Source organism: Tenrec ecaudatus, chromosome 4 (assembly GCF_050624435.1).
Source record: "Tenrec ecaudatus isolate mTenEca1 chromosome 4, mTenEca1.hap1, whole genome shotgun sequence".
Lineage (NCBI taxonomy): Eukaryota > Metazoa > Chordata > Mammalia > Afrosoricida > Tenrecidae > Tenrec > Tenrec ecaudatus.
The window spans coordinates 64,087,417-64,159,505 of NC_134533.1; the positions used below are offsets into that span (position 1 = coordinate 64,087,417).

The window sequence follows — 72,089 nt, forward strand, 5'->3', positions numbered from 1 at the left end:
ATATTATTTTAAATAAAGATGATTAATTCAATGCACAGATATTCCACTTATAAGTAAATTCATAAAGAAACAGTAAGTTTTTGTTCTGTTCATGAATTTGTAATGCTCATTTGAAAATGCGCTCATTGGAATGTTATGGCAGTGACACTAGAATGGCACCAATCAATCTATCTATATGGGTCTTATCTGTAACAAAATCATATTTAACAGATCTGAATAAACTTCCAAATATTGACCAAATGAGCTCCGGTTGCACTGTCATCTGCACTAACTGCAAGGCCTGCAGTTCAAACCTACCAGCTTCTCTGTTGGAGAAAGATGAGGTGTTCTGCTCCCCTAAACACTTTCGGCCTCAGAAATCTTATATAGGGTTGCTTTGAATCAGAACTGACCCGATAATAATAGATTTGATTCAATCTTCAGTTGGTGGCACCTTACATCTGCTGTTGTCAAAGGGAGGGATATGCAGAGGGAATGTTCCAGGAAAAGACACATTTTGTGATACTTGAGATTTATGTCCTTTACCTCTTGGTCACCTGATTCATGAACTAGCTTCACTAGATCTGAGGCACAGGCCAGTTTTTGTTCCCTTGGCCAACTCTTAGACTTTGAAGAGCCCAAACAATCTCCTTATATTGCTTTTCCCGAGACCCACAGTCTAACGGACCTCAAGTTCTTTACACACTGATGCCCAAAGGAGACATAAACAAGGAATGAGAAAGTTTAAATTTAATGGCAGAGCAGACAAGCCATAAACATCCTGGCTCATGAATCGTTTGCTTTGTTTCTTGACTTTAGCTTTGGATCTTGGCTTTATTTTTTTTCCTACTGGATATCTAAGGATATATACTCCTTTTTCTAAACCCCTTTACCAGGTCATTCAGTAACTGTTCACAAGACACAGGAAAAGAGAAAAGCAATATAAAATAATCTAAAAGAAAGAGCAAGACCACAGTTGTTTCACAAAAATCACAAAAGCAACAAATCAGATTACACAGAAGAAGTAACTTTCAAATTTGCCGTACCCACCAAAGCTTGCTTCCGGGCACCAAGTGCAATTGTTGATCTCTGATGCTTAAAAACAACAACAAACATCGTACTGCGGTCAAGTCAATTCTGACTCACAGGGACCATTTCAAAGGGATTTCTGAGGCTGCGAGCCTTTCTGGGAGAAGAGAGCCACGGCTTTCTCCCTCAGAGCTGCTGTCGGATTTGCTCCAAAGGTTTACCTGACTGTAAGTGGTAAGAAAAGTTTGCTTCTTCCTGGAGCTTAGAGGCACTCTGAACACTATTAAATCATTTTTATTTTGACCCTTTCACTCACGCCCATCTCAGTAATATTAATGCCAGGAAGAAACAAAATGTGTCCAATAGAGTTTGCATATATTTACCAGGCACACAAAGAGAACAAGGTCAGAGAGTAATTTGCTTACTTTGGGCTTATTCGTGAACTGGTTGATGCTTCTCCATCTTATAATTGTCAAGCATCTTCTCTGTCCATTGACCATGAGATCTCTAGGGGAAGTTCTCTAACTTTTTATCTTAGTCACTCTTTAAAAAATACTCCTGTCATCTGTGGATCAGATCCCCACGGGCGTGCTTTTAAAAGAACAGTCGTCCTCTCTAGGAAGTGGACTCACTGCATCCTGGATACACCATGGCTCCATCTGGGTGAAGAGTGGGGGAAGATTTAACATCCTGATTTCAGTGACAGAGAGAAAAAGAGGTAAAAAAGGATAGATAGATAGATAGATAGATAGATAGATAGATAGATAGATAGATAGATAGATAGGGAGGCAAGGGGCAGAAGTGTTTTTAAATCACAGATAAATCTGTTTTTTAATTTTTAATTTTTGATAAAGATGTTTGTATCATAGATACAAGCAGAAAAAGAATCTGCCATTTTAGATTCTATCACCACAGGTACAAGGACATCCAGCAGGGACAGAAGTAACCAATGGATTTTGGATTTTAAAAGCTTTCCATAAGTAAGAAGGAGGTGAGTTTGCATTTTCCTTAAACCTATAGCAGGATGATTTGTCATCCGGACTACAGTGGCTTTTCCAGATGAGAAAACCCACAAAGCCATAAAATTCTTACATTTCATAAAGAGATCATTTCTAGAATGTGGGTTAGACTATTATAAAGTCTCTCCTTAATTTCATTTTGTCGTTCTTTTCTTGCCTTCCTGTCACTCCTTTCAGGTAGAGGGGAAATGCTAAGTTCATGGGTCTCATAGACAATGTTCTCTGGGGACATTTCTCTACAGATCTGACCACTGAATAACACAACCAAGGTCTTTCAGCTAGGCTCAACCAAGATAATTTATGCTACACTGTTCCTAAGGAGAAATAAACAGAATGCACTATGTTGAGACATCTGGTACTATGTAAACATCATAAATCATTCACTGAACAAGTGCCAACCAGACAGCAGTGATAAACACTAGAGATAACAAGAAAAATAAGCTGAAAGTAGGATAAAATTGCTTTTTTCATGAAGTTTACAATCTAGTAGTGATCACAGAACAGCAAATAAATATTTACAATACAAAATTATACATATGATATATGATGCTTTAAAGTTCAAAACATAAAACCAAATGAGGCACTGACCAATGTTTGAGGGAATTGGCAAGAGATGGGCCATGATCAGGAGTGGTCAGAAACGGCTTGGTAGAGAGGATGGAATCCGAATAGGCATGGCAGGCTGTAAGAGTGAGAAAAGCTGGGCATCCCACACATGACTGCACTGAGGGGCATGCTACCTTAAAGAAGGGCAAGTTCTTTAGTGCAAGATAGATTTGGGTTCTGTATGTGCTAGAAAATCAGGATCTATAGAAATGTAGATGTTACATTATGAGTGACTTATTACGCTTTGTGAAGAGTTTAGACTTCCAGGTAGTCACTGAAAGACTTAAACTGGAAAATCACATTTTCTTATTTATAGTTTAGCAAGATCACTCAGTCTGGAGTCAGCAGTACTATTAAGCATCTAAAAACATTTTCTTAAATTGACAATTGTCCCTTTGCCACTTTTGTTTGATGTCAGCTCATTGGAGTGCATATTCAATTTCTAACTTTTGATTTTCCTTTCAATTCTACCTTTCATCGCCCAATAGGATCCCTGGTGGTATAGCAGGTATGCATTGGACTGCGATCCACATGGTTGACAGTTTGAAACCACCAGCTTCTATGAGGGAGAGCCTGGGATTTCTACTCCCATAAATAGTTCCAGTCTTAGGAACTCATAGTGGGTCATTATGAGTCAGCATCAACTCAGTGGCAGTGAGCGAGCTTTTTCATCCTGCACCAAACTCCTGCCACCCCCAAACCCTCATTTTGTTTTTCACTATTCTTCTAGATTACATCTAATGTCTGCTTCCTTCTTGAGAAAGCCTGATTTCATACCTGTATCAAATTCTCAGCAAATCCTCCTCCTCCTGAGTCATAGCTCTTCCTTAAAAAAGTTTTCTGATTTAGGAACTGGGCAGTGACTATGTACAACACACCAGGTCAGTGGCTGGGTCAGAAGTCATAGTACACATGCGGTTCATGCAAATTCAGACTTCAGGGAAATAGGCGGGTGTTTCAACAAGAGTGGAGTGAAAAGCATCCCAGATATGAGGAGGTCTTAGATGTTACGCAGACTTGGAAAATAAGTTGAGTAAGTTGGGCAGAAAACATTTTTAAGCAAATCAAATTTAAAAACCTCAAACTGATCATAAAAGCTTAGATGGATGAAAAGGTTAAATTCACAAGTGAGGACTTCGGGCTTTAAAGATTTGAACAAGAAGGAAACTTGGTTTGGGTAAGTCTTAGGGTCAAGATCAGGAGTTAGGAGAGTGGGTAGGATGATAAAGAAACAGAGAAAGATCAGTTTCTAAATATGACATATTTGGAATGTGGATTAAATGTAGTAGTAGTAAAAAGAGGTAGGAAATAATACTTCAAGGTTTTGTGCATAGTAGAGAGGAAAAAGAAACAGATTTAGAAACTGACAGTTAAGTTGTAATTCTACTTCCTACTTGTATGAGTTTAGCCAAGGGACTTACCCTTTTATCTGTAAGAGAGAACCAACACTTCCCTTTACTAGGTCGGGTGAAAATTAAATGAGCAAATTTGGAAAGAAACTAGTAAAATGTCTCCTATAGGACAGATATACAGTAAATGACAAATACTATTTTTAATTGGGGGCTTGCTACAATTGACTTGTAGGTAGCAAAGGCAGAGAAGGAAAACAAAGATGGTGAATATCTTGAATGTGTTTCTCTCCTCCACCACCCGAGAATGCTTCATTTCAGTGCAAATGACATCTCTTTGGTGAATGCGTTCTAAGCTCCCAGACAGAAAGATAAATTTTAACCCTGGGTTCTCACTGTTCAATATAATACGTACTGTATCATATTCCAATTCTCTGTTCCCTTGTCTGTCTTCTCTACTAGACAGCTTCAGTGTTTATTTTCCTTGGTGTTTTGTTTTTCAGTGACTAGAACTTATCCATAGGAAGATTAAAGGCGTATGAGAGAGGATGTGTAAAGAGAGGTGGGAAGCATAAAAAATTTTTTTAGATGAGAAAAAAATCATATCATCAGATAGGCAGAGACGGGAAGGAAAGAGAGTGATCAGTGTTCTGAAGCAGACAGAAAATAATGAAACCAGAAAATAATGGGAGGATTATTTTGATAAACATGATTGATTGATAATATTTAAAGTTATATAAAATAATACAGATATAAACCTTCCAGCAAATAATAAAAATGTAAATAATATGAGGCCACTCTCCTGCTTAATACCTTCCTGTTACGAATGAGATACTTAATTCATATTCCGCAAAAAAAGGTACTTTAGAAAAGAATCAATTTCATGTACAAAAGATGCTTCCCTGAGAAATGGGATCTAGACCGTATGCCAGGGTTCGTAAACACAAGAAGGAAAGCAGGAAGGAGCAGAGATCTCTGAGCTTGACTTAGTGAAGCTTAATAAATTCATTTCTCAGAGCCTTACTGTCCCGGTAAAATAAAAGGCGAAGTTATTTGCTGGGAATTGGAGGTGAGTGAGGTGGGGGACTGGAGAATATGGGTGGCAAATCTTTGACAAAAGGGGCAAGTCAATTGACTGAAACACACTACAGGGTAGCTGGCCACAGAGTTGAGCTTTTCCCACCATGCACTGATGGTAGCATCAGTTTAGTGATTTGTAGTCAGTGGGACTCCTCTGGTCAGGGGCAGATAAGGAGGAAATGTAGCTTTGGAGGCTGCCTCCACAGACAGTCTTCAGTTCCTCCTCCACTGGGCGATCTGTGTACCTATTAATAATGTGGCTTGAACACGTTGGACTGCTTCCTCTCTCTCATGGAGTCAGAACTGTGAACAGAGGATCTAGATTTTCATCTTTCTATTTTCAGTATCCACCATAAGGACAGGCCTCTCGTCAGTAGTCCATAAAGCAGTCATTCATGATTTGCTGCATAACATGATTTGCTGCTGTTTGCGGGGAAATGGAGTTAAGAGATAATGAAATTGTCCCTTGGACTTTTTGATGTCCCCTTGTATCTTTTTGTATTATACTATAGTTATTTGTACACTCGGCGGGGAATAGAAGTTTACACAACCCGAGGTTTGCCACAGATCAGTAAATTACTAAGAGACGAATCATGGATTAGAATTCAGGCCTTCCTGAATTTGGTGCCGCCTGATGTGTACTTTCCCCAATGCTTTCATACACTCTCTGAACAGCAGAGCACCCTTTGCCCATCTTGAATATCTTGTTATTTTTATATTTCCTATGATTCCCAAAGCATCAAACATAAGTGGGCATGCATTAACATATAACAATCTCTTCAGGATCTTGTTCTGTGACTTTTCAGATTTAGACTGTATCCTTCATTACTCTAATGCTTTGGGCAAAAATTACTTTCCCTGAAGGAATTGCTCAAATTAATTAAAGGATCATTCTTAGGGAGAAAAAGTCAAATTTGAATTCTATTTTAACCATTGCTATTTTCCCCAACAAATATAGCCAATAACTCTTTGGAAATCCAGGAGCTTATCCTATATATATGCAATAATTATAAAACATATGCAAAACCCATGCCTTATTCTTCTTTTCAGTATCTTGAATTCCATTTTTTCTTTTCCAGGAAATTCTATCGTTCTCCTTGAGAAGTAGGTTTCTCTCTTTAGTTTTATTTTATTAATTATCTTAAGACTATGCACCCACTGCAATCAAGATGATTCTGATTTATGGTCACCTATATGACAAAGTAGAATGGCTTTTTAAGGTTTATGATACTGGAAATAGTTATGGGAGCAGAAAGTCTTGTTTTTCTCTCATGGAGTGGCTTCTGGGTTTGAACCACCAACCTTGTGGTTAGCAGTCCTACACTTAGTCCACTGTACCACCTGGGCCTCTTTAAGATAATATAGTTCTATTTTTCTTTATTTTACCACAATTTCTGAAGAAGGTGGTTTTAAATTTTAATTTTCTCCGTAGATCACAATGTGCCATGAGAAGTCTAGTTGATTTATTCTAGTTGAATCTCCTGACTCCCCCATCCTAAGAGAACGCCAAATGTGCAATTTATCCTTGGGCAAGAATTTTTAGGGTCAAGAGATGTATGGGAATTTTCAAATTATTCTTCCTCGAGCAAAAAAATAAAGGTGATTTGTCTCTAAACAAGCAGACATCAAAGTGAGATGTCAACTAAGATCACATGGAAAAAGCATACTGTCATCAGTCACCAAAGGATTGGAATCCATATAATCTGAAGTCAAAGGAGGGATCAGTATCAGAGCCTAGACTCTGAGAATCCGATGTGCTGAAGGCGATGGATGACGGGGGAGCCCAAGACCCATCAGTGCAACTACATGGGAAATGAGCCTCTGGAGAACTCCCCGTCCAGAATTGAGGGAGGGAGCACGTGTCCGCCACACGGGGTGCTTGGGAGAGAGAAGTATAGAAGGTCAGAGGCATGCATCTAACTTGAACAGTTAAAACTGTCAGTGGATCCCCCTTAGGGTGCAGGCTGGAAATGACCTAGTTTCCAAAATTTCTGAATTGTTTTGTTTGTTTTTTGTTTATTCATACTAGAGTGTATCTCAGAGGTATTATGTCAATGGAGGTCACCCTCTTGAAGCTGTGTTATATGCTTTTCCATTTTTTAGTATATAGAACTCAGGACTGATGAATTTATAGGGACAGCAAGTAGAATAAAGGGGTAGGGTGGAGGGGGATAGATTGCGGGGAGGTAAGAGGGGGGGAATGTCAAGGAGTCCATGTAGAAAAAAATGTTTGGAGACTGACTGTGGTAACAATTGTACAATTGTACTTGACATGACTGAAATATGGAATGATGTGAATATGTATTAAATCCCAACTAATAAAATAAAAAAGTTGGAGGTAGGCTTTGAAGAGTACATAGATGGGTGAATCTCACAAATTAATTTGGGATCAAAAGTGAATTATTTAGGCATGTTATAAGAGGTCATCTAAGAAGTCAGTACATGTTTAGATGTTATAGAAGGGGAGATATTTGTTTATTTTATTTTTAAAGTCAAATTTCTAAAAATATACAAAGAATAATTAACTTTAATTTCTAGCATTAAATAGTTGATTAGGCTACAGTCAGTATTTCTCTTGACTACGAGGATTATTTTGCCCTTTTCAGTCAATATTCTTCTTTGATTTTCTCTAGGTTTTAAACTTCCCTGGTTCCTATGAACTATGTCCTGCTTCCTGAACCTTCCTTAAGAGCTGATTTCAGCCTCCAAGGTCTCCTGCCATTTAGCTGTCTCTTAAATTTGGAAATATGCTGACAGAGATAGTATTCACCATTAATACTACGTACAGATCCATTTATGACTCAGATCCAAAGGCTTGAATCTTGACTCTAATCTCATGCTTCCTATGAGAGATCTTTAGCCTTGTTTCTGCAGTAGGTTTGTTTTCAGGTTCTGTTCTGATCCATGATTTTCTGAAGCGGTTGCTGCAGCTCTTTGAACTCCTAAATTATGTCCAAGTACCAGATCATGGCATTGGCACTTGATTAAGTTTAATGATAAAGTTCCTGTAGCCTGAAGGACCCTTGCTGCTAGCTCGGATCACACTCTACAATGTGGCACGATTATCATTACATCGTTGTCTTTTGATGCCCTACTATGAGGAAGGAAAACATCACCAGCGTTAGTGAGTTCATCTTGGTGGGCTTCCCCACAGCCCCTTGGTTGCAGATTTTGCTCTTCCTCCTCTTCCTCATCACGTACCTATTTGTGTTAGTGGAGAATTTGGTCATCATTCTCACAGTATGGGTCACTGGGTCCCTGCACAAGCCGATGTACTATTTTCTGAGCACCATGTCTTTCCTGGAAGCCTGGTATATCACGGTGACCGTCCCCAAGATGTTGACTGGATTTTTGCTTCACCCCAATACCATCTCCTTCTTGGGCTGCATGATCCAGCTATACTTCTTCATTTCACTCGCCTGTACTGAGTGTGTGCTTTTGGCTGCCATGGCCTATGACCGGTATGTGGCTATATGCTGGCCTCTTCGCTATCCAGTCATGATGACCACAGAGTTCTGTGTTCAGCTGACCATCAGTTCCTGGGTGAGTGGCTTCACCATCTCTATGGCTAAGGTATACTTCATATCTCAAGTCGCTTTCTGTGGCAAGAATACCTTGAACCATTTTTTCTGTGATGTGTCCCCCATTCTTAAACTGGCTTGCACGGACTTTTCTATGGCCGAGATGGTAGACTTTGCGCTTGCCATCATCATCCTGGTGTTTCCCCTCTCAGCTACTGTCCTCTCCTATGCTTTCATCGTCTCCACCATTCTGCGCATACCCTCAGTCAGTGGGAAGCAGAAGGCCTTCTCCACCTGTGCCTCGCACCTTACTGTGGTAGTCATCTTCTACATGGCGGTGATCTTCATGTATGTCCGGCCTCGTGCCATCGCTTCATTCAACTCCAACAAATTGATCTCAGCCATATACGCGGTCTTGACTCCCATGCTCAACCCTATCATCTACTGCCTAAGGAACCAGGAGGTCAAAGACGCCATCAGAAAGACCATGACAAGTGGCCAAGATGTTTTCTTAAGAGATTCTCTTCACTGAAGAGACTTGGTCATTCCTTTTCCTTTCATTATTACTGACAAGCTAAAACAAAACAAACACAAAAAGAAATACTCTATTCTGGGCAAGTCTAAAATTATAAACATGTAAACTTAGCGCAGTAATTTAGGGTGCGAGTACAAGGAAAATTCCTTTTATGTCCTTCATCAAACATTTCCTTTGATAAAGCAGTGAGGAAAATAGTCACAACTCTAAGAAACATGCTGTAAGAAAGCCTTGCGGATTTTTTTTCCTTTTTATTTATTTATTTATTTTTTAATTTTTTTAACAATTTATTGGGGCTCATACAATTCTTTTCACAGTTCATACATATGCATACATCAATTGTATAAAGCACATCCATACATTCCCTGCCCCAATCATTCTCAAGGCATTTGCTCTCCACTTAAGCCCTTTGCATCAGGTCCTCTTTTTTTTCCCCCCCTCCCTCCCCATTCCCCTCTCCCTCATATGCCCTTGGTAATTTATACATCGTTATTTTGTCATATCTTGCCCTATCCGGAGTCTCCCTTCCCCCCTTCTCTGCTGTCCTTCTCCCAAGGAAGAGGTCACATGTGGATCCTTGTAATCAGTTCCCCCTTTCCAACCCACTCACCCTCCACTCTCCCAGCATCGTCCCTCACACCCTTGGTCCTGAAGGTATCATCCACCCTGGATTCCCTGTACCTCCAACCCTCATATGCACCAGTGTACAGCCTCTATCCTATCCAGCCCTGCAAGGTAGAATTCGGATCATGGTAGTTGGGGGGAGGAAGCATCCAGGATCTGGGGGAAAGCTGTGTTCTTCATCGATACTACCTCGCACCCTAATTAACCCATGTGCTCTCCTAAAACCCTCTATGAGGGGATCTCCATTGGTCGACACTTGGGCCTTGGGTCTCCACTCTGCACTTCCCCCTTCATTTAATATGATATATATATACATATATACATATACACATATATACACATACATACACACACTTATATATATATTTTTTGCATGATGCCTTATACCTGGTCCCTTGGGCACCTCGTGATCGCACTGGCCGGTGTGCTTCGTACATGGTAGACAATGGTGGAGGAGGTGGGGAAAGGAAAACAAAAGGATGAATACAAGGAAGAAAAGGGTAGTGGGGTCATGGGGCATTAATCCACCCAAGGGGAGGGTATTGTTTATATCTCCACAGGGAAAGTGGGACCAGACTTCAACCCAGTGTCGCAAGGTGTGAATGCAATATCCCGGCGTGGAGGAGGGAACCGGTGGAGAGGTCTGGGAGGCTGGCCCCAGCACCATAAATTAAGTGGATTCCTGCCCCTCCCCCGAAAAGAATTTGTTCCAAAGGACGACATTGACTCTGCAGCTCTGGGAGATGGACATATTTAATCAGAGCACACGGGAGCAGATGAAGGGGCAGGAGGAGAGAGTGGAGCACAGCCTGGCCCACCAGGCCGTGATGATGATGTTCCTGAGTAGAGCAGCCAGTCCACAGAGAGAACAACATGGCTGGCCCCACTATGAGACATGATGCCCTTCAGTGACTAAGGGCGATACAGGGGACAGCACCGGAGACACAGTGTGGGAATTGCACCTGACCTGATCCCACCACACCGAGGCAAATCACTGGGGGAGTGCAGTGGAACAGCAAGGGAATGGAGTGGCAAGGTCCCCAGGGAATGCTGAAAGTGGACTTTGGGGCCAGGGCGTGGTGCCCCAACAGACTGGACTGGAAAACGCTCCTAAGGGCCAGCAAACGATCCCTGAACTAACTACAAGCTTTTCTCTTGTGAACTGTTTTGTTCTGTTCTTTGTCAGTGGTTTGTTTTGGTTGTTTTGTTGTCTGGTTGTATACTGTTGCTTTGTTTTCCTCTGTCTAGTTTTCGTGCATGTTAGTGACTCCACAGGTCTGTCTGAATAGGACAGGCTGGATGAACTATCTGGAGGAAAAACAACGGGACCGACAGTTTTGGGGGGACTTGGGGTGGGGGGGTAGGGGGGGTAAGGAAGTGGTGTTAACAAACCCAGGGACAAGGGAAAAACATGGGACCCCAAATGGTAGAGAAGTGGGAGTGGCAGGCCTGGTGGGAAATGATCAAGGGTAAGGTTGCTTAGAGAAGAGGTATACTCTAGCCCAGGTGGCGATGAAGCATGGTAGTAGGGCAGGAGGAAAGTCAAGGGAGATGGAGGAAAGAGCTAGGAGTCAAAGGGCATTCATGGAGGTCTAGACAAAGACATGTACATGCAAATATATATAGGAGGATGGGGAAATAGAGCTATGTGTCTATATTTATAGGTCAAGTATTAAGGTGGCGGAAGGACCTTGGGCCTCTACTCAAACACTCCCTCAATGCATGAATACCTTCTTTTATTAAATTGGAACTCTACGATGCTCACTCTCCCGACACAACGGCTGGAGCCAAAGTGGGTGAACAAGTAAATGTGGTGAAGAAAGCTGATGGTGCCTGGCTATCAAAAGAGATAGTGACTGGGGTCTTAAAGGCTTGAAGATAAACAAGCGGCCATCTAGCTCAGAAGCAACAAAGTCCACATGGAAGAACACACCAGCCTGTGTGATCGAGTGGTCCCAAAGGGATCAGTTACCAGGCATCAAAGAACAAAAAATCATATCATTGACTGCACACCTCCATGATAGGATCGCTGAAGACAAATGGGTGCATAAGCAAATGTGGTGAAGAAAGATGATGGTGCCGGCTATCAAAAGAGATAGCGTCTGGAGTCTTAAAAGCTTGAAGGTGAACAAGCGGCCATCTAGCTCAGAAGCGGATTTTTTTTTTTAAATGAAGATGTAAAGGAATAACCTCTAACTGCCATTGAGTTAATTCTGGTTCATAGTGACCCTACAGGACCGAGTAAACTGCCCTCTGTGAGTTTCTGAACATCTTTATGGAAGTAGAAAGCCTCCACTTTCTCCTCTGGAGCGACCGGCGGTTTCAAATCTTGTGGTTCGCAGCCCAATCCACTATGCCATCAGGACTCCTTTAAGGAATAATCAGGTATTATCAAACTGATTTTCAGAGTTGTGTTGGTGAGATTTTTTAATCAATTTTGTTTTGTTTTGAAAGTCTTCTCATCACCCTGGGCGCCTCAGACAGTATATGCTGAACGGCCCGAACAAATGATGGGTGATTTGAACCCTTCGGCGCCATTTTGGAATGAGGACCTGGTGCTTTGTGTGCTTCTATAAAGATTACAGCCAGGAGCACACATGGTACTGTTCTACTCTAACACACGGGCTGGCCACGGGTCAAAACTGACTGGAGGGCAGCCATTTGGGGATGAGCTGGTTTTCCTCTACCTGAAGTGTGGTGCACAAAAGAGGCTCTGCTAGTCAAGTTTCACACGACGACCTGCTCAGTGCTGCTGAGCGAGCGAAGGAACTCATTCCTTTTATAATCAATTGACTTCAGTGACAACTCATTCTAGTCACTTTGCAAAATTTAGCAAAAAAAGAGAAATAGCCGTCTTTCTGTCCCTAATAGAGACACTATGGAAAGCACATATTTAATTTTCATGTTTTCTCATGGCCGTGAGAAAAAGATTATAATACCGTGTTTAATTGTTGGAACATCTACATGCAATCTACCGATGAAATGACCAGGAACCAGACCCTAAGTGAAGTCCAGTCCTTCGTAGATAAGGCAAGCACTGGCACTGACAGAAAGCTGACACCTTTCTCTTGGACAATCCGTGGCCTGTGAAGGGTGTCCCTGGAACCTACTGCTTCTCCTTTCTTTCTCTTCGATTTGGAAAGGCAGATGCAATACCCTAAGAAACAAATAGCGTGCGCTCTTATTTGAGTAAAATAATAAAATATATGAAGAATTTAAGGGTAATAGGTATATTGATTTATTATAACACTTTGAAAACACCATCTCTCATATTTTAATTAGACTATTGATTTATACAACATAATTTGTTTAGACTTTTTACTTCTTAAATTCATGTCTTACCATATTAAATTTTTATATAACTGATAAGATTATTATATTTTATTATTTTAAATCACTTTATTGGGGGCTCTTACAGCTCTTATTACAACCCATACATCAACCGTATCAACATATTTGTACATATGTTACCAACATTGTTTTCTAAACATTTACTTTATGTTTGAACCCTTAGTATAAGCTCCTCTTTTTTCTCTCTTCTCCAAGATTATTTTATTTTAGTTTTATAAGATTAAGATTATTTACAATCTGTATAGTTCTAAACTTATCTCAACCTGTTAGAAAGTCTCATTAGTTTAAGCTTAAGCACTGTATATTCTTTTTAACAGCTTTATCAGCACTTCATCCACATGTCATACAATTCAATAATTCAATCAAATCAAGAAGCGCTGTACAGTCATCATCAGTCAATTCCAGAACATTTTCTTCTTCCTTGTATTCATTGTAATAACAGTGTATATTCTTAATGAAATATGACATGTTCCTTTGGTCAAATGTAGGGTTTTAAGGCATGACCTTGACAGGGGCACTGAAACTCTATAAGCTGTTCTATCTTGGATCATATAATTTCATGTAACAATGCTTGAATGTTCTAGTCTTTTTGTCAAAAGATAGTACTATTCTGCTGTGAATATTTTTGCATGACAATCTTTATCAATTGCTAAATGGACACGGTGGGCTATTTTGAAATCTCACAAGATTATTTTTATTCTTAAAATCATTTCATTTCAGTTAAGCTGTCATTAGAGTCACTCATCATTATAACCTTGACTACCCTCTCTTCTTGTAGCTTGATATTCCTTTCCTGATCACACCATCTGTTTTTCTGCTTCGGTGATTCATTTATGTATGTTCACTTGACTTAGGATTCTTCTGCTTAACTGCCCACCTATTTTTTTTAATGTGGACAGCATGATCAGCTAGCCTCAAAGTAGGTCTCTGAAACAGATGAGTATTTATGACTACTACTTCAACTCTGCTGTCCATTAAGGTAAACAAGATCATCTCGTTTTTTTGCAATTAAATACTATCCCTTGACTATGCCATGCTAGGATCCTATTATCTCAGTTTCATTTAGAAGTCTCAGTTTGATGATAGCAGTGAGCTTTAATATCCATCCTATCTAGACGAGTGACTGCAGAACTCTTCCATGATGCTGCGCTCGCCACAAAAATGGTTTCTAACAGTTGTTGTGAAAAGTGTGTCTTCTGGATCTTCTCAGGGTGAATGATCAGGGTTATATGATAAATATACCTCAACATTCCAATCCCCTTAAGCCTCTGGAACCTTGTTGCATAGTCTTCTAGGGTAGTTCTGACATTTCAGCTTGATTTGTGTTGGCCACTTTGGGGTCTACGTTTCAGCCAATCCACAAAATAAACAGATAAAGGGTCCTTTCTAAACCCTTGAATAAAAACAGTTAAGAATTTCTGCTTAGTGTGCCAACAATAAATCCAGCCATACCCAACTTTATGTTCCTTCCACTACCGACCCACATCCTTAATATCCATGCCCACACATTCCCCAGGTGTCTGTTTATATAAACAGGGACATCTTGCTGTTCTTTTGGTTTATAGTGAATCTCCTCAAAGACCATGCACTGTGCCTCAGCTTTGGGGCTACTGTAACTTAAGTTTAGTTAAGTTCTGAAAGCAAAGGATGATTGTAAGCATTAATCAATTCATAGTTATTTGCAAGTCAACTCTCTTGGGGGAGGTTATTATAAGTTTATGCAAAGGAAAGAGGCCTTGGTAACACAAGGTTAGAACATGGCTGCTAACCAGGAAATCAGTGGTTCGAACCAACCATGTACTCCACAAGAGGAAGATGTGGTAGCCTGTTCTGCTAAAGATTTACACTCATGGAAATGCTATGGGTGGTTATTTAATGCCCATCAAGTTGGTATAGACTGGACTAAAATGATAAGACAGGTAAGGGATAACTCCTCAGATAGGGTGAACAGCTTGCTTTCATTGGCAAAGAGGAATTGGCAGCATTGAGGGGTTTAATATTGCCAGCTTTTTTGGCACCCGATCATACATCCACATTCCAATTTTCAGTGAGGTCATGAATCAGAGATGACTTTAGGGTAACCAGTTTGCTTTTATTTTTTTTGTTTTAATTCCTTCCTTATTAATGCCTTCACTTTATTTATTGTTTAACAGTTTCATTAACATATAATTAACATATCATACAATTCAATCACATCAAGAAGAGCTGTACAGTCAACACCACTATCTGTTTTAGAACATTTTCTTTGTTCTTGTACTCATCCTTATTAGCTTTTCATTTCCCCCTAACTCCCCCTGCCATACCCCCAAGAAGCCGTAATCCAGTGACTGTCTCTTTCGATTTACCTATCCTGGATCTCGTATAAGACTCCTGGTGGCATAGTGGTTATGCATTGGCCGCCACCTGCAATGTCAAAGCCACCAGCCAGCTCTGTGGGAGAAAGACCAGGCTTTCTGTTCTCGTAAACAGTTACAGTCTCACAAGCTCTACTGTACCCTCTGGGAATGCTATGAATCAGGACTCACTGGATGACAGTGGGTTTTAGAGTTGAGGGTTTCATATGCAGAAAACCATTGAAAATAAATAATAACAACAATAACAGGTAAAAACTTCCATCAAAAACCCCAGAAAATAGTAAAAACTTGGAAAATTTTAAATAGATCAAATGGTCAATCAAATTAATAAGGTGTTAACTTCTAACATCACCGCTTCTGCAATCATCCACTCTTTAATGCACTCTGCCTGATGGCACGGCTAGTCACATCCCTGAGCCATGGTCAGAGAGAATTCACCATGCGTATTTCCCCTTCAATTTGTTTTTCACTTAAACAATTTTAAAGTGAATCAAAAGGGCAATCAAATGAAAAAATACTACATTTTAACATAACTACATCTGACATAATTTACAATAATGGCCTCACGTTAACAGAAACCACCTCGGGAAATTGAACATTAAATTTGTATTACAATTCTCTCATTGTCAAATGAACTTCTGGATTTGGTTTTAGAAATCTCAGCTCTGAGGTTACAGAGGAAAATGAGTCTTATTACTTTGTTTGCTTCATTTTCAATATTAATTTAGAAGCCTTCAGGTCATTTATACATAATTTAAAACCCCAAGGTCACCCTTCTCTTTGCCACTTTCTCTAGACATGTAGGACCAACAGTCAATCCCTTTTTTAAAAAAAAACATTTTATTAGGGGCTCATACAACTCTTGTCACAATCCATTCATATACATACATCAATTGTATAAAGCACATCCGCACCTTCCCTGCCCCAATCATTCTCAAAGCATTTGCTCTCCACTTAAACCCTTTGCATCAGGTCCTCTTTTTTTCCCCCTCCCTCCCCACTCCCCCTTCCCTCATGTGCCCTTGGTAATTTATACATTGCTATTTTGTCATATCTTGCCCTATCCGGAGTCTCCCTTTCCCCCCCCTTCTCTGCCGTCCATCTACCAGGGAGGAGGTCACATATGGATCCTTGTAATCAATTCCCCCTTTCCAACCCACTCACCCTCCACTTTCCCATCATCGCCCCTCACACCCTTGGACCTGAAGGTATCATCCACCCTGGATTCCCTGTGCCTCCAGCCCCCATATGCACCGACAGTCAATCCCTTTATAGTACTTAGTTGCACTACAGTCTTTTAAAACACGAACAGAGTCATCATCTTTTATGACTATTTGACTAGGACTATCTAATGGTGGTATTTTGCCTAGTTTTGTCACTACATTATACCATGGACTATTAATGCCCTTAATTCACCAGAAATGCTTTAGTCTAAATAGATTAGACAAATAACTCTAGACAACCTCACTAATTCAAAAATCTTGTCCTTAATATAATCCTCTAGAACCAATTACAGTACCGAGGAAAAGTTAATTGAGATTTCTTGCAATTAATTGAAGTGCAAGAATGTGAATGTAGACGGCGTCTGCATACATTTCTTAACATGCATGGCCACATTATAGGATAGCAAATGTGCTATGCTGCCCAGTGTTCTCAAGTTAGGTTACAGCACCCAGTCCTTTTTTCCCCCCAACAGTTTTATGGGCATATAATTTGCATATCATACTATTCAATAATTCAATTACATCCAGAAGAGTCATAAAACCATCACCATAATTAATTTTAGATTTTACCCAGTCTTATCGCTGCCAACATGGCAGTCAGATGTCACTATCATTCACTCGGCCATCAAGAGGCAATTGAATGCCAAAATACCTCCTTCTCTACTGCCTTCTGAAGTTGGACATTTCTTTGGAACAGGGTTACTTCCTCTTTTTAACAAGGGAAGTCTTATCACTGCCTGCGTCTCCAATCTGCTGGGACACTGGATAATCCCATGGGAAATCTCAGTGTCTTCTGTTTGAATCTGGTTATTGTTCATTGTTCCTGAGTTGATGGTTGGAAAGCAGATGGCTCTCTAGGACTTTCAAGACTGTGGCCGTTGGGAAGCCGATCACCAGGTCTGTCTCTGAAGCACCATGGGTAGTTTGAATCACCAGTCTTTTGGCTAGTAGTGGAATGGTTAACCACCTATGCCACCGAAGGACTCCTTAAATAGTCCTAGTTGGTTAATAACCAGAGTGAAGTTTCTAGAACTCATTGCAGTGAAGGAGAGCATTTCAGAAGTTTCAGAAGCATTTCAGAGGGAGGTAAAAAAAATCTCCTCTCTACTGGTCATGAGTGTCTGGGTTTAAGTAATTTAAGGCATGAATTTCAAGAGGGACTAATTGGAATTTGGGAAAGTTCATCATATATGCTTAAAATTGGTAAACATAGTAAAAGTAAGGGTCTTAAACTGTGTCTTAATAAATAAATCATTGGAAAATTGATTTTCTATAATTTAACCTTTATGAAGTAGCCAAAGAAGTCTCCTTAAACAAGGTGATCAGACTGCTATGCCTGATTAACTCATCTGCAAGAACTATCTGAAATAATTGCTAAATTAATATATTGATGTATTAATTTACTATCATTCTAGAGCAAGGTTGTTAGGAACTACCAATGAAGCAATATTGGCACAGGTGTTCTCAGTCACTTCCCAAGAATGACATTTATTATTTTTTATTAAATACATTTATTGGGGGCTCTTACATCTCCCATCAAAATCCATACATTCATTCATTGTGTCAAGCACCCTTGTAATATGCTGCCATTGTTTTCTTTAAAAAAAAATCCAACATTTTATTGCAAGCTTGTACAACTCTTATCACCATCCATACATCCATCCATTGCGTCGAGCATATTTGCACATTTGTTGCCATCATCATTCTCAAAACATTTTCTTTCTACTTGAGTCCTTGGTACCAGCTCCTCATTTCCCCCCTCTCTCCCCACCCTCTCTCAGGAACACTGGATAAGTTATAGATTATTATTTTCACATCTTACAGCATCCTCTGTCAACCTTTACCTACTTTTCTTTTGTTAGGCCCCCTGTGAGGGGGTTATATGTTGTTGCTCCTTTTGATTGATTCCCCCCAAGAAAGAGCTTCAGATGTGTGGTAGACACAGAAGTTCTTTCCATGGCTGCCTTGATCGTAGAGGGAACCAGGGAAAGGGATAGCTATCCTCTCCTTAATGTTTTCCTCCCACTTGAGTGGAATTGCAGTCAGAGTTTTTGGTGCTGTGACTCAGCACATATTCAGTTTCTGAATGAGAAGCGATGGCCTTTTATGGAAACAACCACACACTTTCTACATACCATATAGAATAAGCATTAAATATACACTCAACTTTCTCTTAGAAATTAACCCTTTATCCCTAATTCATATAGATAAGATATATGTAAAGAAGAGAGAGTAGGTGGTGTGCCCTCATTGAAACCATGCAAATTCGCCTTCTTTGAAAACTCCAGATGGTCTAGGACCTTCTGAATTCAGCGGGGAGCTGTCTTAACTAGGTCTCAATATGCACAAATTACACTTCTCTTTCCCACTACAATGAAAGGAACGTCGAAACTTCATTTTCCACTATTGGATCTACTGTGCTTAGCACAGTTCCTGCACATGGTAAAAATTAATTATTTTTAAAATTCATAAATGAGGACGGATTCAAGATGGCGCCCAGGTTGGCAGCCCTTGCCGGGAGCTCCAAGGCGAGCAGTGAGCTGGATGGCCAGGAGGCCGAGTGGAACGATTCTGATGATTAAAGGGACCCCCACGACTACCTGGAGCAATTCCTCTGCCCACCTAGCGGGCTACCCTGTCTAGACCCTCACAGCCACGGCTAGACCCCCAAACAGCAGCTGTCCACTCACAGCACTCAACTAGGGGAGCGGCTCCCTTCGCGCAGTTTCCCCTTCTCCATGTGGCGGCAGACCAGCTGTCAAGCAAGGGTTCCTCCCATTGTCCACCCGGGCCCCAGGGGCCGACATAGTTCACCTGCAGTAAGTGGGTCACCTGAACCCTTCCCCCCTCATTGCCTGGAGCTCCTCCACCTCTGCAATAACTGCGTCTGACCCAGCGTCCTACCTGTTACCTGAGAAGCTGCGGCACCCCAGGAGGTTCTCCCCCAGACCCAGCAGAGCCATGCCAAGCAGCGTGCACCCCCGGCTATGCTCTTCTAGAACCTGCAGGGCCGTGTGAAGTGGCGGTGCCCCCAGCAGCCTTCACCTGGAGCCGGAGGGGCCACATGAAGCAGTTCACGGCCCAGCGACCCTTACTATGAGCCAGAGGGGCCTGGTGTGGCTGCTCAGCATCCCCACCATCCCTCCTGAACCGTGAGTAGTAGCAGGCATTCATTCTTGGTCCAGAAGGCACTCCCCCCACTCCTAGCCTAGGTAGAGAACCCAGGGGATCAATGACTTGGGCCCCACACCAACCACTGAAACTGCTCACAACTGCTGGCCACTGAATTGCCATGGAACTCTTGCCTTCAAGGCAGAATGACCCGCCTCTATAGTAGGCCACAGGCAGACATCTGAAAGCATCCTCTCAGCAACACAGAGAAAGATCCCAGTGCCCCTGATCTCCCAGAAACATGGTGCCTACCTCCACAAAAGAGTCAAGGAAGCATTAGCAAACCTCATCACTCTCAACTAAAAACAAGAGAAAAAACACAATAGCAGAGTTAGTGACTCTTATAGAAGAATCAGATATGGATCTACCACAAAAAGAAAATTGCAGACGGCTGCTTGGAATAATACAGGAGTTGAGGGAAGCGATGCAGGATAAGGATGTAATGATAGAGGATATGAAGTTCACAATTGAGGGGATGAACACGATGATAGAGGCGATGAAGTCCACGCACCAAAGAGAAATACAGGTGTTAATGGATGAGGTGGCAGAATCTACACACAAGATTATAGAATTTACAATTAGACTTGAGGAGGCAGATATCCATATCAGTGATCTCAAAAACACTCAGAAAGACCTCAGCAAACTAGAGAGACAGTCAAATAAGAAAATAAAAGAGGCAGGAGATAACCTGAGATCAATGACAGATATTTGAATAATTGATCTACCCGAGCAGGACACTACAATCAAGTCTACAGCAAAAATAGTGAAGGAATTCCAAAAGCAAACATCCCACCTTAATGAATGAGAATCAAACAGTGAGAACATCAACTAGACTAAGCAGAGAGGACATCAATTAGACTAAACCCGAAGAACTCACCAAGACATCCTTTACCCTGACAAATTATCCTCTAAGACAGATGGGGAGATTAGGGACTTCCAGGAGAAGGGAAAATTAAAAGAATATTCTATAAGACAACCGACCCTGTGGCAGATACTGCCCGACTCAGTATGGTCAGAGGATCAACATCCACCAAGCACAAGCAAAAGACCACCATATATCCAACTCCATCCAGAAACCAATGTGCTGACAACAAGTTCCAAGATAACAGGGCCTCAGAGGGGAAAGAAGACAAGAATGAAGCCCCACACACTAACACAGCGCACTGATATGAAGGGAGATAGGAAAACACCCAAAGTACAAGATGACAACAATGAATCCAGAGATCTTGATAACAACACTGAATTCTGATGGCCACAATTATTACATTAAAAAAGGCTTCAAGATGGCTTAGAAAACATAACCCCGCAATCTGCTGCCTGCAAGAGACACATCTTAAGTGCACAGACAAAAACAAAATATGAATAAAAGGTTGGAGTAAAGTATATGAGGCAAATAGCAACTTAAAAAAACCAGGGGGAGGGGCAAGCCTAATCTCTGATAAAATGAACCTCAAGGTTCAAACTATAAAAAGAGACAAGGAGGGATACTAAATAATTCTCAAAGGATCAGTAAATCAAGAAAGAGTAAGCATATTGAATATTTACACCCCTAATAATGGATTGGCAAATTCGTCAAACAGCTATTCAAAAGATGGAAAAAGAAACCACAGATTCAACAATCATAGTAGGGGATTTTAATGTACCACTATCACAGAAAGATAGACCACTGGGAAAGAAGCCTCAGCAAGGAGGCTATAGACATAAACAATACAATTTGGCAACTGGACCTTATAGACATTTATAGAGCTTTCCCTCTAAATGCCAAAAAAAAAATCACATTTTTCTCAAGCCCACATGGCTAATTTTTGAGAATAGATCACTGCTTGGACACAAGACAAGTTTGAGTAAACACATAGAGATTATACAGACGTCTTCCTCAGATCACCATGCCACAAAGCTGGAGATTAACAAGCGGACGACCAGGAAGGCAAGAGCAAACAATTGTATGATGAATAACGATCTCCTGTGACATGAATGGGGACTGGCCCAGATTAGAGAGGAGGTTAGAAAGTTTCTAGAAACTAATGAGAATAAGATTACAAAATATCAAAACTTATGAGATGCTGTGAAGGCAGTTGTCAGAAGTAGCTTGATAGCAATAAGGGCACATATGAAAAGGGAAGAGAGACCTATGATGGATACACGCTCACGAGACCTTCTGCAACTAGAACAGAGTCAACAGAACAACGCCTCCAATAGCAAAAGAAAAGAAACAATGAAAATCAGGGAAGAGTTAAACTAGTGGGAAGACAAAAGTACAATGCAAAATGAAAGGATCATCACAATTGACAGACCGCTGGTGAACCCAAACAAGGAAAGAAAGGAGCAAACATCATTAGCCAGGATGAGGGATGAAACAGGAGGGAAAAATCACAACAGACCCCAAGGAGATTAAAAGGATAATCACAAAATATTATGAAGGACTGCATTCTAATGAATTAAAAAAACATGGAAGACATGGATAAATACTTGGAAAAACAATCCCTCCCTAGATTATCCCAGGCAGAAGTCAAGAACCTCAACAAACCCATAGCGAAAGAAGAAATATATATGGTCATCAAGAAGCTACCAACAAAAAAGCTCCCGAACCAGACAGCTTCACAGGGGAATTCTACCAAGAATTCAGGGATGAGTTGATACCTGTCCTCCACTAAGTATTCCAGAGCATAGAAAAGGATGGCAAACTCCCAAACTCATTCTATGAAGCCAGTATAACTTTGATGTCCAAACAGGGCAAAGATCCCACAGGTATAGAGAAATAGAGACCAATATCTCTAGTGAACACAGATGAAAAAGTCCTTAACAAAATATTGGTCAATAGAATATAAAAGTATATGAAACATATTATCAACCATGATCAGATCAGGTAGGATTCATCCCCAGGATGCAGAAAATCTGAGAACTCCTCAAGAAGAAGGACAAAGTTATAGGACTAGCTTTACCTGATTTTAATACCTACCACATAGCCACAGTGGCCAAAACATGTGGAAGTAGCATAATGACAGATACTTAGACCAGTGGAAAAGAACAGAAATCCCAGAAGTAAAACCATCAGCATATGGACAGCTGATCTTAGATAAGGGCCCCCAAAGCATCAAGTGGCAGGTGGATGCCCTCTTTAAGAACTGGTGCTGGAAACAATGGATATCCACATGTAGAAAAATGAAACAAGATATATATCTCATCCCATGCACAAGAACAAACTCAAGGTGGATCATAAACCTAGCAGTAAAACTACAAATTGTCAGGGCCATCGAGGAAGGAATCTGGACAAACCTAAGGACCTTGGACCAGGGAATACATAGACTAACTGCAATAGGGAAAGGAACACACACAGATGAACCTGAAATTGACAAGTGGGATCTACTAAGGATAAAACACCTGTGTGCATTGAAAGATTTAAGGCAACCCATAGACTGGGAGAAGAATTTTAGCAATGACACAACAGACAAAAAGGGCTTATAACTAAAATCTATAATACCCTCATGGCCTGCAACAAGAGGAAAACCTTTAACCCCCTGAGAAAGTGGGCAAAAGGACTGAAAAGAAACTTCACTAGGGAGGAGAACCATCTGGCCAATAATCATATGAGAAAATGCTCTTGATAATGAGCTATCAAAGAGATGCAAATGAAAAAAACCATGAGATACCATTTAACACCCTTGTGGTTAGCCCAAATCAGAAGTTCAGAGAGAAACAAATGTTGGCCGGTGGCCATGTAGATATGTACTGCCTCTGTGGAAAGTGGTCTGGTGATATCTAAAACAAATGGAAATTGATCTACCTTATGACTCAGCTATCTCTCTACTGGGCATATTCCCAGATGAGTCAAGAAATAGACCACAATCAGTTGTCTGAACTCCAATGTTTATTGTGGCACAATTCACTATAGCAAAGAGCTGGAAACAACCTAAATTTTCATCAATAGGTGAGTGGATCAGTAAACTCTGGCATATACACACAATGGAGTACTATGCATCCCTAAAAATCATTAATGATCACATGAAACGTCATTTCATGGGAAGAGTTGGACACAATTGCTGAAGACTAAATGGGTGCATAAGCAAATGTGGTGAAGAAGGCAGATGGTGCCCGGCTATCAAAAGATATAGTGTCTGGGGTCTTAAAGACTTGATGTGAAATAAGCGGCGATTCAGCAGAGAAACAACAAGCCCAAATGGAAGAAGCACACCAGCCTGTGTGAGCATGGTGTGTCATTGGGACCAGGTAACAGTCATCGGAAGGCCCTTAACAATCATATGGTTAAGAACCTGGGGGATTGGAGAAGAAACCTAAAGCCCCCCTGTAGATAATGGAACATCCCCCACAAAAGGGTCATAAGGAAGGGATGTGTCAACCAAAGTGCAGTAAAGCACTGATGAAATGCACAATATTCTTCTGGTTCCTTGAGGCATTCACCCCACCCCACCGCCCCCACCATGATCCCTGTGATTCCTCTCACTTTGGACTAGACTGGAGCATGTACACAGCCATAGACAAGAGCTCATGACACATGCAACCCAGGTGCAGAAATGGGAAGAGAGATACCAGATGGGAATGGTAAACAGCGGGGAGGAGGAGAAGAGGGGGGAACCGATCACAATGATCGACACATAACCACACACACCCCTCCAGGGGAAAGAAAAATGGAAATCATGGGGGAAGGGAGGCAGTGGTCTGTGTGAGAAATGAAAAAAATAATAATTTATAATCTATCAATGGGTCCCTAGGGTGTGAGGGATGGGAGGAGGAGAGAAAAAGAGGCACTGAAACGAGAGATTCAATAGAAAGTAACTGTCTAGAAAAGAATGATGGCAACATATGTACAAATATGCCTGATACAATTGACATATGGATTGTAATAAACATTGTAAGAGCTCTCAATAAAATGATTTAAAATTTCATAAATGAATCTCAATATCAGAAAGAATTTGGAATGAATTAAAGTAGGGACCTTCAACAAAGAGCCCTAATTAGTTTAACTTCACAGATGTAACAGGACCACAGGAACACATACCAATAAGCACATTTTATGTATTTGCAACCTCATAATCATTACTTTATCTTCAAAACACATTCAGAATCAGATCAAGTATTACTTCTTTCATTTCCCTTCCCTAATCCATCATCAGCTCTTCCTGAAGCATTGTAAGAGTCTCCAAAGAAATCTTGCTTCCTTTCTTGTCTCGCTAACAGAGTAGCTGGAAAGATCCTTTAAAATCATAAATTAATGTTTCGTCTGCACTCTGAAGGCTTCCAAAGTGCCACAAATTCACTTAGTAAATCTGAACTCTTTATCATTTTCTATAAGCATGTACACTTGATTCTTTGGCCTCATGTTCTGAAACTCCCCAGCTCATGCGCTCTGTCTCAGTTAGTTTGGCTTCCTGCCTGCCCTCCTCCATCCTACCTCAGGGCCTTTGGACTGCCTGTTTCATCTGCCTACAGTGCTTTTCAAGTGTTTTCTCAAAGATCACTGACCACCTTATTTAAAGTTGCAACCTATCTCCATATCCTCTATACCTTGCCTTTTAAACCTTTGTCTTTGAAAGAAGCACAGAGAACTTGTTTCCAGATCCCTGGCTCAGCACATAGTGACTGTGCCACTCCACTGCGAGGACCCTCTGCCCTGGATGGCTGGATGGCCGATGAGATAGTGAATGCATACAATGTGCTTGTATGTATAATTTATTTACAATTTTTTTCTCTCCAGAATAGAAGATTCCTGTTGGAAGGTAGCTTTCTCCAACCCACCCCACAAATGCCATATTTTCAGTTCCTTATACCTAGCAAACAATATGTAAATTGGCTGAGAAAATTCAAAAATAAAGCGCATAGGATGATTGAGTGAAGTAAACGCCCCAAACCCTGTGTCAGTTTCAGTTAATTTGCTCTAACATTAACTTATATTCAGTGACAACGCTAGGGAAGGACTAGAGCGTCCTTTTTTCACTGTTCTTCTAAGACCCCCTGAAATGTTACCACCCACCGTGACATGGAGGGCTGAAGGGTACTGCTGAAGCGCAGTGACTATGTGGTCAGTCAGGGATCTGGACATATGTCCCCCATGCTTCTTCTACAGGCCAGCTTCCCAGGCCTGGGAGCTCATTTATTGAGCGAAGAAAGCAGAGATAGGCAGCTAGGAATCATGCTCAGGAGACTTATTAAAATCCTGCTTCCTGGACCAGCATTTGTAAGGATTTCCCTTTAATTGAAGCTGCTGAGCAGAGGACCTAGGCCTTGCGATCAGGTAGGAGACAGAAGAGAGTCCCCGAGGACAGATGTCTGGCTCACTGTGGACCCCGGGGACAGCAAGAACAGCACTGCAGGTTCTCTGCTGGGCTCTCTTCCTGATTCTTCGCACTTGGGTTTCCCCTTTTTCTCAGCTTTACCTCCAGCAGCCAGTAGGAGTGGAAACCTTTTAAAATATCTGAGCCTTGACCGTGTTCTGACAACTGCTTCAAAGCTAGACAATTTCCTCAGAGGGTGAGGAGACTGAAGAGGCAGCTCCTCTGTACACCCCACCTGAGATAGGCAGTTGCTTGTTCTCAGAAGTGTGGACCATTCGAAATCAAGCAGTCTACATCCCCTTCCATTCTCTGTGAGGGTCTGCAGAGCTAGAAGAATGCAACATTGTTGATCTCAAATGCGTTCTCTTGGCTACTTTCCCCAGTACTGATGGAAAAGCCATCTTCTTTACCTATTAATTTCTATTTACATAACCTAGTCCCCCAATGAAACTGCAGTAAAATCTAGCAGCAATATCTTTTACTTCTTGGAGGTAAGGATTTTTTCTGTTTTGGGGGATGTGAAGTGTCTGTAGTACGTGGTTAGGAAGTGGGAGCAGGACATTGTATACAGCTGATGAGGAAATGTAATCTGTGTGTTCTACCTTGCCCACCATAGTAATCTTGGGTTCATTTATCACCTCATTCAAAAATAATTACTAAGAATAATCTACAATTCAAGTACTATTTAAAATATTTTATGAACACTGTGAGAAACACCCACTCTATGTTTAAAGACTAGTACAGGAACCATTCATTTAAGGATCCATACAAGAATATATTTAGCAAAAAGCATAATCAACACACGCCCCTCTATTTAATTATTAGTATAAGAATCTTTGAGTACATCAGCCAAGGGAGCAACTCATGCTCTAAAAAGCAAGACAAATTTTTCAAGAAATAATAGCAGGTATAAGAGTCCTGGTTACACAGTCATTAGACATCGGATTACTAACCACAAGCTCAGCCGTTAAAATGCATCAGCTGTCCAGTGGGAGAAAGACCGTGCTCTTGGTTCTGGTGAAGAGTTATAGTCTCAGAAACCCTGTGGAGCGGTTCTACTCTGTCACTGAATTAAAGTGGCCTCAATTCCATGGCAGTGGGTTTGGGGTTTGGAAAAAGCGAATGCTTTCAAGTAACAGGAAACATTCATTAAGAAAAGCAGTCCAGGATATGAAAGAGGGTGAGAGAAGAATCAGGAATATTCTACGTAGAGAGGAATGCGGGTGGAAAGGCTCAAAGGCAGGTTTTCTGGTGAAACAAATTGATAACTGTGGCAGAAGAGGAAGTCTAGATAAGGATGGGAAGAGAAGGGGCGCTTAGGGACCTTAGTAGGAAATGAGATTAGAAGGGTCAGCCAGGTCATATAATAAACTATATGGTATATTATGCCAAGAAGATGGGGCCTGGTCCCACAGGCATTGAAGCACATTAAGAAAGAGAATCCCATTCAAGTTGTTGTTGGTGATTTCTATAACACTGCACTAGAAAAATGGACTGGAGACAATCAGCCTGAAGCAAGGGTCATCATTTAGGAGATGTCTGTAGTCATTGATTCAAAGGAGCCCTAGGGGCAATGTGGAGTGTGCGTGGGACCCCAAGGTAGGTGGTCTAAACCCAATAGCCACTTCATGGGAGAAAGGTGAGGCTGTTTGCTCCCATAAAGATTTATAGTCTCAGAAATCCTGTAGAGGGTTTCTAGAATGTGGAATCAACTCCATGGTTTTGGGTTTGATGTCTAGTTTGCTAGTAATGCAGGAAGGAGGTGGGGGTGGGGAAGAATCCCCAAGTAGGTTTATTGAATTGTAGAAGAGACACAGTCTAATTTGGGAGATAGGAAAGGGGTTAAGTTAATAAGAAGTCACGCCCTCATGAGGTAACTAAACTCACCAGAGTCTACACTTCTAGCATTTTTAGAAAATTATTCTCTCTCATTTCAGCTACAAGCCTCTTAATATTTGTTTGTTCTTCCTCTTCTTGGAAGGAGCCCTGGTGTTTCCGCCAGCCACACTGACAGAGAAAGACAGGGATTTCTACTCCAGTAATGGGTACAGTTTCTGAAACTCACAAGGAAGATCTACCGGGTCACTATTAGTCAGCATTGACCTGATGGCAGTGAGTTTTTTTTCTCTCCTCTGACCCAACTTTCTACTCTCCACCATCTTCATTCTCTTACACGAGGACATTATTTTGTCTTCTATGAAACCCAAAGTACTTCTTACACAAACTTTTTTTCATCTTTGATGTATAGCATAATTCTTCCACTTTCTTTACTAAATTGAATCCTGGCTGTTCCCTAGAAAACTTAATTCTGCTGCCCTCTGATAAATTCTTTTTTTATTTTTAAGAAAAAAAATTTTTACACACATTTCATCTATTTATTTAAAAGGGCCACATTTTTAGAAGTCATCAAGCTATTAGCATTCCAATGCTGCAGTAATTTCTTATTGCTGGTATAATGCATTTGGCATTTTCTACACATCTGATCCCACAATTTTCAGAAAGCAGATACCACAAAAGGACAATGTGCCACAATAATACATGCCAGACAGAAAAGAAAATTCCATTTCTGCTCCCATAATGATTTAGAAAGCATCCGAAAGCATCCCAAATCTCTGTAGGATTGCTGGAAGTGAGACTTGACTCTCTAACAGGAGTGGGTTGGGCTGAGAGATATATGGTGTGACATTGGCATTTTCCTAGTCCCCCAGTAGCACTTGCCAATCTATTCCACATCTCTGTAACATTTTATACTTCTTGAGGCTATTTCATTTGTTAGTATTGTTCTCTCTCACCACTCCTCTGAAGGCTCCTTCCTGAGACTAAGGGATGTATTACTGCGAGAACTTGTCTCAATCTGTTCACCAATAACAAAGACATATTCAAACATTTTATTTTTAATAAATGCAATGCACGTATGAACTTGAACCCTAATAGCAAGACGTTTTGACTTTCCCTCATGTAAGCGCCTTTTATATCTTATTCCCCACTCTGCACCCAGGAGCTATCACAATGGCTGTCATAGAACAGGCATAGACAGAAATCATTCATTCCCTCTCCCATAGTCCCTGCTATGTCAAGGAAACCTTACTGTAAGATACTTGGTCTTTCTTCTCTCCTCATTCTTTCTCCAAGGAGGATAAAAGGCATAATCAGTTGGAAAATTAGCAGGAAGAAATGTCTTTAATTTTTGGAAGATACAACAGATAACGTTGGTCTTCTCTATCCCACAGTTCCCCCTGTCCTTCTTTGTGGGGTTTACTGATTGGTCATATATTGTCTGTGATTGAAAATGTAATTTTGACCTCTTTGGCATTGGTATTTAGAAACCCACTGCCCAGCTGTAGGCAACATACTTCGGTTTCTGCTTTATATAAATGAGGAGAGCTTTCCCCCAAAACAAATACCCTCTTTGTCAATTTTCAGAATCTTGGTGGGAAAGAGTGAAATGTATTGGATTCCCTGAAATAACATTTACGTAATAAAAAGTAAAATAAGGAGACAAGAGAAACAGGTAGGACTGCAGAGACAAGCCCAGAATGATTGCAATATTGGGTCTTTCTTCATATTTAGGAGTAGGGAAAACATATTCTCTCTTAACAATATGTGACCAGCACATATTTTATGGTATAACTCATGAGTAAAATACTATGAGATAATAAAATGTTTAACACCTGCTGGCAGGGTGCTATAACATGATAGCACCAGCAGTTCCCCACTGACCACATGAGTACCTCAACATATAGCTTTTGTGTAATTCCAGAAACATACGAATGCACAGCATGGATCTCTGGAACTCCACCTTGGGAAGTGGCTTCATCTTGATGGGGATCCTGAATAGCAGCGGGTCTTCTGAAGGGCTCTGTGCCACAGTTGCCATCCTGTACACGCTGACCCTGACCAGCAATGGCCTTCTGATCCTGGTCATCACAAAAGACGCCAGGCTTCACGTGCCCATGTACCTTCTGCTCAGCCAGCTTTCTCTCATGGACCTTCTATTTGCCTCTGTGTTCACGCCCAAAACTCTTGTGGATTATCTGCGTGAGGAGAACAGCATCTCCTTTGGGGGCTGTGCTTTTCAGATGTTTATGGTCCTCACCCTGGGTGGTGCAGAGGACCTTCTATTGGCCTTCATGGCCTATGACCGGTATGTGGCCATTTGTCATCCTCTGAACTACATGGTGCTAATGAGGCCAAGGGTCTGCTGGCTCATGGTGGCCACCTGCTGGACTCTGGCATCTCTGAATGCTCTGATACACACCTCATACACTATGCACTTCCCTTTCTGCAGGTCCCGGCAAATTGACCACCTGCTCTGTGAGATCCCACCTCTACTGAAATTGGCTTGTGCTGATACCTCACGATATGAGTCCATGGTGTATGTGATGGGCACAACCTTTCTCATGGCTCCCCTCGCCACTATCCTTGCCTCCTATACATTTGTCCTCATTGCTGTCCTCCGCATGGCTTCAGGTGAGGGGAAGCAGAAAGCCCTCGTCACATGTTCGTCTCACCTGACTGTGGTGGGAATGTACTATGGGGCAGCCATGTTTATGTACATCTTGCCAAGTTCCTACCACCGTCCTCAGCAGGACAACATCCTCTCTGTATTTTATATGGTTATTACTCCGACCCTGAACCCTCTTATCTATAGTCTGAGAAACAAGGAGGTAATGGGGGCCCTCCGCAGGGTCTTAGGGAGATGTCCCTCTGCCCAGGCACAATAAATATTAATGCCCTGCAGAAGTTCTGTAACTCCTATGTAGGACTGTATATATGCTCTGTTCTTCCACATTTTCAGAATTCCAAACATCTTCCACACAAGGGGTAAGTCCTAGTTTGGCCTCAGAGGCATAGTTTTGTTTCTGCTTTATGTTTGTAAAAGTAACAAACCATACATTTCTCTGATTCATATCCCTAGATAACATTCTCTTTGATTCTAATTGAGATAAGCTTATTTTTCACTTTACCTTTTCTTTTTTCAACAAAAATCCTAACCCCAATCACACATGATGTCATAACTTTAAATAAGTTCCATTTGAAGAAAGAGAAAAAGCAAAATAAGATACTAAATACAAATAAATGTTATATCTTATTAGTTTGCACTGACAGCATTTCTCAATTATTCTTTCTTAATGACTATGAATAAATAGCCATAGATTCTTTGCTCTGAACAGATACAGCAGGGTCTAGAGACCTCTTTATGCTGGTTCTCTCATATGTGTCCTTACTGAAGGTCAACTCCTGTGGTTCTAACAGACACCACTGCATCCTCAAATCAACAATGCTTTCGATAGAGAACTGGGTGGAGGTGCAAATTACGATTTTTCTGAGGATTTAAGTTAAGTTGTCCTTTTGCACTTTACTCCCCAAGGAAAGTACTGGTTTCTTAGACTAGAGCCTTCAAAATTTTTTCTTTTTTAGGAAGGATTGCAAATTAAGATAGATTAGCGGAATTCATTCTTTGGCTACCAAAAATATTATGAAATGTCCCAAGGCATCTCATTGTGTGTAGAAGTAATAAAGTGAACTGTTCCTATGGAGAACCCGAGGGAATGTCTTGTTTACTTCACCTTATCTTTAAAGCGTTTCTTTCGGGGAATGTTTCAATTTAGGATTGGTGCTTACAAAGTCAGTGCTTACATCAGCTCAGAAGCCCTTCAGAGTGGATGGAATCTGCTCCAAAGCTCAGTTCATGCCGAGCTGTTAGGAGAGAGAGTTGAGGATCAGTGAGCTTCACTTCCATACTCTGTATCTACAGTGTGTGTTTTCGGATCTCACTCCACTTCATTCCATGTGAAATCTCCTCACTTGTACTTCCTCAACTCTAGGGAAACTCGTGCCAGACTTACAGGTAAGAAGGAGGGAGATGCTGAAAAGATCAAATCTCCCCACAGTCAGATATCCTCAGTCGATCCTGGAAGAAAGTCCACATTCGTACATCCCATAGTCTACTTGGAAGAGGCAACTTTTCCATAACCGTAAAAGAACCATAGTGGATCAAACTAGCATTCATTTTTCAAATATGAGAATCTCTCCTGTTCTCTGATCTTTACATGCTTTCACCTTTAGTGTTCCCTTCCTCTTTCACTGCCCCCACCCTCTTCTCTTGATGATACACACTGGGCTCGCAGCAGACCGTCGCAGGGAACGACAGGACATTTTGCTACTTATCCTATATTGGTTGGTATGCGGGAAGAAGCCAGAGCTGGATGAGCGATAATGTTGTGTGTGTGGGTACTGCCTGCTCCAGTGTCCTAGCATTCTGGGTGTGACCACATGGAAACACCGTCCCTGGGGCTAACTGTGGGGAGACAAAGGGGTTACAATTTGAGAACCTCTTTCTACTCAAAGAACTGCTCTGGTGCCTCATGCCTACACCAGCACCCAGTTATCCAACTCACCTTGCATTTTTCCTTCTGCTTGAGCATGGAATCTACCCATTGCAAGGAATTTATCTACATGGCCCAGTGTTTGCTGTCACTCAGCTGGGAGGATTATTAATGCATCAGAGAGTTTTCGTACATATGTATGATAGTGTCTGTGTGTGCATGTGTGTGCACAGGAATTCATTCATTCTGGGATGCATTCATTCATTCAGCCAGTCAGGCAACCATTCAGTCAGTGAAATTTGTTGAAAATGTGTTACTTACCAACGGTAAAGTGGGTTTGTCATTAGTCAGAATTGATTCCCCAGCAACAACATAAATATACAGAGGGAGATAGGGTTATCACCTGAAGACACACAGCCTTGTCTGAGGACAGGCTTGTAAACAAATAACTATGCATAGATTAATAAGTTTATATATATACTTATATATTATATATGCACCATAATTCACCAAATTGTTCATGTAAATTATGTATGTTACATCTCATTAAAAACAGGGAAAATAAATAAATTACTCTGTGAAAAGTACTTCATGATTATTGGAATATTGGATCAATAACATGTGATTTTATTGATGCCCATGGTATAGCCAAGCACACCATCACTCAGACACCAACACTTACATAACTTTAAAATATTTTCTTCCAAAAATATTTTTGTTATTATAAGAGATCATATTTTCTTTTCCACTTCAGTTTTTAAAACTACTGGTGGCAAGCCAATCTGCTTCATCAGTGATGAATGAATACAACTCAGTTTTAAAACGACTGGCACCGAAGATAAGATCATCCAGGCTATTGCTATCACACACCTTTCCAGCAATCCTCTTGTGTATTCTCTGCACATGGAAGCTAACAAGAAGGGGTTTTTCCCCTTTGATTATGGTAGTCTTTCGAAGTATTTCCTAGCTCAGCTGTCTTGATCCCTCAGAGAGTGGGTATTCTTGTACCTCAGGCTGGCCCCTATTTCAGAGTGATCTTGAAATCAAACCATCCTCTGTGGCTCAGGAGCCCGTGGTCCAGACACAATTTCTTGGTTCGTTTTTCTTCTCTCCTGCCAAGTAGTCACAGGCTCTTTTGTGTGAAGAAGTCCTTAAATGTTTGCAATCTTTAACTTCCCCCATCCCAAGATGGCGCTGCCAAGAGAACTGAGTTTCTGTCATGATTCTTCTTCTTTGTTCTACCTGGTGGTTCTTCAATTTTTTCCAAGGGAAATTAGACTCTAGCTTTGAGCCCCAGCAATATGCCTGTGACCCTACCACTGTCCCTAATTTTTCCTAATCTGCTTTTCCAATAGCTGCAGTTCAGTCACCTTATTCCTTGCATTTTGCTGATGTCCAGAAATGTATCCGCGATGAATAGTGTTTCTAGCCTGACTTTAGAGAACTGGACCAGCGACGGGATTTCCCACGGATGTACTCATCCAATTGATTGCATACTCTAATACAACCTGCAGCATAAATGAAGGGGAACACTGTTATGCCAGACAAGGCATTACAAATATGCAGAGAGCTCTGATGGATGCTAGGGTCTTCTACGCATAAAGAGCCCCTCTAACCAGGTTGCCTGAGTCTGACCTCTTCAACTTCCACTTGGATCCATGAAGATCAAGAGCTACCATCACTTACATTCGGATACTTCAACACAGTCTTGACTCTCTATTCCAGTGAAGAATTTCAGAAAGGACTGGTACACTGGATTCTAACCTGGGCTGAAACAGTCTCACAATTCCCCTCCTTGCTTGAAAAGATAAGGAATCACTTTGAATCACAATCGAAAAATGTCTTCACACTAGTGATATGAATGCTAAAGTACTTTATTTGAAAAGCAAACCAGAAAAAATACAAAAACTAAAATAACAATATAAAAAGAATAACTTGGACTTTCTAGTAAAAGACAGCCTGCTTAGGATTTTCTAGTCTGTTAGCATCTTGTTTCAGGTCAGATAGACACTATGTAATTTTCTATGAAGTAATTTCTTACGCGTTGTGTGTAATCACTGTATTACATGTTTATGGTTGAGAGGTCTCTGACAACAAAGATCACAGGGGGGACACATTTTTGGTGTTACCGTGCCTACCAAGAAGATAACTTCAATAGCTACATATGAAATTTTAGAAAATCAAGTTTAGCAAATATAAATCTCCCCAAGAGACCTTTACTTTTAGGATTTGTTGCTGGATCATAGTCAACATTTGATTACTCTGTTAATACTGATGGTATAAGCAAGACTAAGCATTAATGGGTAAAGAAAATCAAACCTATTTAACTGAATTCATCTTGTTGGGCCTTTCTTCAGATCAGCAGACTCAGATCCTGCTATTCATGATATTTCTCATCATCTACCTACTGACTGCCTTTGGGAATCTGCTCATCATAGTCTTAATTCATGCCAATTCTAGACTTCACACTCCCATGTACTTCTTCCTTAAGAACCTGTCTTTTGTTGACCTCTGTTTCTCTACAAGCATTGTTCCTCAGATGCTATTCCACTTTGTAGTAACAAAAAAGACCATTTCCTTTGCTGGATGCTCAATCCAGATGTTCTTTTTCTTAGTAGCTGCAGCTACAGAGAGTTCACTATTGGCTGTGATGTCCTATGATCGTTATGTAGCTGTCTGCAAGCCCCTGCACTACTCGACCATCATGACCCAGAGGGTCTGTATACAGTTGGCCTTAGTGTCCTGGGCCAGCGGGTCATTTGTGTCTGTGGTAGATTCTACATTTACTTTGTGTCTCCCATACCATGGGAAGAATATAATTCACCATTATTTCTGTGAGCCTCCTGCACTCCTGAAGCTGGCTTCTGCAGATACCTACAAAGCTGAGATGGCCCTCTTTTCAATGGGTGTGATGATTCTCCTGGTTCCTGTTTCTCTCATCCTTGTCTCCTACTGGAATATCATCTCCACTGTGATCCAGATGCAGTCAGGGGAGGGGAAACTAAAAGTCTTCTCCACGTGTGGCTCCCATTTTGTTGTGGTTGTCTTTTTTTATGGATCAACAGTATTCACTTACATGAGACCGAACTCCAAAAACATGAATGAAGGGGATAAAGTGATCTCAGTGTTCTATTCAGTCATAACATCTATGATGAACCCGTACATTTACAGCCTGAGGAACAAGGATGTAAAGCAGGCATTCAGGAAAACATTTGGGAGATAGAGCCTCTCATATGCAGTGATTCTTTATATATATATAAAACATGGAGGAGAAGACATTCCAACTGGCTCAACGCCTTTAAAAGGCAGCATTTAGGAAAATATTTGGAAGATGGTACCTCTCAGATACTGTGTGTGTGTATATCCACCCACACCCACATTTAAACACAAATGGACATCATGCTTGGTAACACAGAGAGCTGGTGGAAAAGGAAATCTCTTGATGACATGGATTGACACAGTGGCACTAACTATGAGCTCAAACATAACAACAATTTTGGGGATGGCATAGGACCTTGAAGTGTTTCATTCTCTTGTTCATAGAGTCACTGAGTCAGACTTGATGACACCTAACAGCATCAACCTCTCCCAGACACAGACAATTGTGTGAAAAGTAGGCAACTGGCCCAAGAACATAGTTCAAAACTCCAAAGAAGTTGTTAAAATACTTGTTCTTTTCCTCCTGCTGGTTGTTACTATTGCTTTGTTTGGCAATTTTTTTTTTTTTTTGCGTATCTTGGTTTTTTGACTGTGAACCTAATCCTTGCAATTAATGCTGAACATTAACTGCCTTGGTTAAAATATTATTGTGTCTTTTATTCTCAGTAGCCACAGTAGTATAGTAGCAGTAGGCTATACATTGAGATGTTAACCACATGGTCAGTAGTTCAAATCCACCAGCTGTTCCTTGGGAGAAAGATGAAACTGTCTACGTTCATAAAGATTTATCTTCTTGGAAACCCCAGACGAGCAGTTCCACCCTGTCTTATAAGGTCCCATGAGTCAGAATTTACTCAATGACAGTAAATTCTTATGGTTTGTTCTTTGTTATTGAAAACCCTGGTTGCCCATCTTTACTTTTTCTGGCCTGTCCCCCCCACCCCCACTATGAAGACCTTCTTAAGTCTTTTCTTATTACTCAGCATAACTTTCATTAAGTCATGGCTTAAAATTGCCTTTGTCAAGTTAGCTCAATGTGTTGATGGTCAGTTAATCTGATTGCTGGTTTTTCCATAAAATTCCTGAGACTGTCCATGAAACTCAGATTTACTAGCTATTCCCTTATAGAAAAGTTGGCTAAAAATATTGCTGATCCAACATCAACTGATTAATTGTTTAAAACTCCATTGCTAAAGTGACTTAAAATAGCATGCTGTCTTAGTTTTGGTGTTTGCCAAGCGTAAGAGCCATTGCTAATTCCTCCTGTTGCACCTGAGTTGACACCTCTATAGGTGGCATGAACATAGGCTTTGGATTAGATCTATTTTGTTAACAGTGCCTATTATACTTATGGTGATTGTATCTGTAAAATTTAAATGTTTTATAAACATTATTGCTAAACCTTTGACCCAGAAAGAGGGTGTCCTGGTGGTGTAATGGTTGGTTCTTTGTTGGGCTGCAGTCCAAATAGTTGGCAGGTAGAAACCACCAGCAGCTCAAGAGGAGAAAAACTGGGATTTCTACTTCCTTAAACAGCTACAGTCTCAGGGTTTGCTCATAGCAATCCCAGGAGGTTGCTATGTGTAAGCATTGATTGAAAGGCAGTGAGTTTGGTTTGGTTTGGTTTAGTTTTGACTTGGAGAATAAAAATATTACCAATGAAGCAACTCATGTACACAGATGACACCCATTCCATCTAAAGCAGTGGTTCTCAACCTTCCTAATGCTGCAACCCTTCAATACAGTTCCTCATGTTGTGGTGACCCCGCCAACCATAAAATTATTTTCATTGCTATTTCATCAGTGAAATTTTGCTACTGTTATTAATTTGGAGACTCTTGTGAAAGGGTCATTCGACCGCCAAAGGGGTCACGACACACAGTTTGAGAACCGCTGATCTAAAGACTTCCTATTTACACAGCAACTACGTAGTTCTTTTCATGTGGCCTGCTCCATACTAGCCTTTCCTGAAAGAGCATTGAAGGATGATGCTAAATCTAGGCAGAGTGGAGACAAAGGCTGACGCTCAGTTAATCAAGACAAAAATAGTGCTTGGGAACCTTAAAGTAGCCATGCAAAAGGAAATTAAGGTGACACATCCATGCAGAAGAAAATACAATTTGGATATCTGATGAAAGATTTTCATGGAAACTCTTGATAAAAAGGAAGAATTATATGAGAATTTAAAATCTCATTTGCTTGATGCATGTGTTAATCGGGTCACCTGAAAGCAGAGCCTTAGTTCTGTTTCAAGATGGATGCAAAGAGGGCCTGTATTGCCTGGTCACTGTTGCCAGATTACAGAAACCAAGTGGATTCAAAAGATTCCAAATTTTATTTTCATGTGCATGGGAAAGAAGATCCTTTCTCCAAATGTTCATCTCTCCATCACTTTGCTCTCCGGTCTCTCTCTCTGACTCTCTCTGTCTCTCTGTCTCTCATACACACACACTCTCTAAGTACTGAGCAAAATCAGTTTTATAGTACACACACATATATGTTGAGTGAAACAATTTTTTTTCAGACAGGCACAAATCTTGGAAGGACAGGCACAACCTGGGAAAACAAGGTTCTGTTTTTAACAACGATCTTGTTACAGAGCTTCGATTATTAGGGGCCCTAAATCTTGAGGAGACAGTATAGGTATGTAGGTTCTGCCTCTTAATGAACGGGGAGAGAAAGAGTCACTGCATATAGATAAGAATTTAGTCTTTGACTTAGCTACCGGTAGTATCCTTGAGAATTTGTGCCTGGACACAATCACAAAACACTCTGTAAGATAAGTTAGAAGGGTTCAGTTTAGGGTCACAGTTATGGCAGATTTCTAGTTAAATTCTGTCACAGCAAACTATGAGATTCTCTTAAACAATATTTTTCTAAACTATTTCATATTTCCATCATAAAATAATAGGAGTAGACTCTTCAAGTTCCCTGTATCTTGTGCCCACTGCTGATCTAAATTATTTCACATCAGTGAGATCTCTTTAGGATGGAAATATTTGTGGTTGATGATCAGAAAGAACTCATTAGGGACTCAGTTATATGAGAACATCATATTGGATCTGGGGTCTCACTATCATAATCCTTTTAAAAATCATTTTATTGGGGGCCCATAGAACTCTTATCACAATCCATACATACATCAATTGTGTGAAGTGCATCTGTACATTCGGTACCCTCAGTATTCCCCAAACATTTGCTCTCCACTTAAACCCCTGGCATCAATGCCTCATTTCCCCCCCTCCGTCTCCATTTCCCACTCTCTTATGAACCCTTTATAATTTATAAATTACTATTATTTTATCTTACACTGTCCAGTGTCTCCCTCCCTTTTCTGTTGTCTGTCCCCAAGGAGGAGGTCATATGTAGATCCCTGAAATCTGTACCCCACCCTCCCTCTACCTTCCTTTTATCGCCACTCTCACCACTGGTCCTAAAGAGATCATCTGCCCGGAATTCCCTGTCTTTCCAGTTCCTATGTGTACCAGTGTACATCCTCTGGTCTAGCCAGATTTGTAAGTTAGAATTGGGACCATGATAGTGGGGCTGGGGGCTGGGGGAAGCATTTAGAAACTAGAAGAAAGTTGTATGCTTCAACATTGCTACACTACACCCTGACTGGCTTGTCTCCTCCCCTCAACCTTTCCTTAAGGGGATGTCCAGTTGTCTACAGATGGGCGTTGGGTCTCCCTCTACACTCCCCCTCATTCACTGATATTTTTTGTTCTTTGATGCCTGATACCTGATTCCTTCAACACTTCATGATCACACACATGTGGGCTTTGTTTCTTCTAAGCTAGATGACCACTTTTTAATCTTCAAGCTTTTAAGACCCCAGATGCTATATCTTTTGATAGCTGGGCACCATCAGCTTTCTTCACCACATTTGCTTATGCACCCATTTGTCTTTAGTGATTGTGTTGGGAAGGTGAGCATCATGGAATGCCAGTTTAATAGAACTAAGTATTCTTGCATTGTGGAGTACTTGAGTGGAGGCCCAATTTCCACCTGCTATCTTAATACTAACCTATATATATATGAACCTAGATCTATTTTCGCATCCTCATATAAAATATATTTACATATGTACATGTCTGAATTTAGACCTTTATAAATGCCCTTTGCCTCCTAGATCTTTTCCTCTATTTCCTTTCACTTTCCTCTTGTCCCACTATCATGTTCAGCCTTCATTTGGGTTTCAGTAATTCCTCTCGGTTACATTACCTTTGATCATGCCCTACCAGTCCTCCAACACCCTCCTCATCACCAATTTGTATCACATGTTCCCTTGTCCCTAGGTTGGTTAGCAACACTTCCTTTCCCCCCACCTGCTCCTTTCCCATGTCCCCCCAGAACCGTCAGTCCCGTTGATTTCTCGTCCAGATTGTTCATCCAGCCTATCTTATTTAGACAGGCCTGCAGAGATAATAACACGCACAAAAACAAGACAGGACAAACCAAAGCAACAAAAGAAAATGAAACAACAAGTCAATGACAAAGAAAACCCAAAAAACACCAACAAAGAAGAAAAACTTGTAGTTCAAGGACTGTTTGTTGGCCTTTACGAATGTTTTCTAGTAGAGTCTGTTGGGATGCCAAGCCCTGGCTCTAAAGTCTATTTTTGGTAATCCCCAGGGACTTCCTTCTCTGTTCCCCTTGCTGTTCTGTTCCACACCCTTAGTGCTTTGTCTCAGTGTGGTGGAATCAGATTGGGTGAAATTCCCACCCTGTGTCTCCAGCCTTGTCCTCTGTAAGGTCAGTGAGGGGTGTCATAGGGGGGTAGGCCATATGGTTTTCTCTGTGGATTGGCTATTCTGAGCAGGAATATCGTCCTCAAGGCTTGGTGGGCCAGCATGTACTCCACTCTCTCTTCCTCCCCCTTCATATGCTCCTGTGTTCTCTGATCAGACATGTCCCTCTCCCTGAGCTGCAGGTTCAGTGTTGTCCTCTGAAAAATTCTTCTGCAGGGAGGGGAAGCTGTCCATGTAGTGGGGATTGGGGTTGGACCCTGAGACCTCTCCACTGGTTCCCTACTCCATGCCAGCATGTTGCTTTTCACATCTTAGAGCACTGGGTTGAAGTCTGGTTCTTCTTTCCCTGTGGAAATATAAACAATACCCTCCCCATGGGTGGGTTAGTGTCCTGTGTCCACACTATCCATTTCTTTTCTTTTTTTCCTTTTAGTTGGCTACCATATGTAATGCCGGATTTGGTCTGTTCCTTGCCATACTACCTGGTCCTCTCCCCAGGAATATTTGTATACAGTAGCTTTTTCCCTATGCCCTTTTGAATTTTTTTAAAGCTTACCTCTGTGGACTCATGTTGTACTTGTCCTTTTGTGCTTGGCTTACTTTCCTTAGCATGATTTCCTCCAGTTCTTCCCATGCAGCAATATGCATCAAACCCTCATCACTGCTTTTGAGTGCTGCATAGTAGTCCATTGTATATATGCACCACAGTTTTTAATCCACTTGTCAGTTGATGGAAATTTAGGGTATTTCCAACCCCTTGCATTTGTGAGTTGTGCTGCAATGAACATTTGAGCATAGATGTCTGGCTGTGTTATGTTTCTTGACTCTTGTGAGTGCATGCCCAGTATATTGCTGGGTCTTTTTGGTAGCTAATTTCTATCTGTTTCAGATATCGCCAGATCAATTTCCATAGTGGCTGTACATACCTACAGGCCCAACAACAGTGGATGAGAGTTCCTGTCTCCCCCAGCCCCTTCAACACTTGTTGCTTTCTCATTTTTTGAATTGGGCTATCTTTGAGGGTGTTAGGTGGTACCTCATTGTTGTTTTAATTTGCATTTCTCTTATGGTTAAAGTTCTGGAACATTTTCTCATATGTTTAGTGGTTATTTGAATTTCTGTCCCTATGAAACTTCTGTTCAGATCCTTTTCCCACCTCTCAGTGCACAATTAGTTTTTTTCTTTCTGGAAGCTAGCAGAGTATTATAGATTTTAGTAATAAGGCCTTTGTGTGATATGTCATTGATAAAGATGTTTTCCCAGTAAGTGGGCTCTCTTATTAATCTTTTGGCCTGGTTTTCATTCAGTAAGCCAGGGAAGTTTTCCTCCAGGAATTATCTCACTATTGTTGCAGATGACTTCTTTGTTGTGTCTTCCCTCGTTAATCCAATAATTTGAATGTTGTTCCTATTCATAGCATCAAACATAGCTCTTAGGTTTTCTTCAGCTTCTCTGATGATCTAATCAGATTGTTGATCTTGTTTGTTAAAGTCTGCACGCTGTCCTCCAAGTCACTGTGCGGTTCTCTGCTTCCTTGTCGATTCTTGAGGTCAGTGAGTCTGCTACTCGTTTTCGTTATCTCCTCCCTAAACTCTTGTGTTTCCCTTTCATGTGTGGACTTTATCTACTCTATAATTGCATCCCTTTTCTGTATTTTTCCCTCATATCCTGTATGACTCCGAGCAGCATTCTGAAAATTTCTCTGTCAGCTCAGTGTTTGCTTCTTCTATGCTTATCGTTAGGTTCAGGACATTTTCTGCCATTGCCTTTTCTTTCTCCTGTTTTTTTTTTGTTGAGTTTTTTTATGCTTAAGGATGATTATGTTAAGTTGTTTTAGAGGCGCCAGGTGCCATTTTCCAGGGATCCAAAGATCACTGGCTATCTTTGGGAGACTTGTAGGAAGGCTTCCTGAAACTCCCTACAGCTAATCTCACTATGGAATTAACCTACCACTTTATCCTCCTGTGGCTTCACTCTCAAGAGGTGTGCCCCAGAAGGCTGGTGGGTTGCCTGTTTTGGTGTAGAACACCAAGAATTGTGGGCGGCATTTCCCTGGCCAGGTAGATCACAGCGGAGGCTTTGCAGAAGTTCCTGTAGCAGCTTTGAAGCTTGGCAAGTGTTGGCTGAGCTGCCTTATATCGGTTGAGGCACTGAGGCAGGCCAGTGGAAGTTCCCTCAGTCACATATACCACAGAGGAAAAATAGGAGCTCTCCCCTCCACAGAGGCAGGAATTCCTGGGTAAGAAGTTGGGCAGATTATCCCCTGGTGGAGGTAGAAGGCTTTCCCCAGCCCTTGGCTATGCTGCACAGGGTGAGGCTCACCTAACTGGTTGGGGAGTAGTTATAAATGTCTTAGGCTAAGGGGAGTGGTCTGGAGGACAGCAGTGGCATATGAGAGAACAGGGAAGAGTCAAAGAGGGGGGAAATTTTTTTTTAACTAAGCCTGCTGAGACTGGGGGGATGGAGGGGGATAGAGAAGAGAGGGAAACAAAAGTCACAATATAGCTGAGCCCTCAGCCCAACCCATGGGGCTACAAGGGTTTATTCCCTACCCCGAGGCTGCGGCAAGTCCAGCGGAGTCAATGTTGGGGCTGTGGTAAGTCAAAAGCCCCCAGCCCCTCAAAACCTTGTGTATCTGTGCCTACTTATCTTTATGATGCTCCTCCTGTGATCTAGCAGTGTTGAATTTCCCTCTTAGTAACTCTCCTTGGCTGATTTCTGTGGAGTCCCTCTGGTATGAGTTACTCAGTCACCATCTTCCTTGAAGTCCCATAATGTTTTAAAGTACCGAGTATTGAATATAATTCAATTCAGCTTGAATAAAATTTTCCTGATCATGAATTGTACTATTAATAATCATTTGACCACACAGACTGATGTGCTTCTTCTGTATGGACTTTATGTTAGCTGACACTTCATTTTGATGACTGCTTGTCTTTTGACAAGCTTTTAAGACCTCAGACATTATTTTTTCTGATAGCTGGGTACCATGTGATTTCTCTGCCACACTTTGCTATGCATTTACATCTTTAGCAGTCAATGTACAAAGGATTGCATATTGAGCAGGGCCACATCATAAGAAAAAAATATTCTTAGGCTAGGGCTTAAACAAAGTATAAGTTCAAGATTCATTCATGTTAAAGGCATACATCTATTTATACATTATCTGATTTAGAAGTAGCATTATCAGCTTGAGAAACATTTAAATAACCTCAATGGGACATTTGGCATTTTAAGTGTAATATTAGCTTAGTCAATAGTATAGAATCTAAAAATCCTGTAAAGCCTTATATTCAAAACTTAATTGGCAGAATAAGATTTAAGACAATAAGTGTTAGACACTAAGTACATTGCAAAGATATTTATATGTAGAACTAAAACATGTCTCAGAGAGCAAAGAAAACATGAAAATGGCAAACAGAAGCAGTCTCAGGTTTCAATCAACAGGCATTCTCAAAGTAATTGAGATGTGAACCAAACTCCTACTACTGGTGTGGTAGTCACCTAATCTGATGTCAACTTAAGGATTAAGAATATAGTGTAGTCCAGGGTGTCAATCTGGAGACAGCCAATGAAACTTCTGTGGGCATGGCTTTCTCCTGAGAATTCTGGTAAATCTGGCATTTCTTCCTTGGAGCCAGAAGACACCTCTTTCTCATTGCTACACCCTGGGAGACAAGACAGCTGACAAGACCTCTGAAGCCAGAGAAGCCACATAGAGAGTAGAGACCCCTGCCAGCACTGAGATGCTTACAATGCCACTGGATCCAAAAACTTTCTACCCACTGGCCTGTGATCATCCTGAATCAATGAATATGTCTCATGAGTCTGAAGATAACATGGATTGCTGTCGGACATATGGGCGAATGTCAGACTCATGGATTTGATTTAGACTGGGTTGGGCTGTTTTCTCAATGTTCAATTGCTCTTTTATGTAAACCTCTCCTTTATGTACGTGTGTCCCTGCATTTATTTCTCTAGTCTATCCAGATTAACACAACTGGGGATAATAATCCTCTACTTATTCTCACACTAGAGCATTTCAGTTTAAAGTCCAAAGGAGTGTTTCAGTTTCTTTTAGTCTGCATCAGGTTTGTTAAAGGCCAAGTCCAATTTACTCAGAGAGGTCAAACTGGGTCTCTTTGATAGAATCTGTGATGACAGCTGTGTATCCCCAAAAAACAGCTCCCCAAATCTAGGCAGCCTACCAGGTGAGGCCTAAATCACTAAAAGGCAGGACACACATTCTATTAGAAATCCCCAATGAAATGAAATAGTCATTGAAAAGTAGACTTAAGCTGTGCTGTTGAAATTGTAGTTCAGAAAATTTGAATGCTACTTTAAGGTAATAGAGAGATATTTATTAAGGGTCTTAAAGTTATTTAATGTAGTTTCCCAATCAATATTATAAGATGGCTATCTAGTGTTTATGGTCCAATTATCACTCCCATATGTGTGCCTTCTGGAGCCATTTCTTCTGAGAACCTCACTTCAGTCAGCGCCAGTTTTCATTCTAATATATAATTTGGAGACCTATATGTCTATAGATTTTAGTTTGAGAAACATTAATGTAGCAACTGAATTGCATAAAGTTCAGGCATTCAGCCTTTGATTACAATAAAAATAATACCCCAGGGTATATCTGGATGTAGAAAAGTTTATAAAGTTAACAGCAATGATTGCTCCTTAGGGACTGCCCTGTTTACAACTCCTCAGCTTAAAAGACTTCCTTCCAGAAAAACCCTTAAAGCTGCTGGGGTTTTTTTTTCCTGGTTAATTTTGGCTTAAGTCCTTCCATTAAATGATGCTGAAGGGATGGTGATGATATAAGACTCAGTCCAGATGATGTCTCAGCCTTCAGGAATATTTGCTAACCTGCCTTGCAGACGGCTACTCAGGATATTAATTCACAGACTAAAGGAACTACATCTTTCTTTACCAGTTATTTACCTTCTTGTTTATGAACCCACTTCCAATGTTTGTGCACGCCAGTTCTCCAGGTAAGAAGGTTGAGATGCGGAGGGTAAAGAAACTCATCAGTTTAGGAGCCTGAATCTCAATCCCCTGTCTTACGATGGACTTTGACTTTCATTCTCTTGTTCCTTCTCCTTCTGACTTCTAGAGAGAATCTATACCCTTCTGTGGTGCTTCTCCTGCCTAGTAGACTCATAAATCCTCTCCTTCTGTCCTATGAGGAGGATTAAGCTCTCATTGGAGACGCTCAGAAGGGGTATGGCTACTCAGGGCTCTCCTTTTACATCAAAATTGAATCTGCTAATTTTCTGTCCTGGCTGTCTCTACGGTTTCCCTTCTGGGTCTTCCTATTTAATTACCCTTAGCTTCTTGGGTTTTCACTTGGGGAGCAGCAAGGCCAAGGGCAAGGGTGTTCTTGTGGTTGAATATGTGCTCAAGGTTATGTGAAGACTCTTATCTGGGTGTGCTAGCTTGAAGTTCCCTAGCACACTGGATTAATCCTTCTCCATTGCAATATGGCTGACTGGCTCTTTAACCTGGTCATCAACTCTCAAACTCAAAACCAGAAGCCCTGCAATTGAATTGATTCCTACTCATGAGAACTCTGTAGAACACTCCTCTGGGTTTCTGAGGCCTTTATGTTTTTACAGTAGACAACCTATTCTTTAACTCCTGCAAAGCAGTGGTGCATTTGAACGCCTGCCTGTGTGGTCAGCAGTTCCACGTGTAACCCACTACATCCTAAGAGCTCCCCAGGAATTGCTAAAGTCCGCACAGCCACGGTGACCCCCTCTCTTATTTCAGAGGATGAATGTGTTGTTTGTGTGCTAATTCAGGTGTGAGATGATCAGTTTGAGTTTATTTCTTTCCTCATCCATTGAAATAAATTTCACTAAACTCCTGTTAACTGTCAGGTAATATGTGATTACAGATTATATAGATAAGTGATGGTTATTACCCAGAGATAAGTGATACTCACCAGAAGAAGAAATGACAGCCTATCATACAGTGACAAATATGTCAAAACTGATCAATAAATTGTTAAAGACAATGCAATGATTACATGAAAGAAGGGGTGGGTGTGGGGGAACAACTTCAAAAGGTGATTCAGCTTAACTAATTCTAGACAATGACTCAGTGGTTAAATTCCAAAACCAAACTCACTGTCATCAGTAGATCCTGACGCATGATGGCCCTAGTGGACAGAGTAGAACTGACCTTGTGGGTTTCTACTCATCACCGGAATAGAAAGCCTCTTCTTTCTCCTGAGCAGCTGGTGTTTTAGAACTGCTAACTTTGGATTTAGCAGCCCAATGCTTAACCCACTCCATAACCAGACTCCCAATTGGCTAAGTTAGAAGGACCAAAACATTCAAGAACAATTGTAATGTTTTAGGAGAAATGTGAAAATGTCCCCCTAAAGACTTCCTTTGTTCCCTCTAAGATTCCACGTCCTACCAGTAACCACTCTTAACACTATGCTTTCTATGGATGTACAAGCCATGTGGCTAGGTGATTCACCATGTCACAGATTTCCAAGGAAGAAAGTTATGTTCTAATTTCAGACATATATAATAATGTTTATTTCCTTTTAGACTTTGAATAATAGAGACGTTTAAGAAATATTTTGAAGCACACTTCGCCATTATAGACAAATGCTATAATAAACTAATTGATCAAAAGTGAACCTCAATGCTAAGTACTTGAGGATTTTTTGTACAATTTTCTCTACTTTTATATATGTTTGAAAGCTTCCAGAATAAAAACAGAATTTAAAATTTAAGAGAGAATAATGTGGCGAAATCAAGCCAATATTTCACTTTTCCTTCATTCTACATATGTACTTTAAAGTTTCTCATTTACTTCATCACATTTGGCCTTGATTTGCAATTTTTCTAGCAAAAAACAGTTCTATCAAAGGTTGAACAAGCAATAAAAGAATGCACAAGGTAAAAGTAATCAGAATAATTATCTCATCCATTCAAATATAGCAGTCATATATGAATATGGTTTGTCCATAATAACTAGTTTCCTAATCATGCAGTTACTTATAGTTTGTTAGCTAGCCTTGTTCACTGCCTTAACTTTTTTTTTACTGTTTTTACATTTTATTTAATCTTTGCATTAATTCTATAAATTATGAGTAATGAATATCCCCATTTTACAGATGTGCAAGCCTAGTCACATAAAAGCTATGTAATTTGCTTTTGCTCTCACATTAGATAATAAGGCAAGGATCCAAATCTGACAGATCAGCTTCTGAGCACCCACTGCTAATCAGTGACTGACACTGCATGCTCTTGACAGCTAACAGTGGTTCCCAATCAGTCAATTCCGACTGAAGGAAGAGAGCCTGTGGAGGTAAATACACACCACGACTACACAAACACAGATAAACACTAACACGCACCATTTGAACTCCACATCAAGAATTAAAATGCTGAGTTACACATAAAATCTAATGGCTTGATTTTCTCTTCACCTTATTCATCTTGTTATATCATTACACTTTGACATTATATCCTTTGAAATGCTTCCTAAAAGATAAAATATAGGCTTCCCTTTGTTTTAATGTGCATGTTTTGTTTCAAAGTTTATTGTTTCGTTTTTAATATAATTTTGTGAATGGAGTATTTTGTGGACTTTACTAGTACTTTGTTGGTTCTTTCTACTTGATGTTAGAAGATGTTTGTTTATTAGGAGGAGCCCTGCTGGTGCAGTGGTGATGTGCTGGACGGCTAACTGCAAGGTCAGCAGTTTGAAACCACCACCCCATCCATGGGAGACAAACAAGGCTTTCTACTCCTATAAAGAGTTAAAGTTTGGGAAACTCACAGAGGCCGTTCTACCCTGTCAGAATCCACTCAGAGGCAGTGAGTTTAATTTTTGAGTTCTGTCTTGAAAAACCTCTGCCACTCAAAGATAAATAGATTTGGATTCTTTAATTTCAATGAGATCATTAATGTATTTGGTATTACTTATTTCTCATATATATGTTAATGTATAAATATGTATATGAATAATGTAATTCTGGATATTTGGATGTGTGAATAGAGTGAGGTGGTTACTTTTTACCATCAACTCCTTATCTAATACTTCAAGCTAGCATCCTCTCACATTTTATATGTATAATTTTATAGTAAGTAATTGTCCAAAGCTTTTGTTAACTACTAATTTGCTATGATTTACTGTAATGCTACCTTTATGAAATACTAAATTTTCATATATACAGAGCTCTTTTTTAGTTCTAGATATAATCATCTATCAAATGTTTTATGCCTGATCATGTCAGTATTGGAAATACGTATTTTAAAACTGATAGGATATCTTTCCTTCACTCTCTCATTTTACATTTTCCACAAACCACTTCACATCATAAAATTACTCAGATAAAATTAAAAATAGGCTTGTTAATTTTCTCTTAAAGATTATTTATGAGTTTTATTGGAATTGCAGTGTATTTATGAATTACTTTGAAAGGAATTAATGTTTTTATAAGACTAAAATTTTCTAGCTATAAATTAATACATGTTCATTTATTCCCACAGACATGTAGGAGTTTTTTTAGATATAAGTTTTAAATATTTTATAAGCCTACACCTTCTTAAGTTTAACCATTTTCCTTTGGGAAGAAAACTTTTTTAAACTAAAATTTCTCTTTTGTTAAACTTGGTACATAATAAAACAAGAATGTTCAGTTACTCATCTTGTATCAGAGCCCCTTTCTTAGAAGTTATCATAGGCTTGAATTTATTCTTTTGTTTTTTAAATATGTACTCAAATTATTTGAAAATAGTATACTTAACTTTCTAAATATTTTTCCCTTTAGCTTTTTTCTATTGTCTTATTTGCAAGACCCCACAAAAAGTTGAAATATGTAGAGGTTAAAATATGTCTGACTTATATTTTATACCCACTTTCTCTGCCAGACCTAAAATTCTCAAAATAGAAAAGGCCTGGGGTTTGTCTTCGAGGAGTGCACGTGACATAGAGGCAAATAGATTCTGTTGACAGTTTAAACCTCTTTGTTCCCAGTTTGGAGGAGCCCTGATGGAGTAGTGGTTACTTACTCGGCTGCTAACGGTGAGATCGGCAGTTTGAAACCGCAAGCCTCTCCAGGCTAGAAAGATGAGGCTTTCAACTCCCGTAAAGAGTTAGTCTCAGAAACCCACAAGGGCAGTTTCACCCTGTCCTGTAAGGTGGCCTGAGCCGATGGCAGTGAGAATTGACTCGATGGCCGTGAGTTTGATTTTGGTTTGGTGACCACTTTGAGAACCCTGCTAGTGTAGCGGGCTACTCCATGGGCTGGGAACTGCAAGGTCCTCAGTTTGGAAACCAGCAGCTGCTCCTTGGGAGAAGGATGAGGCTTTTTACTCCCGTAAGTATGTACAGTCCTGGAAACCCCATCCCCCCGGGCAATTCTTCTCTATCACATAGGGCTGCTGGGAGTTAAAATCGACTTGATTGCAGTTAGTCTTTTCTTAAAAATTGGTTTGTGACCAGTTTGGGAGGGAGCTGGGGGGTGGGTGGGGAGGTAGATGCCAGAATATCATATTACTGAATAGGGCTTAGAGAAATTCGTTTTGAAATTACTCTGCGCTTTTGTTTAATCTTTGCAATTCACATGAATTTAAAGATGTCTTAAGACAATGGATTTAAAGAAAATATTAATCATGACCAACATCAGGAAAGCGCTCAAGGTATGATAAAATCATTACCACCAAGAGATCGTGTGTGCGGCGATAAAGAGTCGAGGGTGATTCAGGGGTACTTAACGTCCCTCACTGGGTTCCCCTCTGCAGCTCTGGGGCGAGTGGGGGACGCATTGGAGTGCCGACCACAGCATGTGCTCCGCCCAACTCCGTCAAGATGGAAAGTCTAGGAAACCTAAACCAGCAGCTCCGTTCTGTAGGGTTGCTCTGGGTTGGAATCGACTGGATGGCAGGGAGTTCTGCTTGTTTCTAAACGAGGGTCAACCATCAATGAGGCACTTACTGTAACTGGTGCTGCTCAGCACCTTCTGCATACTGAAAATAAATGGAGAAAAAATTGGACCAGGGCCAGGGCACAGACTCTCATTTCTTGCTTTATTGGGCCATCAAACTGCAAGGTGGGCAATTCTAACTCATCAGCAGCTCCTTGTGGTAAAGATGAGGCTAAAAGGATTAGTCTCAGAAATTGCTCTGAATCAGAATGAATCCAATGGCAGTGAATTGGTTTACTTAGGAAAAGGAGTCCTGGGGGCAAGGGGTAGACGTTGGGCTGCTCACTACAAGGTTGTTGGTCCAAATCTACCAGCTGCTCTGCTGAAGAAAGAGGTAGTGTCTGAAACACTACATAGGGTCATTAGGAGTTGGAATTGACTCAGTGGCAGTGGGTGTGAATGTATAGGGAGCTCCTTTAGAATTATTTTTCCTTTTTAAAAATAATTTTATTGGGGTCTTGTACAACTCTTTTCACAATCCATACATCCATCCATTGTGTCAAGCACATTGTTCATTTGATGCCACCATCATTCTTTTTTTTTTTTTTTCAGGTTCTGTAATTTTTATTACAAAAAAGAAATTCAAACCCACCATCATTCTTAAAACATTTCCTTTCTGCTGAGCTCTTGACATCAGCTCCTTTTCTTCCTCTCCTTGCTGCTCTCCCCTCCCACATGGACCTTTGATCATTTATAAATTATTATTTTGTTCTATCTTATACTCTCTGACGTCTCCATGCACCCACTTTTCTGTTGTATCCCCCAGGGAGAAGGTTATATGTAGATCATTGTAATTGGTTCCCCCTTTCCACCCCACCCTCCCTCCACCTTCCGGGTATGGCCTATTTCAGCACTCGTTCTGAAGGGATTGTCTGCCTTGGATTCCCTGTGCTCCCAGTTCTTATCTGTAATAGTGTACATCCTCTGGTCTAGCCAGATTTGTAAGTAGAACTGGGATCATGATGGTGGGTGAAGGGGGAGGAAGCATTAAATAAATAGAGAAAAGTTGTATGTTTCATTGTTGCTACATTGCACCCTGACTGGCTCATTTCCTCCCTGACACCCCTCTGTAAGGGGATGCTCAGTTGCCTGCAGATGGGTCTTGGGTCCCCAATCTGCATTCCCCCTCATTCCAAATCATTCACAATGATTTGGTTTTTGTTAGTTGATGCCTGATATCTGACACCTTTGTTACCTCGTGATCATACAGGCTAGCATGCTTCTTCCATGTGGGCTTATTTCTTCTGAGCTAGATGGCCACTTGTTTACCTTCAAGTCTTAAAGATTACTTTAGGTGAAATGTAAAGAACAAAGTATTTTCCTATTTGATGGTTTGTACACAATGTTCCATGTCTTTGGCTGTATTTCCCACAAGATGTTGGCACTCACCACCCACTTCCCATAGCAGCTCTTCACAGCCTGTCTTCTGGATCTGTGATCTCTCCCTGCCCTCTCATCTTTGCTTTTAGACAAATGCTGGCCTTTTGATCCTATATAATTAATTATTCTAAGGAATACATCCATCTAGGGAGTTATTGTTCATTTAGTTGAATGGTCTACCATTTGGTTAGAAGGTGGTTTCCCAGGATGGCCTCAGTACTAGGTCAGAAGAGTGCTTTAAGTCCATAGTCTGTCCGGGGGACTTGTGTGTCTGGGGGCAAGGGTGGGGTGGTTCTTAAGAATTATTTTGTAAACATAATAAAGGAAATCAATTTTCATAAAGGTTATCATACAGTTTTCAGACAAAAATAATACTGGTTGTACCGTAATATCAATTCATTGGATTCTCAAATTTAGATAATGGTCTTCGTAGGACTATTAGTCATTAATATTCCAACCCAGGTTTGATCATAAAGCTATTCAGAACAATTTTTTGAGGCTGCAGCTACTGAAAAGGAAAAATCAGAAGTGGATTTTAATGGTCATAACAACAGAACCAAAAGAAAACTCAGTCTTTACATACTTTAAAGCTGGTAAGAAGTGAACATAAATAATGCAATTTGGGTCACTGTTTAGATAAATACCAAAGTCACTAATTTTTTTATAACCGATCAATATATATTTCTTTTCTTGATGCTGACCTATAAGAAGAAATAAATATTGATGTTAGAAGAGAACCACACCTCTGTGACTGAGTTTGTCTTCCTGGGCCTCTCCCGGGATCCACAGACCCAAGTTCTGCTCTTCTTCCTCTTTCTGATCATCTACCTGCTGACTGTGCTGGGAAACTTGCTCATCATTGTGCTTGTTCACATAGACTCCAGACTCCACACACCCATGTACTTTTTCCTTAGAAACCTGTCCTTTGCTGATCTCTGTTTTTCGACCACCACAGTTCCCCAGATGCTAGTTCACTTCCTGGCAAAACAGAAAACAATTTCTTTTGTTGGATGCTCAGTTCAGATAGTTGTTTTGCTTCTGGTTGGGGGTACAGAGTGTGCTCTGCTGGCAGTGATGTCCTATGACCGCTATGTGGCTGTCTGCAAGCCCCTGCATTACGCTACTATCATGACTCATTGGGTCTGTGTCCAACTGGCCATTGGGTCCTGGGCCAGTGGGGCATTGGTGTCCCTGGTTGACAGCACATTCACATTGTGTTTACCCTACAAGGGAAACAATATCATTAACCATTTCTTTTGTGAACCTCCTGCCCTGCTGAAGCTGGCTTCGGCAGACACCTACAGCACAGAAATGGCCATCTTTGCTGTGGGTGTGGTGATCCTTCTAGCTCCTGTGTCCCTCATCCTTGTCTCCTACTGGAATATCATCTCCACTGTGATCCAGATGCAGTCTGGCGCGGGAAGGCTCAAAGTTTTCTCGAACTGTGGGTCTCATCTTGTTGTTGTTGTTCTCGCCTATGGCTCAGCAATCTTTGCCTACATGAGGCCAAACTCCAAGAAAATGAGTGAAGGAGATAAAGTGATCTCTGTCTTCTACTCAGTCATGCTGAACCCCATCATTTACAGCCTGAGGAACAAGGATGTGAAAGAAGCATTTCAGAAAGCATTTGGAAGATAGACCCTGACAGATGCAGTGATTTTTATGTATGTTCATGGGGAAAAATACCTTTAAAACTGTTCAACACTTCTGACAGATTGCTTTCACATCTTAGATAATATTTCACTAATTTATACTTTGGGATTATAGTTCCTCGTAGAACCATTTTCTTGCTGCGTGTCAGGTATTTAACACTGAACAGAATTTTCATTATTGTGCCTTTTTGGTTGAACCATTCATTGTCACTTAAGAATGATTTTTTTTATTGGTTTTGAAGTTTACAGCGACTTGCCATATTCAGCCTATGCCAACAGACATGGATCATAGAATCCCAACTAATATATGGCCTAAAGCCTTGGGAGAAAAATCAATGTATTCTTCCTAGGAACTCTACTAATTGGAATTTTGTTGTTGCTCTGTATGAAATCTTGAACCATAGCTTAGCCACTTCAACCACAGATAACTGTTTGCCAGTACAAGAAATGGAAACTCTCATTTCCACAAACATCTTTCTCTGTCATCTTCCACACTTGCAGCCGTCCAAGAACCATTGCTGATTTAAAGCAGCTAGAACTTAGAATCAATCTCAACATTGGAACTCTAGGAACAGAAACGTCTGTAACAACAATACCACAAAACACAAAAGGTTTTCCCCAGACATGCTCACCTTTCTCCCACAAACTTAGCTTTTCCAGCATCCATTAAGTTCTCCCCTTTGGGAAGTGCAATAGAATAGCTGCAGTTTGAGAAGTTTCTACAGGACAAGAAGATGCCCTTTGAGTTGAATTTAGCCTTTTCTAAGTACTATTCTACCACTGTTAGGGTAGAAGCCTCATGTTCATATTATACACTGACCCTTCCTTAGTAAAGATCCCACTGTTGGCCCACAATCAACTAATTAAAGGCCTAACTCTGAGTATTAAGTGGTGACAAGCACTGTGTTAATCTGTAAGAATTGTATCAGTTCCCATCCCAGTCTTCAGGGTGTGTGAGCCATGAAATCTCCCAAAGATTTTAGTGTGGTGCCAATGCCAACATGCTATTGTGGGATACTGTGGAGTCGGTTCCAACTCCTGTGACTCTGTGGCCAAAAAAACAAAAAAACTGCCTAGTCCTGTATCATCATCCTCACAATAGTTACTTTTGTGAAGTACAGTGTTGGAGCCCCTATGTCCATTCACCTTCCTCTTTTTAATTGAACCTCTCAACTTTACCAAACATTATACTTTGCTCCTGGAAGTGGACCGTCCTAGTATGCCCAACGTACATAAGGAGTATTCCAGCTTCTAAGGAGTATTCCAGCTATACGTTTAAGACATATTTTATTATTATTATTCTGAAAGTCCATCATGCATTCAATATTTTCAAACATCATAATTTAAATACATAAGTTCTTATTTGGTTTTTCTTATTCATTGTCCAATTTCCATATGCATATGAAAAGGCAATATATTGGCTTGGTCAGGTGACCTTAATCTTTAAAGGACCCATTGGCTCTATAACACTTTAAAGAAGTCTTTTGCAGCAGATTTGCCCAATGAAATATTCCATTTCACTCTTTGATTATTGCTTCATTGTACATTTATTGGAAATCCAGCAAGTTACAATTACAACCCTGTCTATTTTCTCATGGTTCTCCATTTCTCCTGGCAGAAAACCCACCGCATACATTGTACATTTCTCTCTACTTACTTTGACAGTCTTAATTATATTCCCACACTTAGCCCAACTCATATGCCATCACATCCTTTTTATAGATTTTGGTCTTATTAAGAACAGCAGGGTAACCTTTGAGGTCCAGCCCCAGAATCGAACGGTCCTATAAAGCAACATGTTCAATTCAAGAAGACAGAAAGGGGGTGCAGTTGACTCAGCTCCATTCTCAGGAAGAGGGAGAAGAGCCTCAAATGTGTCCAACAATGTGCTTTTATGGATCTTGAAATATGGATGCTTTTTGTTCCACATACACACCAAAAAGATGGGTATGTACTAATCTAGAATATTCCAAGCCCTCAAAGGGAATAGGTCAAAGGGAGTACCAGGTATGCAAGAGACAAGAGGTTCAAATTCCCCTTAGGATAAGGAATCAAGGGAGCAAATGCTCTTAGAGATAAACATCCTTTAACTGTCTATGTAAAAGAGGAGCCAGGGATCTTTATTATTAGCAGTTACAAGGGGGTAGATGTGCTGTGGAAGATGTCCTTCCTGGAATTTTGTGTATTGGTGTGCTTTTCCCATATTTTGGACTGTGGAGACATACCTCATGCGATGGATTGCCTGACAAGTCCTTTGGGCACAAGTGCTGGGAGCAGGCTGCTTAAACTTTGTCCTGTTCCTCAGTTTCTCACAATATACCTCCTGATGAAGTGAGAAAAATATAGAAGTACTTCATTTTTCAGTGGAAGTAGTTGAAATGTAAATGTCTATCCTGACTTCATAACTGACTCATAGTGTTTCCACAAATAAACCTGATGAGTGAGGAATGGCATGAACAGACAAAATGAAACAGCCTTGAGGACAGTCAAATTTGCCATATTGACTTCTGGACACTCCAAACTTAATAATCCCCATTCTGGAAACTATGCATACCTTTAACAGCAAATCATTTTTGGAGTTTTTAAAGAAAATGAATGTTCAAAAATTTATGTCACGGTGTGCTTGACTGCTAGTTTGTACTAAATCAACCCATATGAGATATAATCCATCAATATGGCCCTTATAGTCATAATCCCTTCTAGCCTCTGCCTATGGCTATAATTCCATTTCAGAGGGAGTTCTCTTTTACAAGATGAAGGTGAGCTACACACTTAGTAGAGGTAACCTACTAGAGGGTGTGAATAAAATCACTATCCTTTGTTTTCCTTGGGGTACGGTCTGCTGAAAGACAAAAACCCCACCTACCTCAGAGCCGTTCCTCTGTGTATAAGAGTTATTTTGGAAGCACAGAGGGAAGAGGGCCATCAGAAGAGCTGGGAGTAGAGCTCTCTGAGATCTGTGTCTCAAGTGGTAGAAGCAGAGGTCATAATCATCAGAGGCTGCCGGAGGGAGACACGGAAGGAAAGGAGGCAGGCAGCCAGGAGACCATGTGCAGAACACCGAAGTACCACTGGTCTTCTGAGAGTGTTAAGCAGAGCACCTTCTGACTTCCTGGCCCATGAAGGCAGAGGCCAAGGGACAGGTGTCTAAGAGGCTGAGGATGGGAAATAAACCTGGCTGTTGTCTGAGAAACATTGTTACTGTGGACCCATGACTGTATCCTTCCTGTTCACTAATCCTGGCTTATAGTAACCTGTTAACTCCACTAATAAACCCCCTTCATCATGAATATATCTCTGAGTTCTATGTGGCCCTTATAACCAATTATCAAACTGAGGATAGACGAAGAGTGCTATAGAGAAATGGTTAGTATCAGATTATGTCTGATGCTATGAAGCAGAACAACATTGAAATTATTGGCTTACTAGAGGAAGACACAACAAAGAAGTCATCTGCAACAATAGTGAGAAAATTCTTGAAGGAAAACTTTCCCAGCTTAATGAATGAAAACCAAGCAACCATTCAAGAGGTTGAAAAAACATCAGCTAGACTGAATCCCAATAAGAAGTCACCAAGACACATAATAGTTAAACTATCCAACTTTGAGGAAAATGAGAAAATCATTAGAGCAGCTAGGGAAAAACAAGCAATCACATATAAAGGTTCCAAAATAAGAATATGCTCAGACTTATCAGAAGAAACAATGAGGAAGAGAAGAGATTAGAGTAACATAATCCAAAATTGGATGAAAACAATGAAAACCCAAGAATGCTCTACCCAGCCAAATTATCAATCAAAATAGATGGGGAAGTCTTCCCAGCCAAGGAAAAACTCAAGAAATACATTAGAAGAAACCAGCCCTACAAAAGATCCTTGCTGACCCAGTATGGGCAGAAGAACAACACTCACCAAGCAAAAATAAGAGACAGCCACATAGAACAAACTCACCCAGAGGGCAACAAAGAGAAAACAGATACAAAGAAAGCGTTGGTTTAAGGATGGAAAAAAGTCAAGAATCACACAGCCACTCACATGCACAACACACTAATGAGAAAGGAGAGTAGGGAAACACCCAACACAAAGGGTATAAGATGACATCACAGAGTCCACAGATGGAGATAATAACCCTGAATATCAATGGCCTGGACTTGTCATTAAATGATTGAGAGTAGCAGATTGGCTTAGAAAACACAACCCATCAATCTGCTGCCACAGGAGACACATCTCAAGGCTACAGACAAAAATAGGCTGAGAATCAAAGACTGGAGAAAGGTTATACGAAGCAAACAACAATTCAAACAACCATGGTGACAATCCTAATCTCGGATAAAATTGACCTTAAAATGCAAACCATAAAAAGAGATAAGGAGGGACAATCAAGGGAATGGTAGACAAAGAACCACCAAACACTGTAAAAATATATTCCCCTACTGAGAGACCAGCTGAGTACGTCCACCAAATACTCCAAAAATGAACAAAGAAATCACAGTCTCAACAATTCTAGTGGGTGACTTCACTACACTGCTTGCTGATAAAGACATATCACAGGGAAAAAAATTCAACAAGGTGGCTAGAGATCGAAACACTACAATTAGACAATTGGACCTGATAGATATTTACAGAGCTTTTCCTCCAAATACAAAAATTTACATTCTTCTCAAGTCCGCATGGCACATATTTGAAGATAGACCACATGTTGGGGTATAAGACAAATCTACAAAAATTTAAGCTCATTGTTATCATATAGACCTCTCTCTCTCTCTGACTACATGCCATAAGGCTGGAAATCAACAAAAGGAAGACAGAGAAAAAAGATCAAACAATTGGAGGATGAATAACTCTACTGCAAAAGGAGTACGTACTGGCACAGATCAGAGATGAAATTAGGAAATTTCTAGGAATCAACGAGAATGAGCACATTATGTACCAAAACTGTGGGAAACAGCAAAGGCAATTATCAGAGGAAGTTTCAGAGCAATACATGCACACCTGAGAAAGGAAGAGAAACTCATGATTGATATGCTGGCACAAAATTTACAACAGCTAGGGAAGAGTCAGCAAGACAATCCTACTAGTAGCAAAAGAAAAGAAATAATAAAAATCAGGGCTGAGATTCAGGAGAGGGAAAATATGAAAACTATGGGAAAAAATTAACGCTGCTAAAAGTTGGTTCTGTGAAAGGATTAACAGAATCAACAGACAGCTGGCAAACCTAACCAAAGAAAGGAGGGAACAAATTTCAATAGCAAGAATGAGGGATGGAAAGGGGGACATTACAACAGATCCTAATGAAATCAAAAGGATATTTACACAGTACTACGAAGGATCTTACTCCAGTGAATTCAGCAATTTGGAAGACATGGACAAATTCTTGGAAAAACAATCCCTCCCTAAACTGTCCTTGATTGACGTCAAGAATCTCAACAGACCCATAGCAATAGAAGAAATAGACAAGGTTATCAAAGGATTACCAACAACAACAAAAAAATCCCCAGGACCAGATGGCTTCCCTGGAGAATTCTACCAAGCATTTAGGGAAAAACTAATACCAATCCTACACAAATTCTTCCAGAACATAGAAAAAGAGGGAAATCTCCCGAACTCCTTCTATGAAGCTTGTATAACTCTGATACCAACACCGGGCAAGGATCCCACAAGAATTGAGAACTAAAGACCAATATCCCTAATGAACACCGTTGCAAAAATCCTTAACAAAATTCTAGTTAACAGAATACAAAAGTATATAAAACATATAAATCACCATAACCTAGTCGGATTCATACCAGGGATGCAGGGATGGTTCAACATACAAAACACCATTAGTATTACTCATCACATTGACATGAAAAAGTATAAGAACCACATGATAATATCAATAGATTCAGAAAAAGCATTTGACAACATCCAACACCAATTCCTACTTAAGACACTTGAGAAGATAGGAATGGAAGGAAAATTCCTCAAGACAGTACAAGCTATATATGGAAAACCATCAGTCAACATGGTAGTCAATGGAGAAGAGACTAAAACAATCCCACTGGAAAAGGCGACCAGAGAAGGATGCTCCTTGTCCACACTCTTATTTAATATCATGCTGGAGGTTGTAGCTAACAGCATAAGGCAAAGAAAAGACATCAAAGGTATTTGTCTGGGAAGGAACAGTCGAAACTATCATTATTTGCAGATGATATGATTTTATATATGGAAAATCCCAAAAGTTCCACAAGGGGAATACTGGAAGCAATAGAGGAGTTTGGCAGAGTTGCAGGATACAAGATAAACAAACAGAGGTCCATTGGACTGTTTTACACATCTCATTAAACCACAGAAGAGGAGACCAAAAAGGTGGTACCCTTCACAATAGCCAAACACAAATTGAAATATCTAGGAATATGCCTGGCTAAAAGAACAAAAGATCTATATGGGGCAAACTACAGAACACTATTCCAAGAAACCAAGAGTGACCTCAACAATTGGAAGAATGTCCCATGCTATTGGATTGGAAGACAATATAGTCAAGATGTCAGTTCTGCCAAAGGCACTATGCAATCCCGATACAATTACCCTAATCTTTCTTCAACGAAATGAAAAAATTGATTACCAACTTAATATGGAGAGGGAATGTGTTAGACAGGGTTCTCTTGAGAGACAAAACGAGATTGCTAATCATTATATATATATATATATATATATATACAGATAGATATATAACACAAGAAATGAACAGTTATATTTTTTACAGATAGATATATAATACAAGAAATGAAAAATTAACTTACAAAGCAGTGCAAATGTCTCAGAGCAACTCACTCCCGTGAGAGAGTTGTGAGACACTGGCAGCCCTTCAAGTCTTAAGGGCTGCCAGGTAGTCCTCTGTATAGAGATTCAGGCTATCCTGGCACAGGCAGCAAACAGCAAGGCTGGTCAATAACAGCCAGCCAGGTCACCAACAGTCAGTCCCCAGCTCAAGAGTTGTAAATTCCAATTGTGTGGCGAAGCAGGTCTTAAAGGGACCTCAAATTACAGCAACACAGTCCACAGTTAGTTGTCCCACAGATAGTGTAGCTTGCAAATTGAGGTACAGAACAAACAAGGCAGCTGCACACTGGTCCGGTGGTCAAAGAGTGAGAGACAAGAAAGGTGAGGCTCACTGAGCCATTTATTTCTCTGCCCTTCAATTAATCCCACATGTGTTTATCAGCCAGGCTGGCACAATAAACCAACTACCTCAACCCACCCCTTGCTAATCTGGCACCTGTACACAATTCTTTAGCCATATATACCTACATAATTTCCTGACATTGATGAAATCACACTAATATATATCATCAATCATTTATCATACATATAAATGAAAACACACTGAGTGCAATTGTATCTGATATATCATACCTGAACAAAGGAAAGATATGCAATAAGCACATGAAATGAAAATATATTGACAATTAGAAACTTTGCTTTTGCAATCGATCACGTGGTCATAATTGATAGGTATAACTACCTTCTACTACCCATTCTATATTACCTTTGCCCTCAGCAAGCACCTCAGCTGTCTGTGGTTTTATGCCTGGTGGGGTGACCCAGACCTTCATTCCTGAGGGGTTGTGTCATTATATGCTCTGTCAGGATTGGGTTGCTGTAATTTACCATTTACTTTAATCATAGAGCATGGTAGCACTAAGAGTCAGCCTATGGGACCTCCTGGATTCTAGACATATTCTTCTTTACCTCCATTAAGTAACACCAGTTCAGTTTCTCCTTGGTAATCAGGATCAATCACACTACTTAATACAGTGACACCCTTCCTGACTTGTTGATCCAAAGGCATGAGAAACCCAAAGTGTCCAGGGGGCATTCTCAGCTGCCAGTTCATTGGAATCTGTGCTGTGTTTCCAGGTGGGAGAGTTCCTTCTTTGGGACCAGAACCTGCAGGTCTGAGGAACACAGGGTTTCTGGGACAGGGGCAAATATGCTGCAAGTGGATCACTAGGAGTAATAGTGAGTGGTGCCACTCCAGCTTCCACCCCTTGGTTCCTGGTCCCATGAATTTTGGCTATTGGAGACACAGTACCATATACTGGCCTCTGGTTTAGAGCTTATACAGCTTCCTGGAGATCATTACCCTAGCTCTGCAAGCTGTTGCCACCTAGTTGGCGCCTTAATTGTGTCTTTAGGAGCCCATTCCATTGTTCTGTCAAGCCAGCAGCTTCAGAATGATGAGGAACATGATACAACTAGTGGATTACATTGAAAGGGGCCTATGGCCGCATTGTATTTGCTGTTAAGTGAGTTCCTTGATCTGAAGCAATGCTATGTGGGATGCCATGCTGGTGGATAAGGCATTCTGCAAGTCCACAGATAGTAGTTTTGGCAGAAGCATCACATGCAGGAAAGGCAAATCCATATCCAGCGTAGGTCTTTATTCAAGTAAGAAGAAAACCCTGTCCCCTCCATGATAAAAGTGGTCCTATATTATCAGCCTGCCACTAAGTTGCTGATTGATCTCCCTGAGGAATGGTCCTATATCTTGGACTTAACGTTGGTTTATGCTGCTGGTAAATGGGGCACTCAGCATTGGCAGTGGCCAAGTCAGCCTTGGTGAGTGGAAGTTCATGTTGTTGTGCCCACGCATAATCTCCATACCTGCCACCATGTCCACTTTGTTCATGTGCCCATTGGGCGATAACAGGAGTGGCAGAGGAAAGAGGAGGATCAGTCTCCACAGCACGTGTCATCTTATCCACTTGATTATTAAAGTCCTCCTCTTCAGAGGCATTCCTTTGGTGAGCATTCACGTAAGATAAAATTACCTTTACTTTCTTGGCCCATTCAGAGAGGTCTATCCGCATGCCTCTTCCCCACACCTCCTTGTTAACAATTTTCCAATCATGTTCCTTCCAATTCCCTGACTATCAAGCCAAGCCATTAGCCACAGCCCATGAATCAGTATTCTGTCTCACATCTGGCCATTTTTCCTTACATACAAACTGAATAGCCAGGTGCACTGCTCGAAGTTCTGCCCATTGGGGAGATTTCCCTTCACCACTGTCCTTTAGGGAGATCCCAGAAAGGGGTTGTAGTGCTGCTGCTGTCCACTTATGAGTGGCACCTGCATATCGTGCAGAGCCATCCATAAACCAAGCATGACTTTTTTGGTCTTCAGTTAAAGTATGGTAAGGAACTCCTCAGGTGGCCATAGGTGCAGACTGGGAAAAAGAAGGTAATATGACAGGAGTGGAGACTGTGGGCATTTGGGCCACTTCTTCATGCAGCTTACTTGTCCCTTCAGGTTCTGCCTTGGCCTGATCTCATATATACCACTTCCATTTAACAATGGAGTGTTGCCGCTCATGTCCAACTTTATGATTCTGTGGGTCAGACAATACCCAGTTCATGATAGATAGTTCAGGTCTCATGGTGATTTGGTGGCCCATGGTGAGGCATTCAGTCTCCCGCAAGGCCTAGTAACAGGCAGAGAGCTGTTTTTCAAAGGGGGAGTAGTTGTCTGCATAGGATGGCAGGACTTTACTCCAAAATTCCAATGATCTACGCTGTGATTCACCAATAGGGGTCTGCCAAAGACTCCACACTGCATCTTTATCTACAACTAACACCTCTAACACCATTGGGTCAGCTGGATCATATGGTCCCAGTGGCAAAGCAGCTTGCATGTCAGCCTGCACCTGTTGAAGAGCCTTTTCTTGTTCTGGGCCCCACTCAAAATTGGAGGCTTTCATGTCACTTGATAAATAACTTGAAGTAGAACTCCCAAGTGAGGGATATGTTGCCTCCAAAATCCAAAGAGACCCACTAGGCATTGTGCCTGTTTTTTAATCATTGGGGCTGCCAAATGCAATAGCTTATCTTTCACTTTAGTAAGAATATCTTGACATGCCACACACCATTAGATCCCTAGAAATTTTACTGATGTGGAAGGTACCTGAATTTTCATTTGGGGTTAATTTCCTAGCCTCTTGTATGCAGATATTGTATCAATGAATCTAGAGTCTTTGATACATCCTCCTTAGTGAGTCCAATCAGCTTAATGTCATCAATATAATGGACCAGTGTGACATATTGTGGAATAGACAGGTGATCACGTTCCTTTTGGACTAAATTATGGCACAGGGCAGAAGAGTTGATGTACCCCTGAGGGAGAGTTGTGAAAGTATATTTTGCCCTTGCCAGGTGAAGGCAAATTGCTTCTGGTGGTCCTTTGAGACTGGTATTGAGAAGAAGACAGTAGCCAGATCAATAGCTGCATACCAAGTACCAGAAGTATTTGTTTGATCCAGCAATGAAATCACATCTGGAACGGCACCTGCAAATGGAATGACCTCCTGGTTAAGTTTACGATAATCCACTGTCATTCTCCAGGATCCATCTTCTTTACACTATAAATAGGCGAGTTAAAGGGGAATATAGTAGGAATCAGCACCTCTGAATCTTTCAAGTCTTAGATGGTGGCACTGATCTCTGCAATCCCTCCAGGAATGCAGTACTGCTTTTGGTTTACTATTTTCCTAGGCAATGGCAGTTGTAATGGTGTCCACTTGGCCTTTCCTACCACAATAGTCCTTATTCCACATTTTAGGGATCCGATATGAGGGTTCTGCCAGTTACTAAGTATGTCTATTCCCATGATGCATTCTGGAACTGGGGAAATAACCACAGGATAGGTCCGGGGGCCCACTAGACCCACAGTGAGGTATTCCTGAGCTAAAACTCCATTGATAACTTGACCTCCATAAGCCCCCACTCTGACTGGTAGATCTTCTAAACACTTTGGGTCTCCTGAAACTAGTGTCAGTTCAGTGTCCAGTAATTTCTGAAAAGTTTGATTATTTCCTTTCCCCCAGTGAGCAGTCCCTCTCGTGAAAGGCTGCAGGTCCCTTTGGGGAAGGCTAGAAGAAAGACCAACAATATAGACCTTCGGTGATGTAGCAGGGTCCTCCTTACAAGGGACCCGGTCTCCCCTTCATTCAAGGGGTTGTGGGTCTGTAAACTGGCTCAGATCTGGGAATTAATTCAGCAATCATGACTGTCTATGCTGCTGTTCACCTGATCTACCATTTTTCAGCCCGTATAGATCATGTAAACATTTAGTAGGTTTCCCATCTATTTCATTCCTAGGGACACTGTGACTCAGTAGCCAATGCCTTAATTCTACACGAGACAGGTTGCTTTGAATACAACTGAAACCTTGTTGTCTATTATAACCACACACATACGCGCTCTCTGTTGATTCAGTGCTGACACCTGCCCTCTACCATCACGGGGACCAATCAGCCCCATTGTGGGCAAATGTTGGAGTTTGCTTAGGGAAGTGCCCACTGTTAATCCTGATGCACATAAAATAGTAATTACAGGAGTAATTACAAACTTGTTCCTTCACAAACTTGTTCCTTATGGTTGTGGTAAAGGGTATGTCCTCAGGACACCCCCTTTTTGGGTCTATGGGAATATCCTGATAGATCCATTCCAACATACCAATTTCTCTAAGCTTTTGGATGCCTTCCTCTACAGTATACCAAGGTAAGTCAGGTACTTCATGTTGGTCTAATCTAGGCCATCTGGCAGTCCATGCTTCATTGAACCAACCAAATAAAGAATTAGATCCTCTCTTAGCCTCTCTAGCAGAGACATTGAAAGAAGAGTCTGTGCTTAGGGGTCCCATATCCAGAAACTCAGACCAGTCTAATATTACATTTCATGCACCAGTATCCCACACCCTTAGTAACCATTCCCAGGGGTATTCTCCAGGCTTTTGCTTGTATGTATTTGAGAACTCAAGCAGGTCTTTATGTGTGTAGCACACTTCTTCTTGGATAATCCTCTCAACTTCACCTTTAGGAGGTTTCTGAGACTTAATTTTAGTGACAGGTCTAGCAGAAATAATGGGTGGTGAGGGTGTTTCCTGGGTGCTCTCAGAAATATTTTCTAAGGCATCTCTCTCAGGCAATGCTACTGATGTAGCCCCACCTGACATTTGAACTTCAATTGTTTGGCTAATCTGCTCAGGTGTGGATTGTGAATTAATACTTTCAGCTGGGAAGGGTGGCTCGATTGACTGGGGTGGGTAAATTTTTTTCTAAGGGCTCAATACCCTCCTCTTCTGGATCATCAGCCCATATATTACCATCCATGTTTCAGGGTCCCATCTTTTCCCAATTGATGCCCTCACTTTGGTATCAGACACTGCTCTAGATCTGCAATTCAGCTGCTGTTGTAATTCAGCCATTTGCATAATGAGACTCTGGACCTAGTTCTCAGCAATGTCAGCTCTTTTACTAGAGGAGAGAAGGTTCTCCTTTGTAGCACAGATAGTAGTTTTCACATCTGTTAGTCTGCACCTGAGGCACGCTTCTGAGGTTCTAGGACCATCCTGCTCCTTAATCACACTTTCCATTGTAAGAAGGACCAGCCTACCAGCTTTATACTGGTTAGGTGTCCCACAGGTAGTGTAGCTTGCAAATTGAGGCAGAGAATAAGCAAGGCAGTCACACACTGGTCCAGTGATCAAAGAGCAAGAGACAAGAAAGGCAAGCCATTTATCTCTCTGTCCTTCAATTAATCCCACATGTGTTTATCAGCCAGGCGGGCACAATAAAATAACTATCTCAGGGAAGATGCCCAGAACTGGAAAGAACTCCTCAAGGAGGATACAGTGGGAGAGCTTGCTTTACCTGACTTGAGCACATACTATCCAGCCACAGTTTTCAAAATCACATGGCATTGGTACAATGCAGATACTCAGACCAATGGAAAATAAATGAAAACCTAGAAATAAAATCATCAGTATAAAGACAACTTATCTTTTATAAAGGCTCCAAAAATATCCAATGTGAAGCAGATGCCCTCTTTAACAAGTGGTGCTGGAAAAAATGGATAATTACCTGTTGAAAAATGAAGCAAGACCCTTATCTCACTCCATGCACAAGAATAAACTCAAGGTTGTTCACAGACCTTGAAGTTAAACCCCAAACTATTAGGGCCATCAATGAGGGAATTGGGATCAACTTGAGAACTTTGGCACAGGGAATATATAGGCTATGAGAAATAGGGAAGGACACACACACAGAGGTGGCACAAATTGACAAGTGGGATATATTGAAGATAAAGCACCTGTGTACATCAAAAGAATTCATCAAGAGAGTAATAATAGTGCCCATGGACTGGGAAAACATCTTTAGCAATGACACACCAGACAAAGGCCTTATTTCTAAAATCTATGATATTCTACTAGCTTCCAAAAGAAAAAAACTTGTCCCCAAAATTGCGCAGTGAGGAGGTGGGCAAAGAACCTGAACCAAAGTTTCACAGGGGCAGAAATCCGAATGGCCAACAAACATATAAGAAACTGTTCCAGATCTTTAGCCATAAGAGAAATGAAAATTAAAACAATAATGAGGTACCACCTAACACCCTCAAAGGTAGCCCAATTCAAAAAATGAGAAAGCAACAAGTGTTGGAGGGGCTGTGGGGATATAGCAACTCTCATTCACTGCTGGTGGACTTGTAAATATGTACAGCTAGTATGGAAATAGATCTGGTGATATCTAAAACAGATGGAAATCGAGTTACCATACCCTCAGCAATCCCCCTACTGGGCATATACCCAGAAGGGGCAAGAAACAAACTAAGGCTTTGTCCCAAGGGTGAGGTTGGGGGGAAAGGTAGTGGTATTAACAAACCTATGGACAAGGGAATAACAAGTGATCCAAATCGGTGGTGAGGAGGGTGTGAGAGGCCTGGTAAGGCATGATCAAGGGTAATGTAACCAAGAGTAATTGCTGTAACCCTGGTGGGGACTGAGCAGGATAGTGGGACAGGAGAAAGGTCAAAGGAAAGAGAGGAAAGAGCTGGGAGGCAAAGGGCATTTATAAAGGTCTAGATAAAGACATGTATGTATGCAAATATATTTATATATGCAGATGAGGAAATAGATCTATGTGCATATATTTATAGGTTTAGTATTAAGGCAGCAGAAGGACCCTGGGCCTCCATTCCAGTATTCCCTCAATGCAAGAATAGTTTCTTCTATTAAATTGGTATTTTATGATGATCACCTTCCCGACACAACCGCTGAAGACAAAGACAGTGAATAAGCAAATGTGGTGAAGAAAGCTGATGGTACCCAGCTATCAAAAGAGATAGCATCTGGGGCCTTCAAGGCTTGAAGGTAAAAAAGCGCCATCTAGCTCAGAAGCAGCAGAGACTACATGGACGAAGCACACCAGCCTGTGTGATCATGAGGTGTCGAAGGGATCAGGTATCAGGCATCATCAGAACAAAAAATCTTACCACAGTGAATGAGGGGGGAGTGCACAGTAGAGACCCAAAGCCCATCCATAGGCAACTGGACATTCCCTTACAGAAGGGTCTCGGGGAGGAGATGAGCCAGTCAGCAAGCAATGTAGCAACTATGAAAAATACAACTTTCCTCTAGCTCCTAAATGCATCCTTCCACCCCACCCACCCCACTCACTATCACGATCCCAATTCTACCTTGAAAGTCTGACTAGACCAGAGGATGTACACTGGTATAGATAGGAACTGGAAACACAGGGAATCCAGGATGGATGATCCCTTCAGGACCAGAGGTGTGAGTGGCTATACTGGGAGGGTGGGTTGGAAAGGGAAACCAATTACAAGGATCTACATGTGACCTCCTTCCTGGGGGACGGACAACAGAGAAGTGGGTGAAGGGAGACATCAGACAGGACAAGAATGACAAAATAATAATTTATAAATTATCAAGGGCTCATGGGCGGGGGGGGGGGACGGGAAAGGAGGGGAAAAATGAGGACCCGATGCCAGGGACATACATAAGTGGACAGCAAATGTTTTGAGGTTGATGAGGGCAATGAATGTACAAATGTGCTTTAAACAATTGTTGTATGTATGGATTGTGGTAAGAGTTGTATGAGTCCCTAATAAAATGATTTTTTTAAATAAATAAAATGTTTTTTTTAAAAAAAGAAAGATGCTTGAGGGCAGAGTCTCAGCAAAGAGACAAGTCAAGATGACAGGATTGGAAACAAATTTCTTGAAATGAGGATAGAAAAAAGCTAGTGTGATTAGAGATTGAAGTATGAGAAGGGAGAGTAAGGAATGAGATCATCGAAACATTCAGGACAAGATCGCCAAAGGCTTTATAAGTCCTGGGATGGTATGTAGATTTTTTCTTGAGTAGAAATCCATTCCTATACTGGTTTTAAAAAGTCACTTTGAGTATTATATGGCGAAGGCTTTGCAAATATGCAAATATTCAGGTCAGAACAGCAAGTGGTGGGCTCACTTGTAATAATCAAGTTCTGAATCATCAAAGATCAAACGGGAACCTCTGAAAAAGTTAAATAAAGAGTTTACTTGGAGGAGCAAAGCAATTTGGAATGGGCAGCACTTTGTGAGGATCGGACAAAGGACTGGAGTGAGAGGACATTTCACAGAGCTTGAATAGAAACCATCTGGGAACTCACAGGAACACAGTTCTGATTGGGGGCATTTACATAATCCTGCAGCCACAAACACACGGCCATGGTCAGAAGACGTAAAAATGTGCTTTCTCCTGGTAGAGGAACCTGCCATCAGGAGAAAATACTTAATGTACACGGAACCAAGGGGAGAATATGCCGGGTGCTGTGTTCATAATCAAATACTTGTGACCTACTTCCTGTCTAGCCCTTGACAACCCAGGCCATGTGCTGAAGACTAGGACTGTAGACTCTGACCTTTAGGGGCCCTAAACGTCCTTCATAGGCCAGATCAGAAGGGTTCTGTGTGGAAACCCCACTAAGTGAACTGCGCTGTACCTTGCACTCACCTGCAGTAGATTTAAGGAAATGGCCAAGTCCCTGGACTTGGCTGCAAGGCCACAGTGTGAGAAGAGCAAATAATCTCCTTCCCAAAGTTATGGAATGGTGGTGTTCAGGGCTCTTGTTTTGTGGGAATCCAGTGAATGGTAGCCCAGGACTACAATATATTTATACTATTTTAATGCTCTTATTGCTTTTTTGATACATGGATACTAGTCTGGCAGCACAGTTCTGCCTTTGTGAATTAAGGTTATTCAAAGTTTGCCCTATCCCTAACCCTCATTTTTCATGTAAGTGATGTCCACTCATTTAAGCTGTTAACATTTTCAAGCCAATACTTCATGTAGTTAAGTCTGGAAAGGCAGCCAATACATGTATGATTATCTTTTTTCAAAAGTGTTTTAAATTTTATACCACTGTCTAAATGACTGATACTATGAATAGAATTACCTTATACTCCATTGGAATGATTCATAAGGTTCTCTGTCATAAAATGGTAATGATGTCTCCAAAGTAAACCAGAGACGTATGTCAACCATAGATATGTGGATGGATTTCAGCCCCATGCTTAGTTCCAGCCCCAGTGTAAGAAAAAGGATTTCTTACGGTGTGGCCCTGCTCAGTGCCCACCTTCATGCAGAGATCGCGTGCGAGATGGGTGCTACGGCAAAGTGTGGTGAAGAATGTGGATGGTGACCTGCTGTCTCAAAGAAAAGCACTGGGGTTCCTAAAAGCTTGTCTTAAACTAAGTGAGGTGTCAACTAAGCCCACAGACCTGTGTCATCCAAGGATTGTAAATAATAAATCCAAACCTAAAGAAAGGAACAGTATCAGAGATTAAATTGTAAACACCCAGTTTGCAGAAGGCTAAAGATGACAGTGAAAATCCAAAATCCATTTGCAGTCCCCACATGGATTAAGCCTCTGATGAATCCTCTCTGACTATAGTCCAGCGACTAGAACAGCCTTGCTGTCAGAGAGAGAGCTTTGTAAACTCAAATCTGGCAGATGTAGTTAGGTTCAAATGCAAGACTGTATCATTTGATCTCCTTTTTCACCCATTAAAGTTGTTTTAGTTTTTAATATTGCCTGCTCCATTTTTGATGGGGGTTTTATGTTTTCATTGATTTAATTTTTTTATTGTTTGTGTTTGTATGATTTTCTGTATCTGAGATCAAGGATAGGTAATTCAGAGAGAGAGCAACTAGATAAATAATTGCTTAGGGGCATGTCAGGGGAAGTTGTGGGAAGTGGGGCGCTAACAAGAGTAAGTTATTAGGGAATGGTGGCTAAATGGCTTCAAATGCAGTTCAGAAAAACCAGTAAACAGTACAAATGAAGTCTGAGCTATTTCTTTGGTAGAAGCTCCTTCCCAGAATTTAGGATTATAGAAAAGGGAACTCTGGTGATATAGTTGATTATGGTTTGAGCTTCCAACCTCAATTTCAATAGTTCAAATCCTCCAACCACTCTGCGAGAGAAAGTCGAGTCTTACTTCTCCCATGAAGATTTATAGCCTTAGAAACTCACAGGGGCAGTTGGGCTCTGCCATACCGGCTTGCTGTGAGTCTGAATGGGCTCAATAGCAGTGAAGTAGTGTGTGTGTGTGTGTGTGTGTGAGAGAGAGAGAGAGAGAGAGAGAGAGAGAGAGAGAGAGAGAGAGAGAGAGAGATCAATGGAGCGGTAGAGGAGATGCAAGACATGTGGGTGGATATGCTGTGTAAAGTGAAAGAAGAAAAATGAAATGTCCATATTGTCTGAATTGAACGTGTCTGTTCTGTTCACTGACTAGGAGAAGACTAAAAAAAAAAAAGCCAGGAGTTGGGAGATGGTAGATAAATTTTTAAAAATTTGCTTTGGATATGTTTATATGGCCACGTGTTATATGCTAGGGTAGTTCCCATACCCCTCTTCAGTATTTTTAATAGATAGCAATAAAGCCTCAATTCAAGCTGTCTTGACTTTTTGAGCTGTAATCATGAATCTCTAGCCATTTTTCCTCCTCAGCAGAAGAAAATGAAAACATTTTTGAGCATAACGTGGACAAGAATTTGAAATTCCTTGCTAGTTATTCAACAGAGGGGTCATGGGAGTAGGCATTTTTCAAGTGATGTATAATATTTATGTATATATAAATTATTTTTATATATACACATATATGTATATATAAATATATATAAAATTATTTTTATATATACATATGTATGTGTCTTTACATTATTATCATGATTGAACCTCTATTTTTTTAAATTCTGATAAAGAACTTGAAGACGTCACAGGACCACAAACTGGATGGAACTATGCTCAATGTAATTCTTAACATTAGATGAGATTTAGGTATTTCAATCAGTGATTGCAATAAAAGAAATGCCCCAGTGTATCTCTGGGTGTAGCAAGATTAAGAAGTTATCAGTAGTGATTGCTTCAGGGAATGCCCTGTTTACAACAGCTATTAGGACCTCAGGTCTGAAGACTTCCTTCCAGGAAAATCCTCATTTCTGCTACCTTAATGAATTTGGGATCATGTCCTTTAATGAATGGGTACCCAGGGGGTTCATATGAATTAAGACTCATAGACTAGTTGGTGTGTTAATGTTCAGAAAATTTTTCTGAATTGCAGTGGAGGTTGCTTGTTAAGATATGAATTAGGAGGTCCAGGAACCATACCTCTCATCAGGTCTCTCTCATCTCTGCCTTCACTACAAGTGCTTGTCTCATGCCGGTTCTCCAGGTGAGTAGGTAAGATGCTGAGGGACAGGTAACTAAGGAGTTTCAGGAGTCTGGTATGATGATTATATTCATTGAGATGAAGTTGGTCTTTTACTCTTCTCTGCACCACATCTTTTCCCACCTGACTTCTAGAGAGAATACTAACTCGACTCTGTGTTGTGGGAAAGACTAAGCTACAAA

General features: G+C 40.9%; 3 protein-coding genes and 1 pseudogene across 3 annotated transcripts; all 4 read left to right on the forward strand.

Moving 5' to 3' along the window:
- Positions 1-8,158: 8,158 nt before the first annotated feature.
- Positions 8,159-19,252, forward strand: LOC142445844 (olfactory receptor 6B9). Its single transcript, XM_075547722.1, has 3 exons — positions 8,159-9,077; positions 17,713-17,756; positions 19,148-19,252. The coding sequence occupies exons 1-3, from the start codon at positions 8,159-8,161 to the stop codon at positions 19,250-19,252; spliced, it is 1,068 nt and encodes a 355-aa protein (XP_075403837.1).
- Positions 19,253-29,854: 10,602 nt separating this feature from the next.
- On the forward strand, positions 29,855-30,855 carry LOC142445845 (olfactory receptor 2AG1-like; annotated as a pseudogene).
- Positions 30,856-34,759: 3,904 nt separating this feature from the next.
- Positions 34,760-35,683, forward strand: LOC142446727 (olfactory receptor 2D3-like). The gene has a single exon (XM_075548472.1). The coding sequence runs from the start codon at positions 34,760-34,762 to the stop codon at positions 35,681-35,683; it is 924 nt and encodes a 307-aa protein (XP_075404587.1).
- A 16,748-nt stretch (positions 35,684-52,431) lies between these two features.
- LOC142446728 (olfactory receptor 2D3-like) lies at positions 52,432-53,346 on the forward strand. Its single transcript, XM_075548473.1, has one exon. The coding sequence runs from the start codon at positions 52,432-52,434 to the stop codon at positions 53,344-53,346; it is 915 nt and encodes a 304-aa protein (XP_075404588.1).
- The last annotated feature ends 18,743 nt before the right edge of the window (positions 53,347-72,089 follow it).

Coding starts and splice junctions, on each gene's coding strand:
- LOC142446727 (XM_075548472.1), top strand. CDS start 34,760: ATGGGTAAAGAAAATCAAACCTATTTAACTGAATTCATCTTGTTGGGC.
- LOC142446728 (XM_075548473.1), top strand. CDS start 52,432: ATGTTAGAAGAGAACCACACCTCTGTGACTGAGTTTGTCTTCCTGGGC.
- LOC142445844 (XM_075547722.1), top strand. CDS start 8,159: ATGAGGAAGGAAAACATCACCAGCGTTAGTGAGTTCATCTTGGTGGGC. Junction 9,078..17,712: donor CATCAGAAAGACCATGACAA/GTGGCCAAGATG, acceptor AACTCATTGCAG/TGAAGGAGAGCATTTCAGAA. Junction 17,757..19,147: donor CAGAAGCATTTCAGAGGGAG/GTAAAAAAAATC, acceptor TTCATAAATGAG/GACGGATTCAAGATGGCGCC.